The sequence below is a fragment of the Arachis stenosperma genome, chromosome 3 (genome assembly GCF_014773155.1).
Source record: "Arachis stenosperma cultivar V10309 chromosome 3, arast.V10309.gnm1.PFL2, whole genome shotgun sequence".
Lineage (NCBI taxonomy): Eukaryota > Viridiplantae > Streptophyta > Magnoliopsida > Fabales > Fabaceae > Arachis > Arachis stenosperma.
Window position 1 is genome coordinate 169,863,784 of NC_080379.1, and position 72,089 is coordinate 169,935,872.

The 72,089-nt window shown below is 31.9% G+C and overlaps 6 protein-coding genes and 1 non-coding gene across 9 annotated transcripts; 4 read left to right on the forward strand and 3 right to left on the reverse strand.

Moving 5' to 3' along the window:
- Window positions 1–4,192: 4,192 nt before the first annotated feature.
- Window positions 4,193–4,543, forward strand: LOC130967297 (glutaredoxin-C9-like). Its single transcript, XM_057892113.1, has one exon. The coding sequence runs from the start codon at window positions 4,193–4,195 to the stop codon at window positions 4,541–4,543; it is 351 nt and encodes a 116-aa protein (XP_057748096.1).
- Window positions 4,544–21,742: 17,199 nt separating this feature from the next.
- Window positions 21,743–22,431, forward strand: LOC130970122 (uncharacterized). The gene has a single exon (XM_057896116.1). The coding sequence runs from the start codon at window positions 21,846–21,848 to the stop codon at window positions 22,125–22,127; it is 282 nt and encodes a 93-aa protein (XP_057752099.1). The 5' UTR covers window positions 21,743–21,845; the 3' UTR covers window positions 22,128–22,431.
- Window positions 22,432–22,454: 23 nt separating this feature from the next.
- Window positions 22,455–22,535, reverse strand: TRNAL-AAG (transfer RNA leucine (anticodon AAG)). Its single transcript has one exon. It is a non-coding gene; the product is annotated as a tRNA-Leu (tRNA).
- A 634-nt stretch (window positions 22,536–23,169) lies between these two features.
- On the reverse strand, window positions 23,170–27,896 carry LOC130967813 (DEAD-box ATP-dependent RNA helicase 1). Of its 2 annotated transcripts, none has more exons than XM_057892827.1 (9): window positions 27,660–27,896; window positions 27,246–27,408; window positions 26,658–27,159; window positions 26,413–26,567; window positions 26,001–26,178; window positions 25,398–25,585; window positions 24,798–25,002; window positions 24,086–24,191; window positions 23,170–23,651 (listed from the first exon to the last, which is right to left on the reverse strand). In XM_057892827.1, the coding sequence occupies exons 2-9, from the start codon at window positions 27,356–27,358 to the stop codon at window positions 23,596–23,598; spliced, it is 1,503 nt and encodes a 500-aa protein (XP_057748810.1). In that variant the 5' UTR covers window positions 27,359–27,408; window positions 27,660–27,896; the 3' UTR covers window positions 23,170–23,595. The 2 variants fall into 2 exon arrangements, with proteins under 2 accessions (XP_057748810.1, XP_057748811.1); XM_057892828.1 differs by having other exon boundaries at window positions 27,246–27,388; window positions 27,660–27,869.
- A 19,543-nt stretch (window positions 27,897–47,439) lies between these two features.
- Window positions 47,440–63,213, forward strand: LOC130967298 (uncharacterized). The gene is made up of 22 exons (XM_057892114.1): window positions 47,440–48,170; window positions 48,970–49,032; window positions 49,120–49,191; window positions 49,284–49,391; window positions 49,540–49,620; window positions 49,706–49,759; window positions 49,865–49,990; window positions 50,296–50,385; window positions 50,535–50,654; window positions 50,747–50,872; window positions 51,089–51,205; window positions 51,393–51,449; window positions 51,772–51,846; window positions 51,953–52,025; window positions 52,132–52,171; window positions 57,652–57,895; window positions 58,311–58,434; window positions 58,672–59,018; window positions 59,118–60,900; window positions 61,921–62,174; window positions 62,675–62,783; window positions 62,891–63,213. Exons 1-21 carry the CDS (start codon window positions 47,976–47,978, stop codon window positions 62,747–62,749), a joined length of 4,224 nt encoding a protein of 1,407 aa, XP_057748097.1. The 5' UTR covers window positions 47,440–47,975; the 3' UTR covers window positions 62,750–62,783; window positions 62,891–63,213.
- Window positions 63,214–64,516: 1,303 nt separating this feature from the next.
- LOC130970726 (transcription termination factor MTEF1, chloroplastic-like) lies at window positions 64,517–65,748 on the forward strand. The gene has a single exon (XM_057896896.1). It carries the CDS (start codon window positions 64,566–64,568, stop codon window positions 65,502–65,504), a length of 939 nt encoding a protein of 312 aa, XP_057752879.1. The 5' UTR covers window positions 64,517–64,565; the 3' UTR covers window positions 65,505–65,748.
- Window positions 65,749–65,853: 105 nt separating this feature from the next.
- LOC130970725 (uncharacterized) lies at window positions 65,854–68,879 on the reverse strand. 2 transcript variants are annotated; one of them, XM_057896895.1, is made up of 6 exons: window positions 68,310–68,879; window positions 67,066–67,616; window positions 66,899–66,948; window positions 66,525–66,623; window positions 66,251–66,427; window positions 65,854–66,139 (listed from the first exon to the last, which is right to left on the reverse strand). In XM_057896895.1, the coding sequence occupies exons 1-6, from the start codon at window positions 68,774–68,776 to the stop codon at window positions 66,086–66,088; spliced, it is 1,398 nt and encodes a 465-aa protein (XP_057752878.1). In that variant the 5' UTR covers window positions 68,777–68,879; the 3' UTR covers window positions 65,854–66,085. The 2 variants fall into 2 exon arrangements, with proteins under 2 accessions (XP_057752878.1, XP_057752877.1); XM_057896894.1 differs by having other exon boundaries at window positions 67,066–67,628.
- Between the last annotated feature and the right edge of the window lie 3,210 nt (window positions 68,880–72,089).

Below are 72,089 nucleotides of genomic sequence, written 5' to 3' on the forward strand. Positions count from 1 at the left end.
TCATAAAATCGGAGAATCCTCCGATTTATATTTTAAAAATTAAAAAAAGAAATTTACAAATTGAAGAGTGAAATTTGTGTAAATTCATAGATCGAATGTTTGGTTTTGTATTTTAAAATTAATAAAAAATTAAAGTTTATAAATCAGAAAATTAGATTTGTATAAGTTTATTTTACAAATTGGAGAATCAATTTTGTATTTTAAATTTTTTTAAAAAATTAAACTTCACAAATCGAAAGGTCATATATGTGATTTTCATATAAAAAAATACACATCAAGCTTCATATGTTATTAAAAAATATTACAATAAATCCAATATCAAAATTAAAAAGCGCATAAAGTTTGCCTTTTTTAAAATAAAATAAAAAAATTCTAGGTGCCAATAATTTTTAATAATTTTAGTTATTATTTGTCGGTAAAAATATTAAATTATCTTTAACAAATAAATTTTATTAATTTATATATATAAATTTTTAAAAATATGGATGCAAGTTATATTGATTTATATATACAAACTTTAATAAGTATAGGTATAAATTATATATTTCTTATGTGTAAATATGGGGTATAAATTATTGCTGATTAAGTACTACTCAAAAATGATAATATTTATTGGTCATTTAGCATTGTTGAAATAAAAGAGAAATTTCTAGGATTAGCAATTTTTAGTATTTTTTGTCATCATTTAGTCAGTATAAATGCTAAATTATCTTTAGCAAATAAAATTTGTTATTTTATGTATATAAATTCTAAAAAATATGAGTACAAATTATATTGTTCTATGTATGTAAAACTTTATCTAATAAATATATGTGTAAATTATGTATTTTTATATATAAAATATCTATAAATATAAATATAAATTATATTACTAATCAAATATTAATTAAAAATAATAATATTTACACATCATATATTAAAATAAAATAATAATAATAATAAAATCATATAATATTTTCTAAGTCTTGTTTGACTGTGTGACGAAAGAATAACTTTTTTATATGTAATAACCAACAGTTTTTTCATATAAGAATGCTCAACACTCTCTGTCACTATGAAAGAACAAATATTATTTTACAGTTTCATGATATATAGCGGACCTTTTTCTTTGATTTTCGTGCATTAACAAATTTTATTAATGTATTCTGTTAAATATATGTATAAATTATATATATTTTTTGTATATAAAATATCTATAAATATAAATATAAATTATTATTAATTAAATATTAACTAAAAATAATAATATTTATTGACTATATACTGAAATAAATATTATTATACAATTTATTTAATATAGTAGACTTTTTTTGGTCTTTATGCATTAACAAACTTTATTAATGATAGAATATATTAAAATTAATTAGGTGGAATTATCTAATATATCTGAATATTTATTATAAAATATTACGTTTTTATTATTATGATTTTCTTAACACCTATAAATACTCTTTTATATTGTAACTTAAATATATTTAATCTCTTGTTTCTAACATGGTATCAGAGCTATCGTATCTTCCTTGAGAAAGATATATTTTTTTTTGAGAAAATTACACTCTTCTCCCCTACGAGATGTTAAAATAATACTCCCCTCCCTTCTATTTTATAAGTGTACATTCTCCTCCCTTCTAACTTTTAAAAAACCTCATCTTTAATCCATTTTAAACTTTTTGTATTAACTAATGTTAATTTTATCTATTTTTTAAGAAAAAATAAATTATTTAAAAAAAAAATACCCATTAGTAAAAATTTTATTTTTTTATCATTCAAATTTGCTTACTAAAATATCCTTTAATAAATTATTCTTTTATTAATTAAATTGTATTTTTTTAAAAAATTTAATAATTATATAAATTTTTTCCTAAAATACCCTTCAACAACTTTTTAATTATTAAGTTATAGTTTTACCAAATTTTTGTTAATAATTTTTTTATATTTTACTATTAATTTTTTGATATCTATATATATTATTTTAATATTAAATAAAAATTTTTAGTAAAATTATTTTTCAATATCAATATATATTATTTGTTATAAATATATACTAACAATGGTAAGATTATTTTATTTAATATTAAAATGATATATATTGATATTAAAAAATTAATAGTAAAATATAAAAATAATTGTTAACAAAAATTTTGGCAAAATTATAATTTAATAATTAAAAAATTATTGAAGGGTAGATATTTTAAAAAAATAATTTAATTATTAATTTTTTTAAAATTATTTTAATAAAATACAATTTAATCAATAAAAAAATAATTTATTAAAAAGGTATTTTGGTAAGCAAAATTTATATTAAAAAAATAAAATTTTTACTAATGGGTATTTTTCAAAAAATAATTTATTTTTTTTTAAAAAACGGATAAAGTTAATATTAGTTAACACAAAAAATTTAAAATGGATTAAATAGAAGGTTTTTTAAAACTTAGAAGGGAGAAGAATGTATATTTATAAAATAGATGGGAGAGAGTGTCATTTTAACATCTCGCATGGAAGGGGAGTGAAATTTTCTCTATTTTTTTAGTTGAAATTACAGTATTTTTTATAATTTTTTCTGTACCATTTTTCTTTCCTTTTATCAATGCTTTATTTTTTTTACCTCACTGATTAGCTCATTAATCCACTACTTACTAATTCTCATGAAAAAATTATAGTCATATTTTCAGCTATTTTTCGACAATTGGCTACTCTTTCGGCAATTCCATCAGTATTTTTTTGCGGCAGTTCTGTCTGCGTTCTGTCTGCATTGCATTTTCTTGGCTCGGGTGCTACAGAGGTACACAAAGTGGGCGACCCTCTCAAGCAAACAAGCTTCATTCCCATCCTCCAATGAGTATCGAAATCCATCTGTGCCAACTCGTGGTGGACTTCTTTATTTTATTTGGACGGGTATAATCTTGGATCTTTTACCTCTTCTTAACAAAACAACTCATAGCCCAAACGAAGCCCAAAAGCCAAACTGAAGGGAGGCACACTGAGCCCAAACCCACTTATATAGCCCACTAGCTCAGTCCTAATAAATTGAATTTTTTTTCAGAACTAGAGTTTATATTTGTCGATTGGAAAAAGTCATGAAAGTAAAGCGTTACATATAGTATAGGTGTCTATATTTTGGGGAAACAGTTGGCTAAAATTTTTCTGACTAGTTCCGTTCCACCAAATACTCTCTATCGCTCTATTTATTTGTAACCCTATTTTCCAAGGCTGCCTAAAAATCACACAAGCCTCAAAACTATGAATTAATTTTTGTATATTCTGAAAATTACTCCTGAAAGCATATATAATATAATGTCCATATTATTCCAGTACGAGTCATGAAGTAGGTGAGAAGGACATGGATTATTATTTTGTTAAAGAAAAATGGAGGCAGAGACAGTATTAGAAGATCAGCATAATGGTCATGGGCGTTCATCATTACCGAGATTTCCCAGTAGAATCCCTTCCATTGTTAGGGAGACATCAGAAGAGAATATCCTAAAATACACAAGCTTGAAGGACGTTCTGTGCAACTCACCGCCAACAAGGCATTATGCAACGCTGTTCTACGGAGGAAATGAAGCGTTATTTGATTCAAACATTGCGATTAGAAATGAGCTTGTGAAGCGTGCAGCCTCTGTTTATTTACACTCTGCAGCGATGCTGGCCACTAGAAACAACAACTGCTTCGAGGCTTTCTGGGAAAGGGTCAAGACCAAGGCTTCGTCCTTTTCATTCTGGATCATGACCTCCTGCATGTTTCCCGTTTTCGACTTCCTCAATCACATCATCATGACTAGCCTTCGTTCATTGCCATGATGTACCCTAACTTATTAGTTCTATATGTATATATAAGTTCATTTAATTTTTGACGAATAATAGTTTATCAATTAAAACATTGTTTGATACGTGGTTCATAAGAAATAATAAAAGCTTGATAACGTAACAAGTGATATGTATGTATAAGGGCGGGGCAAGAAGGGAATGAATATGGGTAGCATGGTAATCAAGTCTGAAATTTGATGAGGTCATGATTCGGTTACGCAGTCTTGTACAAAAGACGCGTGACCCTCTCTTTATCTAACAAAATCAAATCAATCTCATTCCTTTATTCCATCTTCTCACATACATATAAACAGCCCCTCAGCCCAGCCCCCTCACATTTCAATCTCAAAACCCTAGATTAAGTATGCAGGTAATGAAATCGGCAATGCAAGTGGAGGCTTCAGCTTCGGCTTCGGTCAAGGCCTTTGAGATGGTGCAACAGCTGGCATCCAGCAACGCCGTCGTGGTTTTCAGCTGCAGCGACTGCTGCATGTCCACGGTGGTGAAGCGCCTCCTCTTCAGCCTAGGAGTGGGCCCCACCATCGTGGAGCTGGACGAGCATGCCTCCGGTCAGGCCATGGAGGCCGCCCTCTACCAGCTCTCCGGCACACTCCAGCCTGTCCCCGCCGTGTTCGTGGGCGGCAAGTTCCTTGGCGGTGTCCAGACTCTGATGGCGTCGCACATCAATGGCAGCCTCATTCCTCTCCTGAAGGAAGCCGGAGCTCTCTGGCTTTAACTTTAATTATCACTGTATCAATGCAACCTAACTAGCTAGCTAGCTTCTAATCTATCTGTGCTTATATGTAATTAGAGGGTTTTTCAATTTCTAGGTTCCAACCCTATATATGAACACAGATGCATATCATCAATATTAGTAATTAAAATCAGTTCGTTTCTCTCGCCTAATTAAAATACAAATAATAAAGAGCCTTTATTCATTCTTGCTTCTTCTTCCATCGGTCTGTAGTCTGTTATCTTCTCAGGGAAAGGCTGCAGCGTGACCTCATGGCATGTGTCAAAACAATGTACTATATATTATTCTAACTTGACCATTTGTGTGTCATTTTCCAATTAATAATATATAACGAATCAAAATTGAGAATTTAAATTATTATGGAAGAAAATTTTAAAAAATTTACTGATTATTAGTTAAAACAAGTTAATTTTCACATTTTTTTTTCTAATCCAGAAACGAAAGGATGCTTCGTTCAAACTTAAAATAAACAACTAAAAGAAGGTTCATATATAATGAATTAGCACAAGATTTGGTCACGCTAAAGGTAGTGCTTGAGCTGACAGGGACAGTCTTCCCAGAAATCTGAGGTAATGATTCGATCGGTCTTTATTATTGAGCAAATTTTGTTCTTTTGTTGTACGGAAGATGAAGGCATGGCATGAGCATGAGGCTACGTTGGTAGGGTTTTAGCTTTTGCAAGATCCCTATCTTGGAATTCAGCACACAGACAGAGTAGTTACGTTCTTCAAGCCGACAACTCCACATCATATTCTCAAATCATCGCCGTCCTCTCTCTACATTACTTATTTTTGGTAAGTTAACAACACTAGTAATATTATAGGTAAAAATTCAGGCGACTTCACGTGAACTTGATATTTGAGAACTGTTAGATGAAAATTTAGTTAAATCAGTCAAATTATCTAACAGATCTCAAATATCAATTTTACGTGAAGTCAACTGTACTAAGTTTCTACCAATATTATAATATAATCCTCCATCTCAGTAAATAAACTTCATGAATTATGTTAATCACTGTACACTCTTCAATAATCTCATGTTCGAATTTTACGTAAGAAAACAAAAGAAATCTGTTTAAAAAAACGGTCATAGCAACTTAAAAAGTAAAGAAATGTAAAGAGTAGTAAGAGAAAAAGAGGGAAAATGCTATTTGATTTTTTGCAGAAAGTAATGGAGACAGAGTCTGGTGTGCAGTAGAGTAGGAGAAATGATTACCGATTGTATATTGTGTTCCCTATTATTCCTTATCGGATCGTATTGTGAAATCATCACTAGTACAGTAGTAGTTATGATGGGAAGGCAGAGTGAGAGATGTATGTGTAATTTGACCCAAAGGACATGATAACTGCATGTGTATGACTACCACCGTACCATCACCGTGCATCAATATCTTTATTTCACTCTAATCTCTTCTTTCCTCTCATTTCAGAAACTTACAAACTAGTACTACTTGTTTTATTATCTTTTAGTAATTACAGGGGATAATAATCTAAAATTATTTTATTTAATTTAATAATATTTTTTATTACTTTATTTACAGATTAATTAGCTACCTAATACATACACATAAAAAAACAACTAACTATTTAAGAGATAATAAAAATTATTTAAAATAGTCTAAAATTATTTTATTTTATATTTTTAATTATTATAAATAAATAAATATTTTTAAATATAATAAATATATAATTATAAATATTATATATATATAATTATAAATTTTAAAATAAAATAAAAAATTATCAAAATTTATTTATTTTTATTATTATTTTTAGCTATCAATCAAATTCTTTTAATAAACATACTTAGCCTGCACTATTTCTTTAATATATCGAAGAGCCGAATTATAATTAGACCAGACAATTCTGATGAAAAAAGAAAAGCAAATCAAACCGCTTGCTATTTTTGTTGATGACGAAAATTGACCTTAACAGTCAATTAATCTAATGTGAGATAATTACACAACCTCTGGGTGTGCAAAGCACTAACACATTATATTATATTTTCCAGGCATTGATAGATCTATACAACAAAAAGTAAGATACAAAAGAAAAGAAAGAGCATCCTCTTTGGCATAATCTGTTAATCTGTAAATCCCTCTTCAAAGATTAGTTCCAACTACGGAAACCCTAAAGAGCATTTTTGAGGTGTTATGACGGCTGCGGGTGCAACCTCTCCACAGTAGCGTTGGATGCTTCTCACTTCCTTAACCATTTTCCTAAGCATTTTTTGCACTAACAATAAACATAATAGCCAAAGCCTTAGATTTCCTTGATTCTCTTTTATGTGATCAAAGAAACTCAACCTTATATCAAAATGAAAAGATGATAAAATCGTTAGGGGTTAGCTGAAAAGGGTTTAGAATTAGTTCCAAAGCTTCAAATGGCGCCCTATGGCATAAGAAGAATTTGAAAAATGCATGAAGCATATATAGTATATATAATATTTGGTTAAGGAGCGAAAAAAGGAGATTGTGTTGATTATATTTTATATCAAGATATTTTATACAAATTCTAAAAGAACGCTGTAAAATAGCAAATGTAATTGCACACAATGTCCTGCGAAACCTTCTAGAATTGGAAAGTTTGTGGTCTACATGGTTTTTGATAGTTTGCAACAATAGAGGTAGTTTAGATCAGAGAGATGCAAGTGTTCTGCCTGCAAAAACTTAGGAGATTATATTAAGACACTTCTATATCTGAACTTATTTGTTTATCGTTTGAAGTCTGAAAATATTGTGGATTTTTTAATTTAATTTTTTTATTTATTTATGATTTTTTTTTAAAAATAATATATTTTGTTAAAATATTTTAAAAAATTAAAATAAAAAAATAATGGATCAGCCGATTTAATGTACTAAACTAATCATAAACAGTCTGAGTTAAAAAAATTATAAAAATTATGAGTAATAAATAAAAGTGGATTTAAATGGATTAAACTATTTAACCCATAAATTTAATTAAATGACGGGCTAACTCGTTTAATAATTCTATATATATATGAGAGATTAACTAAAATTAAAATTAAATTATAAATAGCTGGTAACTTAATTATTCAGACGACACTCAAAGTTTAACATACAGACTACTATGCATGGAAGTACAAATAAATCACTAAATATTTTTGTGACTAATAAATAAATCACTAGATATTGAGGCACGTTACTACTAGAAATACGGGTATTACCAACGGGAAGATACACGAATGAAAAATATAGTGGCAAATTATATGATCGTGGTAATCACTTGCAACGTTTTGTATTTCCGTGGCTAAATTTTGTGGATTTTTTCGACGGTTTTATTTGTTCGTGACTAACTCGAGATGACTTTCTTCATTTATCACAGACCTAATGATCACCGTGACGAATTCAAACGATTTTCACTTCAAAATTTCGCCTTTAATTTAGCGTTTTTCTCCATCCCTTTCAAAATATTTTATGCAGTTTATACTTTTTCTCAATTTTTATGCAGGCTTTTCCAATTTCCCAATTGTTAGTTTTTTCTCCCTTCTTTCTTTCTAATGCTGCCGCTGAAAAATTATACTTTGCCATATCTCCAATTTTTTTTTTACTTACTACTAATTATGCGCTGATTTAGTTAATTTTTATTTCTTGATTTAAAAGTAATTTTTTTGTGTGGTTGTGTTGTTCATTACTTTATAAAAATCATATTGTAATATAATAAAAAAAAAAGACTAATTTATATACATACAATTTTACTATTTATATTTTTTAGTTGTCACTTTTTTTATTCGAACTCTTTCTGGCTAAATACAGTTTTAGTGTTCAATTCCACATTATGCATTAATTTAAAAACTTTAGTAATGAAATAAAATGATTCAATTAAAGATGAATGTTAAAATTATAAAAAGAGTATCAAAAAAGTACAAAAAAAGTACATATTTATCTTTAATAAAATAACTCTAGCTAATTCTAAAAAATAAAAAATATTAACTATGATTGATTAGAATAATAACTAATTTAATTACTCACTATTAATTTTGTGCAATATTAATAAATAAAGTTCTAATTCTTAAAATTCAGAATATTAGTTTTATAACTACATTTTATTATTCTATCTATTTATTAACATTTTATTAATTTAATAAAAAAATAAAATAAAATAAACTTTATGGAAGTTTATTTTTTAATTATGTACAAAATTTTTATTTTTTTTAATCCAAAGGTATCAAATTTTTAAGTTTTAAGTTTATTTATTTTAATATTTATTGATGCCATTTTTTTTAAATCCAACGGGTCAAAATTCTAAATTCTAATTTGTATGTAAAATTTTTAAAATATAATTTAAAGTTATAAAATTTACAATTTAATATTTTTATTAAAATGAAATTTTATTCTAAATTAAAAATGATAGTTACTTCACTAAACAAAATTCAAATTAACATTTATAATAAGATAAATAAAATTTTTAGCGGTAATGTTAAATGTAACTTTTATTTAGTAGCTCACTCACCCACGATAACTCTCTCACACTATTCTTTTTCTCCAAATTCCCTATTTGTTAGCTCCTGTAATTGATTCAAGTTTGATACCATGCAGCCAACCCCTCTCGCTAATAACATTCTCTTCGGTTTCTCCAAATCCGTAATTTCTTAGCTCTTGCACTCAGGTCAAGTCAACTAACCTTCAAATTAAATCCGTTATGCTCAATCCGTTCCTGTTTAAGTTCTGAGTACGATTGCTTAGACATTTTGTGAAAGAAAAGGGATCATGATTTGCAGTTCGAGTACCGTCAGTTCGAGTCGCCGAAGAAGCAAGCAAAATCGGCGGAATCCAATTCTACGGCAAATCGCGAAGAAGACTTGAAGGAATCCTAGGTTGCTTCATTGCACCTCCTTCACCGTCACTCTCTTTGGAGGTAGTGCTCTGAATCTTGTCTCTCTAAAATACTGGTCGATTTAAATTTTCTCTTCTTGTTGTTGGTGGAGATGAGTGCATTATCTTGAATTTGCATGTTTTATTCATTTATCCTTTTGATGGTATAGAGAATGAACTTTTGGTATAAAGTATAATTTAAATGTATAAATATAATTATCTACTTAGTAGTACGTACTAATGTGATTAATTATATTCCTAATTAACTTTAGTTCTCTTTTATATGCTGAAATTTCTAAAATCAACATTATTTTGGTAATGCTCATAGCCATAGCAAGGTAGCAAACAAGAGCTATTATTTACATTTCTTATCATTTCTTGTATTTCTTACTTTTAAGTCTAACTTTATGCATTTAGTTCTGTATATTCTAAACCACTTCAGAAGAAGAAGTTCCACCATTTAGATTACTATGGTAGCATCCATTCTTCAAACATGTAATTTTTTATATACTTAATTTTTTTAAGAGCTTAGTCTTTGTGAATATTTCTTTTTACATGAGTGTTATTTTATGATTATAACAATGTTAATCAGTGTAGATCAAACTATCTCAATGAAAAAGATTTTAGTTTGATGTATGAAGAAGAAGGAAGTTCCAAGAATGGTAAGAAGCATTCTATACTTTGATCAATAGAAATGAGGTGGCAGTAAAAAAAACTTCTTAAAAAATTGTAAGGATACTTTATTTGATTTGCTTCTTTCAATCTTTCTTTTATTATAACACTAAACAGTAGTTGAGACCGTTGATTTTTTCAATTATTAAAGCGAAGTTGTTGTTGTGTGATTGAAATTTGAAATTATTTAATAGAGAATAAGAAAAGAGAATTCATAATTGAAGTGGAGGCTATAGGTCATGTTAGACATAAACATTAACAGGTATTTATTTTTAGTAAAGTAAATTATTTTAAGTTATTATCTATGCTCTCACAACTCCTGAGTCCATAGTATCTGTTTCTTTGTATTATCAATAACATTTTTATTTGTTTTTGTTTCAATATTTAAGCTACTAATAGATGAATATGTGAACAATGGTAACTTAGAGTAATAGATGCATGTTGCCATGGAATAAGGGACACTTACTTGGGAGAATCGCATGCTCGATATGCTCGATAGTTACTGGTAAGTTCAACTTGCTACTCTAAAATATTGATCTTGATAATTGCTAACACATTTCTATTTTTATTTTTAAATTATGTCTCTAAATGGTTTTGATTGCAATCTGATATCTTACTTACTTACATGAAGCAATTGAATTGAAAATTGTTTACCAGGATATAAGTCTAGCAATATATAATATATTGATTGATGAGGAGTTTAATGATATATTTTATGTTGTGAAAATGAAAACTCAGCTTTATTGGGTATGTATTTTTACTTTTTTTTTTACATTAAACTATTATTTTAAATAGGAAAAGTCTAGGGGGCCAGCAGTTTTATTGAATTTTGGCCAGCATATAACCAGCAGAGGAAAGTGAGCCATTGGATGAAATTTCACACCAATCTCACACCATCAAATCATCATTGATGGTTAGTTGATGGCTAACAATTACAAAAATTGCTGGCCCCCTAGCATTGCTCTTTTAAATAATGTCTTGGAACATTTTTTTCATGAATTAAGAGATAACACAATCTTATTTGAATATTTTCGCAGGTACTCCAATAAAGACGTTAGAGATCTAATAATGATACATTCTTATACTTGATTTTGTAATAGTTTAAACTCATTTAGTTCAGGATATTTGCTTTTCAACATTATTACTTAAATTTTATATTTTTATTAATAAGAATTCTACTTATATGGATATGGCTAATTTTTTTTAATTTTATACGGTATAATTTTATACTAAGTAGCATATTTATTATATATATATATATATATATATATATATATATATATATATATATATTTTAATTTATCTTTTATGATTAGCCACGGAAAAAATTGTGGCAAAATTATACTTGTTGATTATATTGTTGTCATTTAGCCACGGTTTAGAGCGTGGCTAAAATAGTGAAAACCGTGGCTATTTAAATGTCTCCACGGGTCATAAAACCGTGGCTAACAGGCCAAAAACCGTGGCTAACTGAAAATGCGTCGCCCTTGTTAGCCACGGATACCCTTGTTAGCCACAGTTTTTCCGTGACTAATCACCGTGTTTCTGGTAGTGCGTGGATTACGTTAATAAATATGCAGTTGTCTTTATATGTCAAAAATTTATAGATTATTTAATATATTTAACTAAATTATTATTTAAGACTTTTCAATTATCGATTGAAAAAGTATAGAAAGCTAATAAAATATTTGTATAATGTGTACAATGAAAGTTTAAGAATGTCCGATTCAGTATTAGAGATATAACCATTAGTGTTATTTTTTTCCAGCTGAAACTTTTGGGATGAGTAGTATCATGACATGCAATAGAGCTTTAGATCTGAAAGATCAATAGTTCGATTTTTGGTGAACCCCAAAATTAACTTATCCTTCTAGACCATTGTACACATTATATAAATATTTCATTGGCTTTTTAGCAGGACTCTTATCCATTTTATATAAAGATAACTCTACGGGAATTTTTACCTAATAAATTAGAACCCTAATTTTGACCATGGCATTGTATGCACACGGGTTGTTATTGTACATTAGGCTAATTAAGGCCCTTAAATTTCCATTGAACATACATGTTGCCGCCGCTTACGCTGAGAATATTGGTAATAGGGGTGGTCAAAACACCGAATAACTTCATATATTGTGTAATGTTATTTGGATTTGTATCTTGTGAAAAGTTGAGAGCAAGAAACGCGGGGCAAGTGCGCTAAAGGGTGATAAGATGGAAGTTTTGTTGTTGAATGAAGAAAGGGTTGTGAAAGGCATAACGATGATAGAATTGACCATACTTTAGAGTTTAGTCATTAAGAGAAGAATGATCTTCACACTTCACACCCATCTATTAGGTGATATGGAATTATATATATATATCACAATAATAACAATTACTTGTATGACGTACGTATATGTGAATTATCAAAATGGCCCCCTTCTTCTCCATCTTCTTTCCATGATGACATTTATGCCAATTAAACAATTCACCGTGTGTATATGCAAAGGGAGCACAAGTCGTCAAGTTTGAAAAAGGATTGCATTCAATGCAGGGACGGATTTAAAGGGACAAGTATAGGTCGTGGTTCCCCAAATTTTTTAGAAAAAAATGTATTATATATTGTATAATTTTATCTTTTATTAAAAAATATAGAAAGTAATTATATATCTTATATAAATAATTAAATTATTAAATTCAAAGACAAATAATAATTTTTAAATTGAAAAAAAATATTATTGTTAATTTTTTTATTAAATAATTTTTTTAATTTTTAAATATTTAAACTTTTTTTCTATTTTTAAATATATTTTTTAATTTTTACCCCTATTATCATATAAAAATATTTTAATATTTATAATTACGTCGATATCTAATTAGATGATAAAAATTTTTTATAGCCAGTGATGAATCCAAAAAATTTTGATAGTAGGGACAAAATATATATAACATGATAATTTTTATAATAAAAATATTATGCTTATATAAAAAATTAGCTATTAAGTTATCCACTATAAATTTGTATATAAACATATATATTATTTAACTTATTTTTAATGTATATTTTGTATTTCAAAATTTATTTTATACAAATAATTATTTTTTATGTATACATAACATAGTTATTAGTATAATTATATTTTGTTATTATAAAATATGATTAGTTTCAGAATATCTAATTACAAATTAAAAAACTAAAATAATAATTTAAATAATAACATATGATTTAGAATTTTATTTTTTTATATTTTATATTTTAAAAAGATTGAATAATTTTTCATTGATAATATAATCAAAATATCTCTTTTATATATATATATATATATATATATATATATTATTAAACAATTATTTAAAAATATTTAAAACCCAATTTTCAGACAATTAACTCTGATCTCAGTGATATTCATAATTGAAAAAGTTCATTCAATTAGTATAATCGTTATGAAAAAAAATTAAAACTAATTTCAAAAGTAAAAAACACCAATTTCATTTAAATTTGAAAATTTATCATTATAATGCACATTTAATATGAAATTTTTAAATTAATTATCAAATGTCAAAAGTTAAATAAAAAATTTTTGTGGGTCAAATTTAATAATTTAATAGGGATAAATAAATATTATTATAATGTACTATTCAAAAAAAAAATCCAAATCACAGTGGCCTCAAAGCGTTTGCATGCGCTTGCTACAATATAAGTAAATCCATCCCTAATTATAGTACATGTATGAAAGTAAATTGTTTTAAACTTTATTTATTTTTTCATGATATTAAAATTATAACCTATTAAATAAATTTATTAAAATAATTAATTTTATATATTTTATTTACAAATATATTTTAAATACATATAAAAAAGTTATTAGAATACTTTATTTATATTATTTTATGGTATATTTTTTATAATGTAAAGTATAAAAATATAATTTACTATCACGATAACACTCAATAAACTAAACTAATTAAAAAATAGATCATATTTAGAGTAAATGACCTTTATAAACTAAAAGTAAATCAATTTTACGTGTATTTTCTAAATTCAAAAATGTTACATGGATGTCTAATGGTATGTGAAAGGCATAACGATGATAGAATTGAGCTATCCTACGCAGTAAGACTAAAGGACATGGGTCAATACAGCTGGGAGTCTGCTGCTCTATCATAGTTATATCGGTACATGTGTCGTGTGTACAACAGGAATGTCGTCAAGTTAGCCGGTCCATTATAGCTCCTGCATTCGTGGATTTTCTAGAAGTTTCCTGGTTTCCGGCCTGATGGATTTGATGTCGTTCATGGTCGTTGGCATCGAGAAACTTGCTTTTGGGCAACATGTTTTTAATAAGTTATCGGCTTATTTCTGTCGTTGATAAAATGTTTCGATTTTTAAATGGTCAGGTTATCATCCAAGATTGAGTTTTGAGTCTCGCATTGGAGGCTTAGGATAGATTTACTTCATTCCGGAGATGTGAGTATTTAATTTATGGTTTCAATATGTTCATCGCTAATATTGTGTTGGCACTGTTTACTGTTTATGATAACTAACGATATGTATTTCTGTTCACAGTTCTTGTGGATGCCATATAGTTTGTCTGATGTTGTTCAGGTGGTGCACTCCCGAGATACTGGAGCCACGACATATGACGTTGTGAAGGGCTGTGACAGCATTAATCTATTTTGCTGTCATAGAGTGGCATAAGGTGGATTAGGTGCTGCCGCAGTTTAGTGGAATACAACATTGATCCCGTGTTGCACTGGACATCAGTTTCTTGATGTCAAAGGATGGCAAAGGTGGAAATCGGTCGTTTCCTCATACGTTACACAGTTAGCATATTCATTGGGCTAACAGAGCGTGTCATGTGTTACAGTTTGATGTTGCTTCAAACTCAATACCTTCACATGTGTACTTGGAGTGGTGGCATGAGCACGACAGGAGATTCTTATTGCCTGAGCTCCTCCTCGGTGACCCCAGGGTAGTTGCGATACCAGCCGAGGCAATGCAGCAAGGTCCCAGACATGTTCCTGATATGGACCAAGTGCCTGGTGTCTCGAATAGATGTCGTGTTGAGCGGAGACGTCGTGTTGGGACACGTTCGAGCTATCTTGAGTGGAGGTAGATTGACGATGCCATTGATGCATTAGAGCGGAGACGATGTCGTTAGATCCCCCCAAACCCTCCCTTCATTAAGCTCAATTCTGATGGCTCTATTACAAAGAAGGGTCAGGTGATGACTTGCGGGTTTTATTAAGAGACCGTGAAAGCAAGTTTTTGGCTTGTTATAGTATAAATTTAGACAGTTGTACAATAACTTTAGTAGAACTTTGAGGTATTCTGTTAGGATTGGACTTAACTCTAAATCTTGGATATGCATGAATATTTGTATGGAGGTGGATTCTAAAATAGCAGCAAGTCTCTTCCTTTAAGAAATCATCGAATTGCAATTTACAAGAGCATTGATTTTGGCTATTAAATATCGTTGCAGTAGGCTAAGTAATTGGATCATCGTTCATGAGTTCTGAGAACATGGCTTTTTCTCTATTCTCTCGTGTATTTTTCTAAGTTTTCATGCAGACTTCGTTACAACTGTTTTTTTTTAAGATAATATCTATTTATTTATTTTTTTAATTTTATGCTCGATGTCTATAAAAAAAGGTTAAAAATTATTAAATAATTTAATAAATTTGGTTAAATAAAAACAACTACACGTCGTTTTTATTTTTTTATTATCATACATGAGTAAGAAGTAAAAGTAGCTAGAAAGCACAAAGCAATACAGCACTTATCATTATAATATAAGCATGACATGGTTGAGCGCCATCGATGACCACCATGCACGTTTGAAGAAATAAAAAAAGAACAAAAATACATAAATAAATAAAGATAGCCAGCTCCATGGCGGCATACACTTGCTTTACAGCATAAATGCTGAGTTTGGCATTATTCCTTTTTGTTCCTCTTTTATTAGTCGTTATTCGTTATTTCCACTAATGGCTGAATGCAACCGCTTCTATTTCTCTATTAATTGGTTTTAGGGCCTAATGAAGAAAATTACTTAAAGAAAAGAAAACATGAGTAGTCTTATTCCTCTCTTGTATGTATTATACGTACCCTCCCTAATACGGCATAAGTGATGTTTATATTATAGGGCTCATTTATTAATGATAGGTGAAGGGGGTCATTAAGTGCTAGCTTGCTGCATGACATATGGTGCAAATTGTTCAATTTTGTCTTCCATATATGGAATATGCTACTTACACTCTTTCTTAGAAGCTGCATGCATGTGCTGTTGTTTCTTCTTTTAATATATAGACATGTGATCTAATATGATGATGACAATGATGATAGATGACCATTGTTGAAAGTATTAGGAAATAGCTTGATCATCAGAATGGATTTGAAGGAAAATTCGACGACCTAGCTAATAAGGAATCAGAGCATTATTCTTAATAATAGAATCGGTAGAGTCATCAGTGAGTGAGTGAGAGGAGCAAACAATATTAGTGTGAATCCGATTCGCATATCCGCAATATTTATTTCACTATAAGAAAAGAAAGCTATTTTAACACTTTGTTTTTTAATATCATAATTAAACGTTAAAATTAATATATATTTTTTTATAAATATCACAAATATTAAATTTTCTATGTTTTCTTGATAAATAATTTGACCGTAGAAAATTACTTCTTAATTTTGACACTCATTTGTTTTCAATTTACTCTATTATTTTTCTTCTTCTCTGGACTCTGTCAATTTTGGCATCACACTGCTCTCAATTTGAGATCATACTAATCATTCTTTATCTTTAAAATTTCAATTTATTCTTCAGTTTCAATATCTCATCTCATTCTTTGTTAAAAATTTTTGTTGAAAATATTTTATGGTCAATAAGTATCAAAATAAATAGTATTTTTCACAGTTATTAAGTATCACAGAAAATATATTCTCAAATTTTTTAACAAATTATTTTTGACAGTCAATATTTATCAAAATAAGCTTTAAACTTTTTTCACAATTACTTATATATTAAAAATACTATTTTTGACAAAATTTTTATTAACATATTTTCATAGTTAAAATAGTGTCAAAATTTATTTTTTTGACAAATTTTAATTCTTTTTTTACACATATAACCCTAAAAAATAATCTATATTGTTGTAGTGTTCGAATCCGATCTGAAAATTGCAGATACCGGATACGCAAGGTTATGGGATCGGATTCGATCCGCAAGATTATCGGATCGGATTGCGGATTTTATGTTGGTATCCGCATATTCGCGGATCCGCAAAAATAAATAAATAAATAAGTAAATATTTTTTTATATTTGATTTCAACTAATATATCATACATGTTGTATGATTTTATTTTTATTATTTAAGAAAAATATGTTTAATAATATTTTAAGAGTAAACATGTTTAAAAGAATAGAAAAATAGTATTTTATTTATATTTATTAAATAAAAATAAACTTTTTAAAATATTTATATATTTTGCGGATACATCCGAGATCCGATCCAATCTAATCCTAAATGTGCGGATCGGATCGGATCAAAGCTTAAAAATCGTGAATATTAAATTTGATCTGATAAATTTAGTACAGATCGAGATTTTAGCCATATCCGATCCGATCCGCGTTCACCCAAAAACAATATCAAGCCAAATTAAAAAATGAATATCCACCAAGTTTGTTGTTGTTTGGGGGCACGCACTAATTTTAACTATTTCAACTTCATTCCATGCCCTCTTATAACAAACAACGACCTATAAAATAATATTTTTCCATGGCAAAATCCTAACTGATTAAGGAAATAAATAAACCCATCGCCCCAGACTAGCTATTTTCTTTGATTTTTCGACTGTAAATTCATCAGTAATAATTGGAGGAAATAAAAAAAAATAATACGATAATTACCGTCAGATTTAGAGAGAAAAAAATCCAATGGTAAGGTAATTAAATGAAACACGCCAATTTGGTCACATGCTGTGCTGTGCGTTATCGGCAGATTTTGCTGACGGTCGATAAAATTGACTCTAAATTCAAATTTGTGAATTCTTTCCTTCCATTTCTGCAACGTCATTAACCTCACTTTTCTCACCTTTCTCTCTCCCCGTCAGTCCCCGTCGCTACTATTCGTTGCCATTTTGCCGTCGTTGACCGCACGACTCCAGCCATTGTCGCCCTTGAGGAGCGTCCACTTGGAGCTTGTTTTTGCCATGGAGGAGCTTGTTTCTTTCTTGCTGCTGCTTGCCTCCATCAGTTGTAATGTTACACTTCTTCCTTCATCCAGGTGTGTCTTCTTTCTTTCCTTCATTTTTTAACATTATTAGTATTTGTTAAATCCTAACCCTACATTTTTCTGTCTTTCATTTTTATCATGTTAATTAGTTGTTTAATTTTTTTAAATTTTATAATGAATCAATTTGTAAATTAATGATAAAATTAAGATAGGTCTTTTGCTTAAAGATGCAGAAAATTAAATTGTTTATAGATGTGTAACTCTATGATTATTTTATGAAAATGACCAAAACTATTTGAAAATTTTATTTTTTAAAATAGCAAGTTCGGAAAAAAAATAATTAAAGGCTGAAACTGTAAAGAACTTAATCGAAGTTACCTAGTAAAAAATATATGATTTTTGTTACACTATTCTCTAACATCCTCAAAAAAATTTAATCACTAGAGAATGCAACAACCAAAGGGCGGTTAACTCAATTTCAAGATCACAACTTTTCAAAACTCAGTTCTTGTGATCATAAATATTTCAATGTTGATGTTTATTATTAGAGTAAGTGGTTCTTGACTATATTAATTTATTGATACTGAAAAATTCTATAATTTTTTATATTATTATAAAAAAGATTTTTAATTATTTTCAACAAAGTTCATCAATTAACACTAAATAGATGAAATTAAGATTAATATTTGTCTAATTGATAAAATAAAAATATTTATTCCTTTGTCTCTTAGCGTGGTTAACTCTTTTTCATTCATGGCATAGATAGTTAAAAATTTTGTACTAAGCTATTCTTTGTTTATTTTATTTTTTCTACAGAATAACATTGTTAAAGAAGAACTAGGATCATCAAATATATCTAATCTAGCTCATCAAAAGATCAGCCTAATTAACAAATTTCAGGTGTGTTGGTCAATTCATAAACACTTATACTGACTTTGTTATTAAGTATTTTTAGAATCATCTTGTACGAAAGCTTTTCTGTATACATGGCTTGCAATTAAATAAACAACTAATATCATAAGATGGAAGCATATACCAGTAAGAGTAGACATAATGTAAAATTAGTATTAAACTTCTTTTATCTTATCCATTAATAAATATATGTTTTATACTTCGATTTAAAATAATCCAGCATGTTGAGTATTTGTATTACTTTCTGTGGATTAGTATTTTCTTCGTACTTGTTTTGTGGCTTGATTTTTTTTGCCATTGCATTATGTTCTCTATTGTTGTGCGATTTAAATTTTTCATTGTGATCTGAAATCACTTTTAGTTTATGCAATTAAATTTAGTATCAGAAATACCAAATTTCATCTAATTGAGTTTTATTATTGAACTAACTATGTCTCTTATGATCTATTTTACTTTAATTCTAGCGGATTGATTTTCAAAATGCAAGTAACATTTTTCGTTTAAAAGTCATCTATGCACTCTCTCATTGTCATAGTTCATTAAAAAAAATTAATTTGTCTCTTAAACTATATATTACTAAATAGTATGTTATTAGAAATTAAGTTCCGAAGAACAAATAAAAAATCTTTTGAGAAAGAAAAATTACAAGATCCTTAGTGGAGAAACTTGAGACTGAAGATGAAATGTCAACAGATTTATTCTCATTTGTTCATGCTCAAGCAGAGTTTCTATTATTTTTTTACTTGCATATTGATATTTGAAGTTGTTTATGAATTTTTAATAAAAAAATTATAGATAAATTATTATAAGAAATTATAAAATTTTGAATTTTGTTAGTTTAGAAATTATTAAATTTAAATATTTAAAATTATATATTAATTTTTTAAACAAATTAAAAAAAGTTTAAGTCTACTGTCAGATTTAACATCGATTATATTTGTCGGTAAATATCAATTTAATTATTAATAATAAATAATATATTATCGTCAAATTTATTGAAAAAATAAAATCTAACAATAACAAGATCCAAAATTTTGCCAATTAAAGATTTAAAATCCGTTAATAATTAGCGACGAATAAAAAAATTTGCCGGTAAACAATTACCGGTGAAGTTTATACTGTCGAATTTATTTTGCCACTAAATCTAATAATAAATAAATTACTGACGAATTTTTTTAATAAATTTACTAATAAATCCGACGATATCTAATAACTTTTTTATAGTGATAAATCTTCAAGATTTATTTGTCACTTTACTACATGACTTGAAAAATTAGTGGCATCAGACAATAATTAATGAAAATAAGACACCATGTTCACGTGAAGATCTCTCTAGCTACCAATACCACGAATGAAGAATGATGAAGAAGGAAGACAAATTAGCATGTTGGCCTATTTCTACAACCTTATCCAAAATAAACATATTGCTACAACTTCACGTATAATTCATCCCCTCAAACCTGGTTTATGGTCCACACCTGTTCATCATCATTCTCATCCTTTTCTTGGTATTATTCTTTCCAAGTGGTTAGAGGAAGGCATTTAAATAATAAAAAAAAAAAGAAATTACAATCCTCGTCATATACAGTACGTACATTAATATAAACGAAGATGGTTTGTGCAAAGGAAATTATATATATATGATGATAAATGATTTATCAATTACGATTATAGACTTTAGAAATTTTGAAGGGCTAGAACCACAATATGGGTTGCATACGACAGTTCAGGGGCCAATGCCGTCGAAGATGGGGAATGAGAATTGAATAAAAATAAAAAGGAAGCTGTGGACGGTAGCTATGATGGCGATGGTAGTGATTTAGATATATCTTGCTTTATCCTTGCATATTGCATGAATAAAAATTAGTGATATAATTATGAAGAGGTTATTATTATTATTTACATTAGACCTATAACTTTATAAAATTTTGTTAACTGTTCATAGGTTGAAAATTGAGTTAGTAGAGATTCTAATTAGAGACGTCTAGTTAAACATTTCTGATCGAGAATGGTTGGGTCAGTTCAACCTCAAAGATTAATGCAGTGCCAAACCTCACCGCCAATTAACATTAATGAATGGTACACTTGGCACCAATTTGCAGCGTTAATTAGTTCATGATTCAAACATGCATAACAAAATTGTAGAGTCAGGAGTCCCAAACAAAAAAATCCAACCAACGACCACCATAACTTAAACAATTGTACGGTTAAAATTCCTCCACTCCTTTTAGCCGCCAATAAATGTGAAAGAAAATCTTCATCCCACTGAAACGTGTCAATGCAAAAAGTGGATGCATTAAAAGCACCCAAAAAAGTACAAATTTGGAAGCTAGTGCATGCACAACAAAAACCATATCTTCTACGGATACCTGCATTATCTACAGTATGAAAAAGTCTCCAGATAGCAACACAACACCAGCATTAAATATCAAAAGCTGTAGCCGGCACTAGAAAATAAAAACTTGAATTAACCATTTATGACTATGACCCTTGACTCCTTTCAAGCCTAGTGTAAAATTAACCCTTATAAATCGAACCTATTCCCACTTCTTCATTCCATCCTCAACCAAACAGAACTACTTCATCATTACTGCTTTCATTTCTTCTTTCTTTAATTTTCTTCTTCACAAAACAGTTTGAATTATAATAATGGCGAATTCTAGGCTTGCAAGGTTGTTCATGGAGGTTGCACCACCACAGTATGTTACCGTGATGAGGCACAGAACAAGAAAGATGTTGGACACAATCACTGAAGAGGAGAGGGAAACTAGTAGCTCTAGTGATTCTTCATCTGCCGCTTCTTCCCCTAAAGGCTCTTCACCATTATCACCATCATCATCACCTGCTGCTGCAGCAATTGCGAGTGCTAACAACAATGGAAAGTACTTCCTGAAGGAAGTTCACAGATCCCTCTCAATTTTGAATCACTGATGATGGTGGCAGTTGGTTATCATTCATAATGACGAGTCACTGCAACAAATTGATGAAGCTGCTACTAGTTATTTTTATTCTATTGTGTTATGTTGTGTTCTGGTCCTGCTTAATTAGGTAGTTGAGTTGAGTTGTTAAAATGAAACTGTATCCTGTTCAATGGTTTATTTGGATGAACAAGAGATGCCGTGTGTGTACTGTAAAGAGAGAGAGAGAAAGAGGTTGCTGTTTCTGCGCTTATTGTTATTGTTTGCCACGCTGTACAGGATCTTAACTCATCTATATTATGTTTCTTGGCAATGAAGTTATAACAGTTTCAAAAATTAATGTTGAGAGTGGGATTTGAACCCACGCCCTTTCGGACCAGAACCTTAATCTGGCGCCTTAGACCAACTCGGCCATCTCAACTTATCGATGGATGTTTCCAACACGTATATATTATTGTTTAAATTTTTAAATCTCATACCCCAACCAATTGAAAATAGTGGCAACAAAATGCGAGACTCAACTTAGCTGGACAAGGGATGTGAAGTTGTTAGACGAGGTTGGAACACAATTAAAAGTTCTACTTGTTTGAATACTTTTTCTTATAAAAAAAAATTGCTCTGGAAAATAACTTATTACAAATATAAAAATGGTGGGCTAGTATAATTTGATTGAGCAGATTTTTTCTCTCTTTTTTTAATATTGTGTTGGTTGGTCAATTTGTATTGAAGCAAATTACCAGCTGAAACATCAAAATTACTTAATAAAAATAACAAACGAGCACAGTTCTGTTAATATAAAATAACTTCAATCCAGTCTCAGGTTATAAAATTGTTTAAAAATCTTATATACATACAAAAATTAATTATTAAATTAATTATAATATATTTATATATTTAACTTATTTTTAGTATATATTTTAATTTTAATAACTGAATTTTTTTATCTAGACGTAGCAATTATTAATTGTTTAGCTAATAGTGTGAAAATCAGGCATTTGTTTATAACGTCAGACATTTAAACCCGTAATCAAACTGCTTTGGGAATGCTAAGAGGCTTTTCAGAAGTACAAGATAAATACTCACTTTCCTAAGAACTTAAAATATTTTCCTCGTCAGAGAAATGAATGTTTCAACTTTAAACTAGAAAAAATAAAAATAATCTTACAAATCTATTCATTAATATTTGCAATTCTCATTGTCACGGAACTTCTGCACCATCTCATCCATTTGCCCCGTCCGTGAAGGAAGCATCCCGTTAGAAAAACCTCAAGGAATGCACAAAATCCACCACTACGGAGGGATCGCAAGAGCTCTGTTCATGCCCTCATAATATGCTTCAGACTGTTGTTATCATTGAATGACTTCTTTCTCAGTCGAATCGAATCGAATCCTTTGCAGGATGATTCAGTCAGTGATATGAATTTGATGAGCTATTCCTATGAATGATCATTTTTCAATGTATATGCTCCATCTACAAGATTCTAATCATTTGCCTTCTTTGGTGCCTTCGAAATCTTCTCCTTGAATTTTTTCAATGCTGCCAAAAAATTGGAACATCTAATGTCAACTCCAAAACAGCAAAAAGGTCAACAAAGGAAGCTTTGAATTCAAATTAGGTCCATGCACAATAGAAAATAAATCTTATTTAAGACATTTTCTGAAGCAGACGAATATGATACTTCGATTCAACATGCTTATTAATGGGTGGGGAATTAATTAATTAATTAATTTAAATGCGGAAAACCAGTACACCTTATTTTGAAGAGATATAGCATGGATTGTGAAGCAATGATCCATAAAAGGCAAATTTTTTTCACTATAAGATTATGAAGATTAAGCAAAAGCTTCTTGATGAAGCATGTAATAAAGTGGCCTATTAAACTGATGTTTGAGTCTATTCTCTGTTTCCAACTAGGTTGGTTGAGAAACTTGTCCGTTGATATACACCAAAATTGGAATTAGCACATGTACCTGATTCATAGGTAGAGTGAAGTGCTTCAATCAAACTGGATTGAATGATGTGCTCGGGGCAAGAACTAGCCTCAGCCTTTTGCATCAACTTCTTAAATTGTCGTACCTGGAGAGGTATAAGATTTGAGAAGTGTTCAAGAATTATTCAGTTCCAAATGTCGCTAAGAAGAAATTAACAAAACAAATACATTCTTGAGTAACCTACCAAATATGTCTCCAAATTATTTATTTGCTGAAAAAAATATCCTGATTTATGATAACGACAAAAATACCCTCAAAATATTTAAAAATACGCCGAAAGTACCAAGACATGAAGAAAGGTCGTCTCCATAAACGAAAACAAATGAAGTGGCAAACGACAATGCTTATGTGGCTGTCTCCTACACTATTCATGGTCTCGTTATGGAAAAGGTATTTCTTCGTGTCTGGGTACTTATAGTGCATTTTAAAATATTGAGGGTATTTTTTGACAACATATAAATTATTTGGGGACATCTTTTGTGATTTATTCTATATTCTTAATCTCCACTGGTAAATAATATAGCAGTGAACAAAATGGGAGAGAGAGCAACAACATATAATAACGGTGATCGACTAACATGCAGAAATAAAGTGTGTCCGTTACTTTTCTAATTTATTAAACACAAATCCACTTTGATCTAGTCGCTAAAAATGACCATGTGATCATTAGTGAGAGAGGGTGACCTCAAACCTCATCATTGGACATCAATGTGAAGCAGCGCCCAGTCTGGCCAGCCCGGGCAGTCCTACCAGCCCGATGAACGTAGGTCTTCACATATTTAGGCATGTCATAGTTAATGACATTTCTTACACCTTCCACATCCATTCCACGAGTCATTGCATCAGAAGATACAAGCACTTGAAACTCGCCTTTCCGAAAATTATTCAGGGTCTTACTGCAGGAAAGCAGGTTTTTTGGGTCAAGGATCAACTGATTCCAAATCTATAGTTCTTAGGCAAAAGGAGGTGAACAGATTCATATCTATAAACAATTTTCAAAACTATATATTCCAAAAACATTATATGACATGCTAAGAACCATAGAAGCAGAGTGCACCAACACTTAATGGTGAATCCAAACACACCCCATCAGATTATAGTGTAAATCTACATATAGATAACTTGAAAATTCCAAATTTCTTTCCTTGTTAAGATTTCAGTGGCAATAATACAACAAAAAAATTGGATTCAACACAGAGGAGAGTGGTGTCTTCTTTTGAAGTAAGTTTTGTATAATATGAAAGATCAAAGGGAGCATCTCTATATTTTCTTTGTTCAGTGAGCAAAATACCTTCTTACACGTTGATGCTGAAGACCAGAGTACTCCTTGATATCAATTTGCAGATCTCCAAAACAATTAAGCAATTTGCAGAGACGATGTGTAGATTCCACAGATTTTGTAAAAATTATGCATTTTTCTCCTTCTAGTGATTTTAAAAGGGCAACCAAATACAAGGGTTTGACCTTTCTTTCACAGATCTGCACAAAAATAAATAAATAGAATTACAAGGTAACTTCTAGTTGTCAGTTATCACTTGTCAACTTAAAAATTTACTAAAATGAAAAGCCATTTGAACAAACAATAGAAATACTTTCATCCACCAACCAATCTCAGAATCTTGCAATCTTATCTGTGTGAGTGCAGTAACTAGCTACGCTTTGGGTTCCAACGGAATAACACATCCAGGTTATTCAAAGCAAAAGATAATAACATATAGAAAAAAGGGAAAAGCTAAAAGTTGGGGGTTGGTACTAAAACAGGGTTGGAGGAAAGGTTGAGAGCAACACTACTAATAATGGTTCATGTCAGCAAAAAGTATCTTAGCTTTAAGTAATCTTTTCATACAACTCCGACGTAATTTAAAAGAGCCAAAAGCACCATGCAGGTTCATACCAATTTGAAGGATTGTAGATTTTCTGGAAGTCGATAACGCATTGGCCCAGCTCTCAGGAACAAAGGGTGATGCAACTCAAGCTGAACAAGCCTGCCTGGGTCCTGAGTTATTGTCGCAGACAGGACAATCTTTGCCAGCCTAGGGTAGGGCTTATCCTTGAAACCCCTCTCAACTCCACTATAAAAACATAATAGTAATGATAATAACAATTTAAATGTACACTTTTACAATAAACATTCATTTTTTGTATTAAATTTAAATAAAAAGGAAAAAAAAAAGGTATGCAAAATGGATCCTTCCGATTTTCAAACATATAATACAATTTGAAAAACCTAAGCCCTAACACAACCAAAAGTATAAATCTAGTCATTAACACCTCAAAAGTCAAGATAAAAGGTACTTTGAACTCACCATCTTCTTCTGGTTGTTAACACACCCATAGAACAAGGTAAAAACGAATCACTGGGTTCAAAAGTGTTATCCTCATTCAACTGCACCGATTCAAGCACAGCAGGTAGCCATGACTGGTAGGCCTCACGGAGTAGCCGATCCGTTTCATCAACCACCTGAAACCATTTGATTTGTAAACAATTAACACACACTACGTTCAACATTATATTTGTGAGATTTGAGATATAGTGCAATCTACTACTTACAAGATATTGAAGATGCTCAAGAGTGAAGCCTTTGGTGGTATTGATATGATCCATCAATCTTCCGGGGGTTGCCACCAATATATCTACCTTACTCCTCAACCGTCTCCGAACACGAAATGCAACCTCTTCCGGATCGTAAGAAATCCCGAACTCACATTCCGGCGAGTACACCAGTTCTGAAATCTCGTCCGCAACGGAAGACTGACCGGCAGCGAGTCCCACGCGCAGGCCGAGGGGCGAGGCAATGGCGTCGAAGACACGCTTGACCTGGAAGGCGAGGTCGCGTGTAGGGACAACGACCAATGCGCGTAGGCACGTGACGACGCGTGTGGAGAGCAACTGTACGATGGGGAGCGCGTAGGCCAAGGTCTTGCCACTGCCAGTGGGGGAGTTAACGCAGAGGTCTCGGTGGAATTTCCCGGGCCCAACGGTTTCTTGCCATACCGCAACTTGCACCGGGAACAGGTTGGAAATCCCCATGTTTTCCAGTGATAATTTCAACCTAAAAACCAAAATTAAAAAACATAATCATTATATTTTTTGAAAAAGAAAATGAAAAGGAATATGGATAGAGTGAGTGAGAGTTACTTAGGGTGGAGAGAAGGGAGGGTATGGAGAGGAATCTGTTGGAAGAGAGTAAGGTCTAGAGGGTCTCGCATCCATGGCAGCACCGGAATGCTGCGTTTCTTTTGTTCCTCCATTTTCTTCTTCTTAAACCTTGACTCAAGATGCTGCAGCTCGCAGGGTTTAACTGAACAACAATGAGGATTCCACTAAATTTTTTGGAGAGTCACAGACAATAAGAAATTGGGCCCTGAGCCCTTTTATCATTCTGGACTTAAATTATTAATTTGAATATGTCTAAGTGGGCCTTCAACATGAAGATAAAAACTAGTTAATCTCTTTTTGGAAGTAGAAACAAAACAAAATGCAATGTTTGGACAACGAGGAGTAGAGGATGTTGACCCAAAAAAGAAAGAAAGAGAGGAGTAGAGGACCTACCCAAACTGAGTCGATGACGGCGACTGGAGGGCACCGCAGGAAGTGACGCGACGATGACTGCACGACTACTGGAAGGCGACAGCGACGGGGAGGAGAAGAGATCCGGAGAACTTCGCGCAGCTGGGAAAGTGAGAACAGAACTCACGGCGGCTGGCTGGAAGAGAACGATGGAACTCGCGGCTGGGATGGGAGAGACGGAGGAGAGGCAAAGAGATTTTGAAGTATTTTAAAAGGTTCAGTTTAAGAAATCAACTAGAGTGAAATCAATTCTAACCAATTAGTTGAAAATTAGACTTGTTATAAAATAAAATAAAAAATAATTTTCTATTATCTTAATTTTTTAAATTTAAAAATAAAAAATAAAAAAGAGTTAGTTTAGTTGACTTATATTATAGTTGATTCTCTATATTTTTTTATCTTTTAAAATTGGTTTTGGTTAATGAGTTAAAAACCAATTTTTACTATTTTGGTTTATGAATCAAAATCTAATTAAATATTAAATATGGTTGAAATTTTTTACGTTGATTTAAAAAATCAGTTAATTAAAATTAGCGGTGAACGTGAATCGGATCGAATTAGATATAGCCAAAATTTTAATCTGATCTGTACTAAAATTATTTGATCGAATTCAATATTCGCAGTTTTTAAACTTGGATCCGATCCGCACATTTGTGAATCGGATATCAGATACATTCACAAAATATAAAAATATTTTTAAAAGCTTATTTTATTAAAAAATATCAATAATATTCATTTTTTCTATTCTTTTAAATATGTTTACTCTTAAAATAATATTAAACATATTTTTTTTAAATAATAAATTAAAATAATACAACATATATGATCATTATTAGTTGAAATAAAACATAAAAATAATATTTATTTATTTATTTCTTTATTTTTGCAGATATGTGAATATGCGGATCGGATATGCAGATACCTACACAAAATTTGCAATCCTATCCTATTAGTGTGCGAATCGGATCGGATCCGATAGCTTTACGAATCGGATCTATATCCTCAATTTTCGAGTCAACACCGCTTTTATGCGGATCAGATCCGATCCATGAACACCTATAATTAAAATATGGTAGTTAAGGTTTTTTATTTTTCACTTTATTTGATAGCAAAGAAGGACAATACATTTTTTTTAAGTGAATATAATTACTTAATTAATGAGAAAATTCATGTTTAAGTTGCAGAGAAATCAAAGGTGAGGGTGGGGTTACACCATACAAGAGAGATATTCTAAAATAAAAATTAGTTAGAGTGGCAAAAGTGTTTTTCATTACTGTTATGTTGAATATATATACAAGGTGCTCAATCATCAGTCACAAGTTACAATCTAACTTACTAACTCAAGTTAACTAACTACTCTCTAACTTTCTTAACTAATGTAATTATTTAACTTACTAATATTAAATCCAGTGACTATAAGTAACTAAAAGACTAAAATCTGGCTACATCCCCCTTTAAGTTAGGAGTGTAAAAATTGATCAATCCCAACTTGATCTCACATAATGAAAATGGATTTGGAACTAAGGGCTTGGTCAGAATATCAGTCATTTGGTTAGCTGATGAAACAACCAGTAGCTTTAAGGATTTATTTTGCACTCTTTCTCGCACGGTGTGGCAGTCAATCTCGATGTGTTTCGTTCGTTCATGAAACACGGAGTTGGCTGCAATGTGGAGAGCTGATTGATTGTCAAAATATAGGGACATTGGTTTGCTCAAGGGTGCCGGAAAGTCATGCAAAATGAAAGACTGCCAAACACCTTCGCACGTCGCAAGCGCCATGGCTCGATACTCTACTTCAGCAGAGGAGCACGCCGCTATTTGTTGTTTCTTGCATCTCCACGAATCAAGGACTTGCCTAAGAAGTAGCAAAAACCAAAAATGGATCGACGAGTATCTGGACAAAATCCCCAATTCGAGTCTGAAAAAACTGTCAGGTTGAGGTCTGCGGAGGCAGGAAAGAGAACCCCATTTGCTGCTGCACCTTTGAGGTACCTTAACACATGTAGCGTAGCCTTAAAATGAGTGTCTGTGGCACAATCCAAGTATTGGCTAAGCTTACTCATAGCGAAGCAAATATCTGGATGTGTGTTTGTCAAGTAAATCAATCGGCCAATTAATCTTCTGTAGCTAGAGACATCTCCCAAAAGAGTACCTAAAGTTTTTTAGAGCTTTACCGTGTAATCCATAGGCGTAGAGACCGGCTTTGCATCATTCATTCCAAATTCAGTTAACAAATCCAATGTATACTTATGTTGATACATGGAAATACCTCTGTAATTGCGTGTTATTTCGAGTCCAAGAAAAAACTTCAAGTTGCCTAAGTCCTTAATCTTGAATTTTTCCTCAAGCATCTTCTTCACTCTTTGAATTCCATGCAAATCATTGCCTTCTAGCACTAAGCCATCCACGTAAACCAAGATACAAGTAAAAGAGTCACTAGCTCTCTTAGTGAACAAGCTGCTATTAGCCTTAGATTGAGAGAAACCAGACTGGAAAAGAACACAACATAACTTCTAGTGCCATTGGCGACTGGCTTACTTCAGTCCATAAAGGGAGCGCTGCAACTTGCGCACAAAACCAGCAGGGACTCGAAGGCCTAAAGGAGGTTTCATGTAAACTTCCTCGGACAAATTGCCATGGAGAAATGCGGTGTCGACGTTCAGCTGGTGCACAAACCAATTATGAGCTGTATCAATGGTCAATAAGACTCTTAATTTGGTGAGTTTGATCACGAGATCGGACGTGTCAAAGTAATCAAAGCCAGTTGTCTGAGTTAATCCCTTTGCCATCAATCGGTCTTTATGTCTTTCAATCTCACTATTGGATTTGAATTTGGTTTTAAAAATCCATTTACAACTTATTGCCTTCTTTCCTCGAGGAAGAGAGGTCAGTGTCCAATTCTTATTATCTTCAAGAGCTTTCAGTTCATTACTTGCTGCTTGCCTCCAACAACTTTAAGTGATTGCCTCCTTATAACTTCTAGGTTCAGTGTTTTGTGTGATCGTAACTTAAAGAGCCCTGTGGCTTGAAGATAGGGAATTCAAACACACATAATTGGAGAGGATATTTTTTATTAATGATAGTTGAGTGCTGTTGATCTGATGTCGTGAATTGTATACAATGAAAGGCATCGAGATAGGCTGGTCGAGATCTTTGTCTTGTTGATCTTCTTAATTCAGGTTGCGTAGTTGGCAAGGCTGAATTGGCTACAGAAGGGGTTGATGCATGTTGTGTGGATGTGTGCAATGGTGATGGTTGATGCAAATGTGAGCAATGTTTGGTCAAACTCGTATCAGAATTTAGTGAGGGAAAAAGGTTCTTGTATGCTGAATGATTAGGATGCAAATCACGAGTGTTACTTAATTGAGAAAGTGCAGCAAGCAAAGCCATATTGTCCAAAACATTTGTATGAGTATTAGCGGAACCATTGGAAGCAATGTCATGATCAAATATGTATAGACATGAGTTAGAGGGAAAGGTTGGACTTTCGTTGAAAAATATAGGCCCTGTAGAATTTTTTAAAGGGAAGCTGTGCTCATAAAACATCACATTTTTAGAAATAAAAATCTCTTTACTCTTAGTATCTAATAAAATGTATCCTTTATTTCCTTGTTTAAAGCCTAAAAAGACACATTTTCGAGCTCAAGGGTCAAGCTTCTTCCTATAAGACACTAAAGTAGATGTATAAACCAGACTGTCAAAAAATTTCGAAATGGTTAAGTTCAAGCAATTTTTGATAAAGCATTTCATAAGGGCTAGAGGCTTTCACTTTGATGTGAGGTACCAGATTTAGAATATAAGTGTCATGGGCCATAGCAAAATGCCAAAAAAAGTAGGTATATTAGAATTAAAGATGAGAGTTCTTGCCATGTTCAAAATTTCTTGATGTCTTCTCTCCACCACTCTATTCTGCTGTGGTGTTTTCACACAACTAATCATATCAAGATTCTGACCACATTTACATTCAGTCAAGCAAGAACATAAAGGTATAGGTCTAAATTCTTCTAACTCTTCCGAAACACTCTTCAATTTCGTGTAATAAGAAGTGATCGTAAGCTCACTTTGTTTTATAGCAAACATTTCTTCTTCAAGATCTGCAATTGAAGAGGTCTCACTGGTAGAAGCGGTGCTTTAAATCCTTCCACAGTTCATGAGTGTTGTCGCACCAGAGCACACTTTGCAAAATCTCATAGTTGAGTGATCTATGTAAGCAAGACAAAACAAAATTGTTGCATCGATTCCAAGCTCCGAATAAAGGGTTGTCATCCTCTGGTTTGATTAGGATTCCATCGATGAACTTGAGTTTGTTCTTTGATTTTAGAGAGATCTTCACTGATCTGGACCACAAATAATAGTTCGAATTGGTTAATAGAAGATCTATAAGCAAAATTCCAAGAGCTTCACTTGGATGAAGGTAGAATGGATCTTGCAATTGACTAACACCGGAGAAAGATTGAGCTTGCATCGCTTGCATTGCGTTGAATTGCGCCATCATTCATGTGAAATTTTGGAATTCGATTGCTGAGAAAGATTGAGTTTCTAGATTTGCCCCTCCTTCTTACATGTTTGTTTCCATTGATGAATAAACTCATGCAAACACTAATTTACACGAACTTCTCTGCGATCGAGTTCATACACGGGGTGATTATACTCTTTTTTGCAACCTCCACACTCACCACACTATAAAAAAATCTCTGTTCTAGTTGCAAAAAAATTAAAGGCGAGAGTATTACACTATACAAAAGAGAGATTCTAAAATAAAAATTAGTTAAGAGTGACAAAAGTACTTTCCATTACTATGACGTTAAATATATATATACAATATGCTCAATCATTAGCCACAAATTATAATTTAACTAACTAATTCAAATTAACTAACTACTCTCTAACTCTCTTAACTAATACACTTATTTAACTTACTAATACTAAATACAGTAACCACAAATAATAAGATCGAAGGTTCCTAAAAATATTAAAGTATTAGTAAGTTTTTTTAATATATATTGTGATAAATTTATAGATTTTTAAAATAAAAAAAAAAGTAAATTCATTGTTTTTAGATATTTATTTGATTTTTTAGACTTATAAATCTATCACAATTATTTTTATGAGCATAAAAATTTATTGCAAACAATTTTAAAGAACTTTTTGTCCTATTAATATTAGGTTTAATTATTTTGTTGGTCTTATAGTTTTGCGAAATTTTTAATTAGGTCCTTATACAATTTTTTTCTTTTAATTGGATCTCTGCACCAAATTTTTTTTTCAATTAAGTCTCTCTTAATAATAATTGGCTTAATTGTATAGGGACCCAACTAAAAAAAATTTGTGCAGTGACTCAAATAAAAGAAAGAAAAAATATAAAGACTCAATTGAAAAAAATTGGTGTAGGGACCAATTAAAAAAAAAAATATAAAAACATAATTAAAAATTTTGTAAAACTATAAGAACCAACATAATAATTAAACCTTAATATTATCCTTATCTATGAATAAGTAGTCCACCGAAATAGTCCGACCGCCGGTGATGATATTTTAACTTTCAACGGTGTGGTTTAAGTATAACAGAATTTGAAGTGATAGTTCAATAAAAACAATAACTAAATTCTTTTTGAGCAATTCTACAGTGAAAAGAAATTTGTGTTGAGAGAGTAAAAAGTAGGGGTGTTTATCGTTCGATTTGGCTCGAAGATTCGATTCGGTCTTAAATTTTTTAGGAGTTAATTTGGTGTGATTTTACCGGGTTTATAATCGAGTAAATGTCTCAAAAATAGATCCGGTTATTATTTTGGGTCGGGTTCGGGCCATAGCTCGAGTCACTTCAATTCGGTCCAATATTCTGATTATCATACACAATTAATATTTTGTGTTATTAGTGATGGACGATGGCTATTCTTATGTGGAATTTGAGTATTATAAACCTTATATTTTGTGTTATTAGTCATTATAAGACTATAAGTTAATATTTTGTGTTATTTGTATTGATTTAAATATTTGGTGTTATTAGACAATATTAGTATTGATTGTGATTATGCTTTAATTTTAGGGAAGAGTTGGTTCTTGTTATATTTTTCTAAGTGAATTTCACCATGTCAAATAATGGTTGGAGTTTTGGAAATTTAGATATTTTCACATGCTAACTTACAAGAAGATAATGTTAATGGCCTGGTTTTAACCCGGTATAATCGTGGCCCGAAAATGTATAGGTTTCATCGAGTTTAGGATCGAGTTCAGGTCTAACAAATAGGCCCGGTATATATTTCGGGTCGGATCTGGATCACATTAAACCTGGTTTCACCCGTTTTATAAACGCCCCTGGTAAAAAGAATGTAAAATTTCTTTTAAAAGATTAATAAAAACAAAATGACATATTTTTTTAAATAAATATATGCTTATTTATTAAAGAAAAAATTTTTAATTATTTATTTCTTTACTATAATATGCATTATTATATTTTTTTTTAATTTTAAATTTATTCATGTACTGGCCCAATAAGCGAAGCCATGTTTAACAAACAAAAAGGCCTACTAATAAAGAGGATCTTCATGAACATACTCGATCTCTTTAAAAAGGTTGGACGCCGACAATATAATTTCGTCTATAATCTTTATTTCCACTAAAAGATCGGTCCTAACAAAATTTTAAGATAAAGAGAATGGATAATATATTGATACCTTCAGATATATTCACATTATTATTTACAACAAAATATTTCTGTCTAAAATCCTTGTTAACTTAAGTATCGAAGTTTTTTGTAAATACTATTTTTCAATTTTTTATCAGAAACTCGAACAGACAATACTTCGATACCAATAAATTAGACATTGATACAAAAAAATATAGATCTCAAATTCAGATTCAAATTAACGTTTTCAATAACCTTTAAATTAACGTTTTGGATAACGTTCAGAACAAAACTTATGTCTATAGTACATTTTTTTTCTCAAAAATAGTAGAACATGAATTAAATTAAAGTATCATCATGCTGATCAATTAAATTAAAGGCAGTCATCATATACGACGCAATCAAGCACATGCAGTTGAGTCAATGCATAACATAAATTTGTTGAATAATCTATCAATCCAAGTATAAAACCAGGTATCTAAAGTTAGTGATCTATGAACGTTTTGTCTTTAGTGTTGTCTTATCCAGGCAAATAATTCCCCAATATTTTAACGTTGGATCTAAAGGCCAGCAGGCAGCAGTTATAAATTTATAATGCAACTCTAGAACATATTTTTTTTTTTTAAATAAATGCAGCTTAACACAATAAAATAGAGTAAAAAGAAAGTACAATAACGTATAAAATATAAACACAGATAAAACAGTAAAATTTATTGTCATTTCCGACATTATTATCAACAATTAAACGGATTAATTCTACACTATTTTCTGTAATTTAAAAAGGACAAAATCTTTACTCTTTCAACACTTGTTTTTGAACTCTAAAATATTCTGCTATTCCATTCCAGTCAAATATTCTAAATAATCGCAAAAAAAAATTTTCAGTCATTTCTTTTGTTCAGACTTACAACTTGGTACACTAGTCCAACTCTCAATACTTCATTAACAATACCCTAAGTTTTAAAATACTAATTTCAAGTGACAACAAATATAATGTTTATCAGTTTATGACATCCTTGCATTATTGGAACTAGCAGCTCAACACACGGTTTTTTTTTATTATTTTTAAAAAGTATTATTTTATATTGTTTAATTTATAAATTTGATTTTAATGAATAAAATATAAAAATAAAAATTACTAAAAAATTACTAAAATTTATTTTTTTATTATTAATTAATTATCAATATTTAATCAAAAGTATGGATAAAATATATTGTTAGATTATTAAACTAAATAAACTAGAATAAAAAAATTAAGTTAACAACTAAGTGATAACTAAAGATAATAAATTATGATAATTTTTTAATATTTCTCATAAAAATTTAGAGAAAATACCATATTAAACCAAATAAAAAAGAAAATTACGTGATTATACCAAAACAAAAAACATAACATGTGTAACATCCTAATTATAACACCCGAGTTTTTAAAATTAAATTTTACGCTTTAAATTTAAAAATAAAATTTAATTTAATTATGACTTATTTTATTATTTTAAATTATCTATAAAAAATTATATTAATAGTTATCGTCTAAATTAATTATTATTATTATTATTATTATTATTATTATTATTATTATTATTATTATTATTATTATTAAAGTTAAAAAAAAAAGAAAGAAATTTGGCCGAAGCCTTTAAGGGAGTAAAGAAAGAAAATTTGAAACATGGCTCATATGCCTTATAAATATATATAATCATATTTTTTTTTTAACTTGGATTCATTTACTTGGCCGAAGTCATTAAGGCAAAAGAAAAGAAAGAATTGGCAACGTGGCTTGCAATGCTTATGTACATATATATTATCATGACACATAATCTTATTCATTAACCATCATCATGCCTGCTTTCATTATATTCAATATCACCACCGAAATCAAAACTGGGAAAGGGAATGAAATGAGAGGCCGAGAGTGTCTCTCGAAGAACCGTGACCTTCCATGAGTTTTTAGCTTCAATTTCTTGAGATCCGTAACTCCAATAAAAAATCTAATCCGATAAAAGTGTTCGTATTTTCCTCCTCTACGCGTTGATGTTATTTTTGTTTGGTGGAAGCTAACGATAATATAGATCCCCTTTCTCTTGGGTTCGGCCAATTGGAGTTCTAGGAGGTACAGACGATTCTTGACGTTTTTCTTTTCAGCAGTTCGGTCAGAAAGTTTTTTCGAAACTTTTGTTGATTTTGATTTCATACAGAGGTAGGGGATTTTGTTTTGAAATTAACTATTTTTAAACTATGAATGCCATAGAAGTCTAGTGGGTATTTGTAAATAATTTATGATTGTTTAAAATGACTGAATGATGAAATTTGAGTTGTGTTTGTGACTGAATTTGATGAATATGTATTTGATTTCTCGATTGAAAAGAGGTTGAAAATGGTTCAGTTGGGACCCGAAAAAGGGTGGTTAACCCCGAGTTTTAAGGGAAGTACTGCCGAAATTTTATAAAAATCTGAGGTTTTATTTGAAAAGTTATTTTAAGAGATTTGGTTTTGGAAAATTAAATTATTTGAGATTTATTTAGTTGAGAAAATCTGTATTCTATTTTTAAACTAGATTTATTAAGAAAAACATAATGTTTTAAATCCAATTTTGTAAGGAGAGATTTTGTTCTAAGTGTTGTTTTGAATTTGTTTTTTTAAGAAAAGGAATCTTTGCTACAGGAGAGCAGAGAACAAAGATTAAAGGAATATATTAATTAATGAAGCGTCTGCCACAGGAGAGCAGATATGACATTGTTTGGGCCTTAGTGCCAAATGTAAAGTGGGACGTCCACACACTGAGAACTGTTTTCCAGATGTACGCTTATTGATTTGGAAAGTCACACTGATGTGGCCTAGTCGTACGACTTATAAGCACACTGATGCATCTGGAAAGCCATATCTGGGACTTGTGCCCGGGTAATGTCGGGATCGGGTAGGCAACCGACACATGAGCTCATGGCCTGCGTTAGGGATAGACATGCATCATGTTGTTTGCACATTTGCATTTGATTGCGCTTGCTTGTTTTATTACTTTGTGATTGTATTGTTTGTCTTGTTGTGACCTGCTTGTACATTGAATTGAATCTCTTGCTTGCACTATTTGTTTGTGAGTGTATTAAAGTGATTACGAGTTGACATTTGACTGAGGATTAACTATGTGGCTGAGAGACAGAAAATGTGACTAGTTTTATATTTAAAATTTGTTTTGAGTTTAGAAATTTAAAGAAAAGTAACTATTTATCTAAAGTAGAAATAAAAGTATTTCCAAAGGGTTAATAAAATAGTTTTACTAAGTAAGTTAATTATTTGCATTAAATTCATTACTTTTACGGCATTCCCATTCCCTACTGAGAACGTGTGGTTTGTTCTCACCCCAAAATCTTCCACCCTTTCAGTGACACAGGTTCGAAGATTCAGTTAGAAGATGCAGACGACTAATAGATTTACTTGTGATTCCTGTTATTTTTATAGAGTCCCCTCGCGCCTTATTGCTTTAAGTTTTATTTTATCCAGAGGGATAGGTATTGTATTTGAGTTTTATATTGAATTCATTTGTATAGCATTTATTATTATTAATAATAATTGTGTGATTTGAATTACTACAAATAATTTTCTGGTATTTTCTTATAAACTGAAACGCGATATCGACCTAAAGGCTCAATATTAAATAGTAAATAAGGAGAACAGGTTAGTAACTCCTTACTTTTGGTACGATCATGACGTGCTAAAAGTTAGGGTGTTACACTAACTTTCAACACGTCATGATCGTACCAAAAGCAATGCGTTACTGACCTATTTTTCTTATTTACTATTTAATATTGAGCCTTTAATTCGATACTGCATTTCAATTTTTAAGAAAATGCCGAAAAATATTGTTTCTCATTAATCAAAATCATTCATCAAAGAACACACGGGTAATAATAATCACTTAATTATTAATAATGATAAATATTATACAAAAGAATTTAAAAGAAGCTCATATACAATTCATATCCCTCTGTATAAAATAAAATCTTAAATAACAAAGGCGATGGAATTCTGTGAAAACAACTCAACACATAAACTTAACTTAAATAAAACTTATAATCGCCCGCAGCTTCACACTGAGTCCACGAACCTGTGTCACTGAAAGGGTGGAAGATTTTGGGGTGAGAACAAACTACACGTTTTCAGTAGGGAATGGGAATGCCGTAAAAGTAATAATTAACATGCAAATAATTAACTTTACTTAATAAAACTATTTTGTTAAACCTTTGGATATACTTTTTACTCTTACTTCATATAATCAATTACCTTTTCTTTAAAATTATAAAATAAAGTTCAAAATCTAATTATTCAAATTAGCGCATATAAAATCCTCATTATTTTTAAATCACTAAAGTTTTAAATCAATAATTAAAAGTACTCAATTAATACAAAAATTTCTGAAAATATACTTTCGAATAAATAAATTAAATCATAAATAATTTATTATTTAATTTTCAAAATCTGAAGTCTTACAACATGGATCACCCAAAAGCATATTTTAATGTAATTTGAATCGGGTTAGTTCGAATTAGTTAAAGCAAGAGTAATTCGAATCATTTAAATTCGAATCAGTCCCAGTCAAAGTAATTCAAATAGATTCAATTCGAACTACATGCAAACGTGACCCACACTAATTCGAATTAAGATGATTCGAACTAGCCCACCATTTTGACACACATGGTAATTCGAAACAGGTTGATTCGAATTGCACACATAGTAATCCATACAATTGTTTTGATATATCAACAATTATATCTATATAGAACCAATACTAAATCGAATTCAATTAGTTTGATAATACGAGCCTATGAAAAAAAATTGCATTTTATAACGTTTAAAATTTTTTATTATGTGATAGGTTAGTAAAAGTAGGGGTGACAACACTACCCGATCCTGCGGGTATCCACCCCGCTCCTACCCATTCAGGACGGGTAATTACCCGCCCCCGCACCGGGGTGGATTCTTGTGCAGGGCGGGGCAGGGCGGTGTCGGGTTTAGGTTAAACCTGTCCCTACCCGCCCCGTGTATATATATATATATATATATATATATATAATAATTAGTAAAATAATTAATAATATTGTATCATATTTAAATTTTTTTTTATTTTAATTTATGTTATGTATTTAAATGATGGTTATATAATTTTTAAATTTTAATTTTATTTGTTGGATTTAATAATTATAGGAGCGGCTAAGGGCGGGACAGGTACTGCAGGGGCGAGTTAAGGTTTAACATTTTACTAATTGCCGGTAGGAGTGGGGCGGCTTCGATACAGGGCTTTGTAGGGCGGGACGGGTCGAAAAGAGTAAAAATCCGCCCCTACCCGCCATGTTGCCATCCCTAAGTAAAAGAGTACATTATAAATTTTTATAATACTCGTAGTAACAATATTTAATTGATATTTAAATTTTAGTTGTATTTATTACAAAATGAATAATTACAATAAAATTTTTTAAAATTATAATAATATATAAATATAAAATGAATTGACCGATTTAAAAATAGGATAATCTAATAATACTGAAAGCCATTTAATTTAAAAAATAAATCTTTACATAATTATAAATTTATGATATGATAAATACTTCTCAAAAAGCTTAATGCTTGACTTCTAAACACCGAATTATTTATTTAAATAGTTTAATTTTTATCTAACCTAATATAATAAAATATGTTTAAACCTTATTATTATTATTATTATTATTATTATTATTATTATTATTATTATTATTATTATTATTATTATCTTATTGTAAATAATTTTATAAAATATGAAATTTTTTTAGAAGATTTTATGAGTATTGTAAAAATTTGTAAGTCAATTTATGTAAATCGATTCAAGATACTTTTTATAATACTCATGGTATCTTCTAAAGAAGTTTTATAAAAAAAATTTATTGTAATTATCTATTTTGTAACGAGTACAATTAAAATTTAAATAACAAATTTTAATAAATTTTAAATTAAAAATCGTTACGATAAGTACTATAAAAATTTATGATGTACTCTTTTACTAACCTATCACATAATAAAATTTTTAAATTTTATAAAATGCAATTTTTTTCATAGACATCGTATTATCGAACTAATTGAATTCGATTTAACATTGGTTTCATATAGATATAATTGTTGGTGTATCAAAATAATTGTATGGATTACTATGTGTGCAATTTGAATCAACCTGTTTCGAATTACTATGGGTGTTAAAATGGTGGGCTAGTTCGAATCAGTCTAATTCGAACTAGTGTGAGCTACGTTTGCATGTAGTTCAAATCATTATGATTCGAATTACTCTTTGGATCCACTCATGCATAATTCGAATTGAATTCATTCGAATTACTTTGATAGGGACTAATTCGAATTAGTGATTCGAATTACTCTTGCTTTAGCTAATTCGAATTAACCTCATTCAAATTACATTAAAATATGCTTTTTGGGTGATCTATATTCTATGTTACGTTTTTTATTTTGGTAGAATCATGTAATTTCTTCTTCCATTTGATTTAATATGGCATTTTGTCCTAAAAATTTTATAAATTATTTAATATTTAGAATGTATAAAATAAATAAATAAATATTAAATAAAGTATGATTAAAATTTTTTTATTACGTGTGTTAGAATGTGCAACAAAAATACAAAATTAAGATAAAAATTTATAAGGTAGTTATTTATGAATAAATTTTTTTAAGGTAAATTCGACGGTAATCGTGTCTTAAATTCGAATTGTGAACCCTCTTCTCTTCATTTCGAATTATTTTCTCTCTCTCTCTCTACACCATCTCATCTCTCCTTTTACATTCTCTCCAGCAGCCCCCTCTAATGGCCCTTTCTCGTTGTTCGACGATCATTCTTCGTCTCCCCACCAAACTGTCGCTTTTGCTGCTATGCTGTCGCTGCTTCTACCGCTGTGCCGCCGAACCACCGCTGCATCCTCTAGGTAGCACTTTCTTTTCAACTCTCATTATTCAAACTCCATTATTTCCTGTGTTAATTAGATTAGAATATAGGATGTTAGGTAGGTTAGTTATTGATTGTGTCCATTAGTTTGAAGTTGTGATTAATAATTTGTTGATTGTTGCTGATTTTTATGATTAAAATGTACATATTGCTGATTTTTATAAAAATGGCTCAAAGAGCTCTTAATAAAAGTTTGATTCAATTATTAAAATCAATACTTACTTTCGAAATAGTATGTTTGAATTTTATGTTGGAATTCTTAAAATTTGATGTGTTGTGGCTATTTTTGAGTTTCAATGTAGGTTTAATTACTCTGTTGGTCCCTATAGTTTTGTGAAAGTTTCAATTAGATCTCTATAATTTTTTTTCTTTTTAATTGGGTCCCCACACTAATTTTTTTTCAATTAAGTCCCTCTTAGTAGTAATTGGCTTAATTTTATAGGGATCTAACTAAAAAAAAAAAGAATTGGTATAGAGATCTAAATAAAAAAAAAAGTGTAAGGACCCAATTAAAAAAAAATTTGGTGTAAAGACTCAATTAAAAGAAAAAAAGTATAGGGACCTAATTAAAAATTTTGTGAAACTATAGGGACCAACAAAGTAATTAAACCTTCAATGTATGATTGATTATGCATAGAGTTTGTTTCGATTGTAGAGGTTATCTCAAAATTTAGGGGAGGTTATGTCAAAATTTTTTGCAAATGATATAATTGTGGGAGAATTTATGTTAATTGGGCAAATAATATAAATGTACACATGATTTGTATTGTATTTGCTATTTTATGTGATTTAAAATATCTATGAATTTCATCTTTGCCATTTCATTGTATTCATGACTAGTGTTTAATTATATGCTCTTAGCAGATATGACGAAAGGTAGAGATGTCACGGATCGACTTTGTAGTCATTGTAGAGGTAGGGGTTCTACTGATACCTCTGGACTTCTCAGTCGTCCCCTCTACTCCGACTACCCCTGTGACATCACAGGCTATGTGTGCACAGGACCACCATTCATCATAGTCCCTAACTCCAAGTACGAGGCTCCTATTATTGCGTTACTCCCGCAATCAAGAAGTTGTCTGTCTGCTTCATTAGAGTCAACTCCTCCACCACCACCGTCCGTTTAGCAACGCACATTCTCGATGACACCGCCTCCAACGACAAACACCGCGGAACCGGAATTCCCTCACAGATCCTCGCCATATACCTCTCCAACACCTCCCATCGTACGGACGATGATTTGGCCTGATGGGACTTTGCCATGAGTACTATTTTAAGTCTTTTATATGCAAATCATTTTAGTTAGTCAGATTAATTTAGTTACATTCAAATTTCTAGTTTTAGTGGATTTAGGTTGTTAAGATAGGTTCAATTTAGTTTAATAGGTTTGAACTACTTATTCTGTTTGATAATTTTTTATTATTGATAGATGTTGCTGCTTAAGTCATATAATACCATATAGATGAAACTACTAACTTTAATTAATTGATAATTCTTTATTATTGATGGATGTTGTTATTTGATTCTTGATTCTTGTTTGTTGATTATTGATAGATGTTGCTGTTTACATGAATTGTTGATGGATATAGTTTTTGGCACATTCTAGTTATAGATGAAACTCTACTGAAATTTTAAAAAAAATCTAAATATAATTGAAATTTATAGAAAAATTCGAATAACTTTTTAGTAAACTACTAATCCTAAGTTTTTCATTGATATGTTTGCACCAAATAATAATGCATGTACACAGGAGTGTACTAATGCCATCAAACTAATGTACGACCATCCATGATCGAGCTACAAGAAGATCAGATCCCAGTTGAGACCAGAGAGTGATGGTTTCAGAAGTGGGCGGTAAGAACTTAACATATTCAAACTTTAGTGTTAGTTTATATCTTCTATTTTGTTTAATTATGTATTTAATTTTGATTTACTCGTGCTAAATACTCTTTCTGCAGGAGAAATTTATATAGGACAAAACTCACGATCTCATGATCAGGAAGATTTTTACCACCGGATGGCTAGGCGACTTCAGCAGATGTTGGAGGATGTACGTAAGCGCCGCGATCACCTCACCATTTGGCTCTGTCCGGACATTAAGAAGTTACTATATGTCCATTGGGAGACTGATGAGGGATTCAAACATCGCCGTCTCACCAACATAGCTAATAGGACATCGGCCAGGTCGTCGAAGTATACTAGTGGGTCAACGACTTTCATGAAAACTAAGGCCAGGCTGGTTAGTAACCTGTTTCATTTTCTTATTAAGTTCGTTTAGTCTTAATATAATGTCATTATTATTTGACTTAACATGTGGTTTCAAAATGTGTAGTCTAAGTCGTTGGATTGTGAGACGACGATAGTAGAGACCTTCAAGTATACTCATACCTTGAAGGAGAACAAGGAGAGATTTGCCGATCAGCATACCGCAGATCATTACGTGAGTAAATTAACTACAAGAGTCCTATACACACAGAGATTAGAGGCCGCAACCCAACAATCTCAGCGTATTAGAGACGACGGCAACAACTTTGCTGCATTAGTCGTCGATCTTGATCAGATTTGGCGCGAGGCCGCATCTGAACCGTACAAGAATCGTGTGTACAAGTTCGAATCATTCTTCGCCGACAACCTCCGCACGTCCACATTGATACATTCATCTGCCTTTGCTACCAGTCGGCCCATCGATCCCAAAAATGGCGTGGATTTGAGGGAGCAGGTGTTGCTTCTCACCCGGAGTCTTCACCAACAGGCTCAGCAGTTGTGAGAGTCTGAGGAGAGGTATCAGGCGATCCTCTCATGCATGTCAGACACAGATAACCTCATGGTGGAGTGGAGGCGGGAGCTGGAGCAGTTTTAGTGGATGGAGCAACACATGGCGCCATACGAAGATCAGATGCGCGCTGATGGCAGCGGCGTTGATGGAAGGGCATAGATATCACTACCTAGGCCGCCGCCTCAGCAGCAGGACTAGTGGGACGACGACGACGACTTTTAGGGAATAAAATTTTTTTATACACTGTTTGATTGTATCATATCCTCTGTTATTTGACTTTTCATTTTGTTTGTACACTTCATAATTTAACATATTTGTCTTCTATTATTTAGAATTTGACCATTAATTTCATAAAAAAATTAAAAAAATTGAACTCATTGTCAGATTCTCCAATGAAAATATCTGACGGTAAAAATGCTAGAACAAAATAGTTTGGTGCCAAAGTTACCGTAAAAAAAAATTTATCGATAATGACACCAGATATTCGTAACTTAAAAAATCAATTTTGCTACTAAATTTGCCACAAATTATCAGCAGACAACAAAATCTGATGATAAATTTATTACCAACAGATTAATTTTATTTTTCGGCTAGTAAATATGACGATATTTAGCATTTTTCTTATAATAATTTTCCGTAGTTTTAGATAAATAAAAGAAACTCCTACATTTCTATGGCTGGTTATGTTGAATGTACAAATAATAATAACATCCTAATTTTTATAGAGCAAAACTAATTAATCAAATCATATTAATTTCTTAAAAGTGAATACTATTTAAAAATGAGTAATGTTAGAGACAAATTTTTTTCAACTAACATTGGTCGATTTTTTTAAACTATTATATTTATCTTAAATTCTAAACTCTAAAATCTAAATCATAAACCCTTAACTTCAAATCCTAAATTATAAACGGTAAAGAAAAGTTGACTATATTAAATAAGGTTTATCTATCATATTAAGATTACAAAATAAACAAATTTTTGTTAAAAATATAAAAAATTTTAAATTTTAAATGTATTTATTTTGTATTTCTTAAATAAAAATATTTAAAATTTTTTATTAATAGTAAGGTTATCATGTGCCTTTAGTACACATGTTAACTAAATTCTATTAAATAACTAAAAGTTAATTCTTTATATTTTTTCTTTAAAAATCTAAAAAAGAAAATTTATAATCTATATACTACTTTATTCCCATTACTGTAACCAAAAAATAAACTTAATCTTATCCATTAAATGAAAGCTGTAAAATAAGATTGAATAAAACTAGTATTTTTTTTTTGAAAAATTAGTAAAGCACAAAACTGAACCTTGAACAAAAGTAAAAAAAAAAAAAAAGAGCAAAATCTCTTTGTAAAAATGAAAATATAAAGTGGTTAGAAGATAAATAAATATCTAGATAAATAATAAACCAAGAGAGTGACATGTCTAGTTCACTTCTACTTTGTTCTTTTTTATTCCATATTGAATCATTTTCTTCCATCCTTCATAAAAATCTTAAATGGACTAAGGTACATTTGGACAACTATATTTCAAATCTGACTTTCAAATAGACTCTATTTTATGCATCAAGACATTCCCTCCTCTGTATTACAACTCTTGAGTTTCAATAGGAAACTATACAGGCCAAACAACAATGGGTTTCATAGGGAAAAATAAGTATGCTACAAATCCCACTTAAACCGTTGAAAAGTTAAGAAATAAGAGAGTAATTTAAAGAGTATATTATTGAGAGAATAAGTTTAAAGGTACAATATATAAAAATATATATAGGTGCTAGAGAAATTAAAATAATAAAGTATATAATTTTATAATTAATATACAGATATTCTATTAAGAAAGTGACTTCTTATCTTAGTTGAAAGTTAAAGAAGTTTGGGTATTTAAAAATTAAAAGTTTTGATACTAAGACTGAAAGTATACTTCTGAGGTGATGTGGAGGTAAAAGTGATCGACTATTTGGTGATGCGGAAGTATGCATAATTAAACGGTGAAGTGGAGGTACGTTTAATAATATAAGTGATGCGAATGTGTGTGTATGTAATTGGTGATGTGGAGGCATAATAAAGAAGAAGAAAATGAGAAGTCATATATGAAAGAGATAACTGAAAACGGATTATGAATCATAAAAAATGCTAATGCAAAAGTGTTCGCTTGACTGATAGCCTAAAATTGCTAATGCAAGAATGTGCGACTAAATAGCATATTATATGTTGAATGGGCCTTTGTGCCAAATTGCTAATGCGAAAGTGTACGCCTAACTGATAGTTTGAGGTGGCTAATGCGAAAATGTTCGTCTAACTGATAGCATGTTTCTACCGTGATGCCAAGATATCTTAAATGACATGGGTTCGTCCATAATGATAATTGTGCCTAACTGACACGGTAAAGAAATTATATTCGGGGTTCGCCCTGAGTAACGTCAGGTTGCGGGTAGACAATCGACGCGTGAGTTCATGGCCTGCTTAGAACAGACATGCATCATATTGTTTGTGCATTTGTTTTTGGTTGTGTTTGGTTATTGTATTTTTTCTATAATTGTGTTGATTGTCTTATTCTATCTTGCTTATGTATTCAATTGGGTCTCTGGTATTACTAATTTATGTATTAAAGTGATTAAGAATAAACATTTTGTTTTCATAATTAAAATTTTTGTTTGTACTCGCAAAGACTTGATATTAAATAAAAATAATATAAAATAAAAAAATTTAAAAATAAGTGATACCTGAATTTTTAGTGCGATCATGAAATGTTAAAAGATAAAGTGTTACATATTCAGTTTAACTAAAACTAAATTAGAGTAGCACTACTTATGCAACTAAATCGTTTTTACAAGAATGATTTACATAGTGATATCCTCGTATAGTAAATCTGCTTAATTTAAAACGATTTACTAAACTATAATACTAAATCGGTTTAAGTTAGTTGAATTTTATAAAGACATTCCTACAACAAAAGTCAAAAAATAACAATTGAATAATATTATAGATGAAATGATTTAATACGGTAATTTATCCAATTAATAATATTATTCTTTATCAAACAATCTTAATACTCATATAAAAATACAAGTATTATTAACTAATTGTATATTTAAATTATTCCTAATTAACAAAACCAAAAATACATATTAATTTTAAGAAAATATTAATATAATATTAAAAAAATATTTACTAATTTATATGCATAATCACATTGTATCAGAAGTTCAATTCAAAATTTAAAGATACATAGAATTCATACCTAATTAATAGTACCTAGAATGATATTTTTATCAAGGTTGGATTTGTCGTCAAGGTGACATGAGAGACAAAATGTATTATCAGAAAAAGACAAAGCAATCATATTCCTTCAGAAATACCTCATTCAACTCCTTTCTCGTTTCCTTCATAAATTTCATTTCATGTTCTTCTTCTCTCTCTCTCTCTCTCTCTCCCAAACAGTCAAAAAAGGAAAACACTAATACCTCCCTCTGCCTCTCGCTCTCTCTCGAATCCAACAACCCTTTTCAGATATCATCCAATCCCCTCAATCCAACACATTCAAGTCCTTCCCTTTTCAATTCATCCCCACGTGAAATACAAAAATAGTTTTCTCTTTTTCCCGGAATTCAATTTCTTCCCCCATTCATGCGATGCTAAGCCGCATGGGATCCTCCTCCTCATTCGATCAATCGCTCAGAAATTCCCCAACCCACTTCTCCTTTTTCCACAAAGTTTGACTCTTTATTGAGACTGCTTGAATTTCCTTCGCCAAGGTTTCGGCTTTAGAAAGATCGACAGGAAGATGAGGGTTGCAAAGTCTCAGGTGTGGCAACCGTGTAAAAAGAAGAGATCTTGATACCCGCTCTAATCTAACTCATATACACGGAGAAAGAAAGAAAGAAAGTAAAAGAAGTTATAGTCGGAGCAAGAAGAAAAAGAAGATGACGTCACGTAGCGGCGGCAGCAGCAGCCGTGCTGGTGGCGGGACGAAGGTGGGGAAATACGAGATGGGTCGGACACTTGGAGAGGGAAACTTCGCAAAGGTGAAGTTCGCCAGGAACTTGGAGACAGGGGAGAACGTGGCCATCAAGATCCTTGACAAAGAGAAAGTTCTCAAGCACAAGATGATAAACCAGGTACCATTCTTACTTTCTGAACCTCTTTTTTGTTCAGACAAAAAAAAAAAAAAGAAGAAGAAGAAACTGTTTCTTTTGCTGAAAAAAAGATTGAAGCTGATCCATAATAGATTCTGCGCATATTCTTATTTGATTGCGGTGGGAGGTTAATTTCGTCCTGTGAGAAGCTTGCACGAGTTTGCATCTGTATTTTATTTTACTTTATTCTTTAAATTTTTTGTTCCTGGTAACTGTTAAGATAATGAATAAAAGTCAAATTTTGCAAACACTGGCTTTATTGTTTTGCCGTATGGTGTATAAAGTTCTACAGTAAACGGTGGGTCGGTGGCTATAATAAGTCAATTTTAGAACAGTGGATATGTGCATAATCAAAATTGTCATTTTCTCAACTCTCTTACCTAAGGTATCTACTTTTTCAACTATTCCTTCCTTGAAGTAATAGTTTTCTTTCATTTCTTTTTTGTCTTTCTCTTTTTGATATTTGTGTAGAATAGTGTTCTTTCTTTACTCATTGTTTTAACTTTTTATTATTATTATTAGTAGTAGTAGTGGTAGTAGTAGTACTTTGTCTCACTTGTTTCTTGGATTATATATTGCCAGCATAGATGATCATGATTTCACCACAACCACATTTGTGTATGTGTGTGTGTAGAATTCTAGATAGACAACCCAGTTTCTAGTCTTTAAAGATTCTTCATCAAACTTGCAATGGATGATAGTGGTTAAAATTTAAATGTACGGTTGTGTTTGCAATTAGAATTTAATCAACTTAACTATTATATTGTTCACCATTTTGCAGATAAAACGAGAAATATCCACAATGAAACTGGTTAGACACCCCAATATCATACGTTTGCATGAGGTTAGAAGGAATAAGTGCTTCCATTTGCTTGTCTTTAACATTTAACCATTTCCTTAGTAAGTGACTTCAGCAGCATTCTTGGTGTAGGTGATGGCCAGCAAGACAAAGATATACATTGTGTTGGAACTTGTGACCGGCGGGGAACTGTTTGATAAAATTGTAAGAAACTTTTTAAATGTTTATAAAGGTCAATTGTTGTCATCAGAGTCCACTATAATTTTGGTGCTTTTGTTGCTATTTTCTTGGGCTAGGCAAGCCAAGGGAGGCTGAAAGAAGACGAAGCAAGGAAATATTTTCAGCAGCTTATATGTGCTGTCGATTACTGTCACAGTAGAGGTGTTTGCCACAGAGACTTGAAGGTATATCTCTTGTAGTCTTATGTCATTATTGTTGTTCCTTTGTGGGAATGTACTTTCCTCTTAATTTGAGCCTTAGACACAGAGAGAAGCATGGGAAAGAAACAGAAGGAAGAAAAGTTGACTTGTTACCGTGTTTTGCATATTACAGCCTGAGAATTTGTTGCTGAGTGCTGATGGAGCGCTTAAAGTGTCGGATTTTGGATTGAGTGCACTGCCGCAACAAGTTCGAGTGAGTATGGTGACTAATTCTTAGATGAATTAAAATTAGGAGGTATTTGTGTCCAATTGGAATTGATTTTTCTATCACTTTTTAGGAAGATGGGCTGCTTCACACAACATGTGGTACGCCAAATTATGTTGCCCCAGAGGTGTTGGTTGCTGCTACTTTCCTCCAATACCATATCAATTATCACATCAACGTCTTTTTACCCTTTTTTTCCCTCTAAAAAATTTTCATGTCCCTTATCATATAGGTGATAAAAAATAAAGGCTATGATGGTGCAAAGGCTGATCTCTGGTCATGTGGTGTTATTCTCTTTGTTTTAATGGCTGGTTATTTGCCCTTTGAAGACAACAACCTTATGAATTTATATAAAAAGGTGATTTTACACTCCATATTTCTGGTTCTTTTTGTTGGTGCGAATAGTATATTCTTAAACATATGCTCGCTTTATATATAAAGTTGGTGGATTAGACAGGGTAAGAATCTGAACATACTATTCATGAGCTAATTGTGGGTTAATCATTTAAGGAGTATTTGGCATGCTTATAATTCCATCTGCTTTTTGAGGCAGCTTCTATTGAAAAATTAGGCAGTAAGCATAATGTTCAATGTACATGAAATTATATGTTGACTTCTGTGAATAGAAATGCTCCTAAGACATTGTTTACTCTGGCTTAACAGATTTTCAATGCCCAGTACGATTGTCCTCCATGGTTTTCTTCAAGTGCCAAAAAACTAATCAAGAAAATCCTCGATCCCAATCCTTCTACGGTATGCTCTTAAATAATTATTTGTATTTCCCTGCTCTTTATCAGATGGCTTTGTTTTTGTTCTTGTTTTGTTTTGTTTTTTGCTTTTTTCCCCCTTCGGCATCTCAGTATTGCTCCAAACATGTGAACATATTTGATGGCATGAAACAGCGGATTACAATTCCTGAGTTAATTGAGAACGAGTGGTTCAAGAAGGGGTACAAGCCTCCTCGATTTGAGCAGGAAGATGTCAGTCTTGATGATATAAATGCTATATTCAGTGAAGCAATGGTAACATTTTTGGTTCAGTTTTTTTATCTTAATGATATAAATGCTTTGGAACAACCTTAATCTCAATGTTTCTTTTGGTTAATCCTTCACAGGATGCACACAATCTTGTTGTGGAAAGGCGAGAAGAGGAGTCAGTGGCTCCTGTGACTATGAATGCATTTGAGCTTATCTCTACATCCCAGGGACTCAACCTCAGAAATCTTTTCCAGAAGCAGATGGTATTATGTTTTTGTCTTTTATTGTGTTTTGCATCCAAGAAAATTAATATGGAATTGAAAAAAAAAGCGGATCTATTGTGAAGACTTCTGATAAAAATTGATCAGTGATTAAAAGTCCCCTGATATGGGAATATATAATCCAAGTTTGATGGAATTGAGTTTGTTCTTGAATTACATAGTAGACTAATAGTTATTATAACATTTTGTGGCAACTAGGGACTTGTTAAAAGGGAGACAAGATTCACATCCAAATGTTCGGCAAATGAGATAATCTCAAAAATTGAGCAGGCTGCAGGTCCTCTGGGTTTTGATGTTAAGAAGAACAACACTAAGGTAAAGTGAATTATTGTGGTCTAAGTTACTTTGTTTTGTGTTTCTATTTTCTTTAAAGCTTTTTAGTCATATAATCCATCCTCCAAGGTTTTGGGTATACTCTTTCTTTGCCTACAATGCTGATTTCTGTCATAATGACTTGTTACAAGTTTCTGCATCTGATGATATTTCTCATTATGAATTTCAGTTGAAGATTCAAGGGGAAAAAAGTGGACGAAAAGGTCATTTAGCAGTAGCAACTGAGGTACATGTCTTTCGAAGTTTACTTTTTGTCATTTGGGATGTCTATTCTAAGTTAATTACCGTCACTAGCGAGTAGCGACTAGTGTTTCTTTCTAATGCTCTTTTCAGAAGTAAACAATTTTAAGGGTTTTAAGGCACATTTTAAGGATACCATAAAAAGAATAATTTCTTGAAAGTTTTTGAAAAGATAAACAGTTTTACATTTTCAATGCATTGAATACATAAAAAACTTAAAAAGTTTCTATTATTATCCTCTTAAAATGTGCCCTTAGGCACAAGATTGATCAATCCAACAAATAAATAATAAGATTCTGGTTTCTCAGATCTTGGAGGTGGCCCCTCAACTTAACATGGTTGAGCTTCGAAAATGTGGAGGAGACACATTGGAATTTCATAAGGTATTTTCATTCAAGAGAAATAAAATGAAAAAAAAAGAAAGAAATATCCATTGTTGGTTTCTTAATTTTGAGTTTGAAGTGGGTGTTTATGACTTAATATTTACAGTTCTATAAGAATCTATCTGTTGGCCTGAAAGACATCATTTGGAAAGCAGAACCTATTGATGAAGATTTGGATGGTTAGTCCTGCTGCTTTTATTTGGTAGTAAGAAAAGAATCTCAGCAATTTAAGAAACTAGTTCAAGTTCTAATGTAATGTCTCTTTCAAATTTCCATGTACAGCAGATACAGGTTCAGGAAAAGGTGCAGCTAGTAATTCTAAATAATGTGTTGTTGAAGTCTTCGTTTTAGTGCCTACATAGACCAGTTTGTGTTCATTACCTTTATTTGTTTGAATTTTGTGGGATCATGGCATTATGTGAAATAAGGTTAATGAGTAATTAAGTTTAGCTAAGTAGAAATTCAAAAATAGAAGTTTGCTGGCTTTGTTCTGTGGTATTGTATTTTGTTTTTGTAAACTGTACTAATTATGGAGGCAAAGAGACTTTGTTAAGGCAATAATGTCAATTCCTTATAGCCTTTCAGTGTGTCATATATATGGAGGCAAAGGCACTTCTGCAATCTGCACAACATAATACAACTTTTAAAACCGGAGTATCATAACTAATTTGGGTTAGCTAAGTGGTCAGCTCACTTGTTCGCTTAAACAAGTGTCGAGATTTGAATCCCACCTTAATTCATTGTCCAGCAGCAGATTCTTTAAATAGAGTTTAGATTTGCAGTGTATTAATCTTCGGCCTCTCAAGGTTAGGAGATATTGTGGGCAACAAAATAAAACTGGAGTAATATTTCTACAATTCAAGAATGTAATGAAATGGACCAATGTAGGCAAAGAATTTGTAAACTTACAAGTCTAATTAGTACTAATTTTGAAGAATCATATTATGTATACAAATTTAGTTACCAAATAAATAATATATGTTAAAATATAAAAATAAAAAATGAATTAAATAATATATATTAATACATAAATGTATAATGATTAATTTAGTAAATAATTTTTTTATATGTGTATAAATAATAATTTATTTTTTTATTTATTAAATATATATAAGAAAAAGTCTCATAACGGATTTTAACAAATTCTAGCTCGCATTTGGCTTTCAATACTATGTTGCATTTGGATTTTGTTTCAATACTAATTGATGGTTTATATTTTAAAATAATAAAATCTGCCGATTTTATAGCACTACTGGATGTATAATATTGGCAAATATGATATAGTTAAGTTGATATTTGACTTACATTCAAACTAGATTTAGTAGTTAAGTTTTAGAGGAGTGCTACACATACAAGTTATTTTTTTTTACAAGTTTTACAAGTTGGGTCTAATATACGTGTTACTGAATCATCTTTGCGTGTTTCATCTTCGTTTCTTTTTTTACAAAAAAGAAGAATAGACACAGAGAAAGAAGAAGAAGAGGAAGAGGAAGCACGGAGAAAGAAGAAGAAGAAAAAGAGGCACAAAAAAATGTGAAAACGGCGTGAATATAAATGACTTGTATAATTTGTATGGAAAAGCGTTCTCTCTTTGCCTTCGATCTCCTTCTGTTTTTTTTATTTATTGAAATCAAGCTTTGAAATTGTTTTGAAGATGATGGAACTTCAGAAATACACCCGAACGATTACAGAAATACACCCAAATACAGTTACAGAAATAAACCAAACAATTACAGAAATACACCCAAATGATCATAGAAATACACCCAATATAGGGGAGACAGTATATTTCTTCTTGAAATCTTTTAATGTTTTGCTGGTTAAGGACGTGGCACATGACAGAGACAATCTAGAAAAAAAATCTAAAAGAACAGTAAAACCTTGAATAATGTTTCTTCGTTTTTTCTGGTGATTTTGATGAAAGAGAAAGAGAAAACGAAAAGAGAAGAAGAAATTTCAATAAAAAAAGAGGGAGGAAGAGGTGGTGTTGATGACAATGATAACGAGAGAGAAAATTTACGAAAAAGAAGAAAAAGACACGGAAGAAGAGGAAGAGGAAGAGGAAGAGGAAGAAGAAGAGGAAAAGGAAGCATAGAGAAAGAAAAAGCAGAAAAAGAGGCACAAAAAAAACGTGAAACGACGTGAATATAAATGACTTGTATGACTTGTATTGAAAATCACTTGTACGTAAAGAATTACTCTAAGTTTTAAAAATACTAAGATATATGTTTTTTTTTAAATATTTATACTTATTATAATGTAAATACAATACAATTTTCTAATTATCAGTTTTTTTTCTCCAATTCTTTATTACTTTTCACATTTATACCTATATATTACTGTACTTATGAAATCAAATTATGTTGAATGCAAATAAATTGGTTTGATTTAGTTAATAGAATTGCATCCGTATAAGACTTATTTATAAGTTTAAAATGATTGTAATGGGAACTTCACTAAAAAAGTTATTTAGTATTTACAGACAACTCTAACTAAAGAAAAATATAAGGTGAATCAAAATTTCAATTATTTATTATGTTAATATTTTTAAAAATATTTTAAATTAAATGACATAACAAATGTTTTAACCTTTTAGTCGAATACTAATGAGTTCAGACAAAAAAAAAATACAATACTTTCTAGAAATTAATTTATTATAAAAAAATAAATAAAAATATAAAACACACTAAACCCTAATTTAAAATTTAAATCGCTAATATAATCCGCCCTCGGCTTGTATCTCTGTTTTCTCTTGGGATGGGTAATGGCAAGCAATCCTTCTCTGCTGCCAAAGATGCATCGGGTGAGAAGGAGGAGCTCTCAAAGGATAAGAGTTCCAAGGTTCCTTGTATGGAGATCGCCATGCCGAGTGAGTTTTGGTTCTATTGTGAAGACTTCTCATTTTAGTATTCATTTTACTTCGTTTTCTATTTCTATTTGTTTAAAGCTTTTTTTAGTTCTATACTCCATCCTCCTTGTTATAGAGTAGACTCTTTCTTTGCCTACAACTACAAGTTTCTACTTCTGAGTTCTGATGATATTTCTCATTTATGAATTTTAGTTGATGATTCAAGGGGAATAAAGGTAGACTAAAAGGTCATCCAGCAGTAGCAACCGAGGTACATGTCTTAAATTTAGTGGGATGACCATTAAAAATACTAATAATAATTATTAATAAGGGAAAGTACGTGGAACCAATAGAATATTTGTACAATGTGTACAATGAAAGTTTATGGAGTATTAGAGATATAACTATTAGTGTTATTTTTTTCTTATCAGCTAAAGTTTTTGGGATGAGTGGTATCATGACATGGTATTAGAGTGCTAGATTTAAAAGGTCAAAAGTTCGATCCTTAGTGAATCTTAAAATCAGTAAAAGATGTTTATTATCTATAGTATTAGAATGATTATTTTAGATAATATTAAAAAGGTTTATAATTAATCCTATTAATAATTATAAATCATAAAATAAACTAATCTAGTACTCCTTTTTAGTTTTGATGTGATGAGATATGGGTAGAGCTTTAACATGGTATAAACACGATATGGTACGACAAAAACAGCTTCATCTGTAAAGATGTGTGTTTGGTATTATCATCGTTCTTATCTCAATCTTCTCCTCTCTTTCCGAAATCTTGCTAGGAATTACTACTAGTGAGTGAGTAATGACAATGATATAATACAAGTATATGGCATCAGTTGGTGTATTACACCTATATGACCGTTAAGTTTCGAAATAGACAAATCATGCCAAGTGATTTCTATTCTTTAATTCTTTTTATTGTCCTGATTTTTTATTCTTTTAAAATATCAAATATCACAATCATTTTGTTAAAGATTAGAAAGTGCACTTAGCAAAATTTTTTCGTGTTTTTCTTCAACAAGAATAAATCTTTTTACCTATTTTTATTTTACTTTCGTGATGGATTAATTCTGAAAAATTTTAATATTTTTTAATTAAAAAATCTCTATATAGACTACGGATAGCAAAATACGTCGAACAATCGGGTCGACCTGCTGAACTCATTAAAAAATTGGGTCGGGTTAGATTTTGGAATCCGTCAAATTACAAAAATTTGCCAAATTTGCAGATTTTGGCGAGGCGGGACGGGCTGTCCGTGCGGGCCAAGGGTTTTATTTTTTATTTTTAAAATAAAAGAGTTATTGCTACTACATAATTAATAATTATATAATTTTTAATTTTTTTTATTTTTTATTTTTATTCTTCTTTTAATTATAAACTTTATTTATTTTATTTTATAATTTCGTATATATGCTTAAATTATGTGATTTATTTTTTAAAATAAAGATAGTTTTATTGATAAATATTATTTTGAATAATTTTATTGAAGTTAAAAATAAAAAATAAAAAAAAAATTATATTATAATTTGATTATCTTTTATTTGTATTTAATTTTTTTATTATTATTTTTTGATTAATTTTAATAAATTTTATTTAAAAAAAGAAATCAAACAGACTAGTTATGCTGGCCCGTCAATCCGCAAAAAAGTGGGACATGCTAACATTTTAAACCTACTTTAGTTGGTAGGACGGACCAATCCGTCCAATTTATGGTATAGGCCTAGACAAAGCAAAACAGATTAGAGCAGACCGACCTGCTTTGCCACTATTATAGACATTAACTTTACATTCTATAGCTATTATTAGCATGTCTTCTAATTTAATGAGGTTATTACTTATTAATACAAAAATTTTATTGGAAACTAAAAAAAATTAAATTTTGAATGTATTTATTATTTTAATATTTTTAAAATATTTATATTAAATAACATTAACAAATGTTTTAACTTTTAGAACAAATTTTAAATGGAATAAAAATATTGATATTCTAAATATTTTAACCGTTGATTTCAATTAATATATATTATATATATTTTTTATAATTTAGATCAACACATAAAATAATTGAGCAAGTTTCTTTACAGGTGAAACTCTTCCTAACTTTTAACATTACCTTTAAAGGGAAAAAAAAAAACCAGTGGCCCATTACATTGGCATGGTATTGACATTCGTAATCGCAATGGGGGCCACGCGCTAACACTCGATCGTATTAGCGAAGCTGCTATTATTCCCACTGTTTCTCTCCCACACCATGAATTTCATTTACTTCGGAAATTGAGAAAGTTGAGAGAGAGAGAGAGAGAGAGAGAGAGAGAGCGATGAGAGAAGAAGTTATCAGCTCCGGCGGCACCGTTGATCCCACACCTGCTGCCAGGTACTACTTACTTTCTCTCTATGCTTCACGCGTTCACTCTCATCAACTCTTCTCCAAATTAGGGTTTTCGTTTTGGCCTCAAATATTCACGATTTCAGTAAATTTTTTTCCCAATGTGAATTATCTTCGTTCTGCTGAATAGCTGATAGCCCCTGAGGTTTGAACTCGGGTTGGAATTTTCAGAGCTAAGAGGATTTTTGTTGTGGTTGGCTGGTTGCTTTTAGAACTGGATCTAGTGAAGTCTCAGTGCTCATTGTGCTAAGTGGATATGTGCATTGCGTACCTGAAGACACTTTTTCTTTGCTTTTAGTTGCTTTGGTTATTGCTTGTGGATATGAACCCTTGTTGTCGAATTTTTCTTGTTGAACGTGGTTTGTTGTGGTAGAACTTAGAAGGTAGCTAAAGAACATTTAAAGTTTATACCTCTTGTTGGAGCTGAAATGTATAGAATTCTCCCCCCCCCCCCCCCCCCCCCCTTCTTTGGGTCATTCTACCTTGTCACGCACACTTGTGCCTTGTGTTCTGCATTCCATTAATTTGACTAAATTTTGCCTAATCATTATTCCAGTTCTGCTGGCGCATCGTCTGCAGCTGTTCCAATGAATGTTGGCAGCATAGATGGGTCAAGTCATGGACAAGGCTCTAAAGCTGCTTCTCTCTCATGTGTTGGCTCTCAACAACCATGGACTTCCCTGAGCACAAGTGCTGTTGGCTCTGGTTCTTCAAGAGCTTCATGTAGACCCTGGGAGAGAGGGGATCTATTGAGGCGATTGGCTACATTTGTCCCTTCAAATTGGCTTGGAAAGCCTCAGGTTTGATTTGCCTATGGTTTTAAATAGATATACATGTTGTAGTCACAGTTGTATATGATCTTCTTTTATTTACTAGTGGTTAGCGAGTTATAGAGCACTGATGATTCCTGCATCGGTAAATTATAACAATAGGCCTGGAGGAGAGGTAGTTATTTATCTGATGTCTAAAAATGCGTAGTGTTAAGTATTAATGATTAGCCCTGAGGCAGTTTGCGTCTATGCTAATGAATTATACGAGGAGTGTCTAAATGAAATAATCGATATGTAAGATTTATTTATTTGTCATTTGTTATCTATGGATAGGAATCTTGTATATTTTTTATTCGTCTATATGTTATCTTTGCTACTATGACTGTTTTATAAGTAGAGATGAGGCAATCTGAAGGGATCACATGACCCCTTTGGTTTCTTCCAGATCATCAATTCATTGGCTTGTGCTCAGAAAGGTTGGATGAGTGTTGGTGTAGACAAAGTTTCCTGTGAGTCATGTGGTGCTTGCCTGAATTTTACATCATCATCATCTTGGACATCAGCTGAAGGTTGGTGATTGCAAAGTTGTCAAGAAAACAACTGTAGCTAAATGTTTTATAATTTGCTTCCTAAAAATTGTGAAATTGCAACTCTTGTTCTGATATAGTCATTTGAAATATTGTTATATTGTTATTTTGAACCAGTTTGTCAAGGATACTTTATTTGAGAACTATGCTAAACATCTCTGTTTTTGCTAGTATTCATCATCTGTTTTTAACTTATTTTCTTATTGTAATGGCCAAAAGCTCAAAGTGCCAGCGAATCCTTTGCCAGGCAACTGGATTTTGGGCACAAAGTGAATTGTGCCTGGAGAGGAAACAGCTGTCCAGAAAGCCTAGTACAGTTCCCTCCAACACCCCAATCTGCATTAATTGGTGGCTACAAGGATAGATGTGATGGACTTGTACAGTTTACCTGTCTCCCTGTTGTAGCAATCTCTGCAATTGATTTGATGTGTGTTACTCGAGGTCCACAGATTGAGCGATTTTTGTCCCAGCTTCAGAATTTTGTGTCAGGAGAAGCAAACTTTAAACAGGAGATTATATCAGAGCTTGAAAACTCTCATGAGGAGGCACACTGCTTATTTTCTCGTGTGAGATGTTTATATTTTTTGTCTACTTGTAGCTGTCAAATTGATCCTTAGGTTACAACTATTATAAGCTAATATGCTTCTCTTTCTTCCTTTTGGCAGTCTCAGAAGCTTATAAGCCTTTGTGGTTGGGAACCCCGGTGGCTTTTAAATGTCCAGGATTGTGAAGAGCACTCTGCTCAATCCGAAAGGAATGGACATTCTTTTGGCAAGAATCAACTTCATCGTACTCAAGATCCAGGGCTGAAAGCAGTTTCTGCTTGTGCTAAAAGGGACGCCAGAAAGGGAAAGGCTTCTCTTAAGGAGTCTAGATTTGACTGTAGGTCCCCGTTGCTTGACTGTAGCTTATGTGGTGCTACGGTTAGAATTTTAGATTTCTTGACTGTTCCTCGTCCTGCTCGTTTTGCACCGAATGCCAACAGCATAGATATTCCTGATACCAGCAAAAAGATAGGATTGACTCGTGGAGTGAGTGCAGCTAGTGGAATAAGCGGTTGGGTTGCAGCTGATGATGCCGAGAAAGATCAGGTCGAAGACCGTGATGAAGTTGCAACAACAAATGAGGGTAAACTGTTGGCAAACTCTGATTTGGATTTGAATCTTACCATGGCTGGAGGGTTTTCTTTTACTCCTTTTGGAAGGACAGCAACATCTGAAAATACTCATGATGAAGATATGGGAAGGGATTTGATGATTGGCCAGCCTTCAGGCAGTGAGATTGGTGACCGCGCAGCTTCATATGAATCACGAGGGCCAAGCTCTCGTAAGAGAAATCTTGAAAAAGGGGGAAGCTCAGATGACAGGCCAGTTCCCAGGTTGCAGCAGCAGGCTGATAGTGTTGAAGGAACTGTGATTGATCGTGATGGTGATGAAGTCACAGATGGTGGACAATATTCAGCTGGTCCCTCAAAACGTGCCCGTGACTCTGATATTTTTGACACACATTCTTCACCACATCAAAGAGACTCATCTGGTGCTGGTCCTAGTCATTCGATGGGTTTTGATGCTTATGCTTCTGGTACTCGAGTTTCTTCATTGCATCAAGGTAATGACCGCATAATCGGAATCCAATCAGCTAGAGACTCAACCCGTGCATCTTCTGTCATTGCAATGGATACAGTATGTCATAGTGTAAATGATGATTCTATGGAAAGTGTTGAAAATTATCCTGGAGACCTTGATGATGCCCACTTCCCCTCCTCTAGCACCCATGGCAATGTGGACATGAATGAAACATCAGAACTGAATAATAGCAATCTAGCTCAACAGAGTACTTGTTTTCAAACAGCAACTGAAGCTGTCCCTGGTGAAGTGGGTGTCAGTAGTACAAACTATGGGGAAGAACTTTTCAATGCAGAAACTGTGACTGCTCCAGCACGAGATGGAATCAGTTTTGGAATGAGTGGAGGCAGTGTTGGAATGTGTGCTAGTCATGAAGCTGAAATCCACGGAGCAGATATATCTGTGCACAGAGCTGATAGTGTTGTTGGCGAAATGGAGCATAGAGTAGAAGATGCTGAAAATCAGGGACAAACTGATGAATCTGTTCCTGATCCAGGTCTAATGGATGAGATTGTCCCTGATGATATTAACAGGGAAGGTCCTGTTGGAGATAGCCAGGAGATGATGTCTCACTCTGCAGGAAGGGCAGACAGTGGATCGAAAATTGGTTGTTCTACAAAGGCAGAATCTGTTGAAAGTGGTGAAAAGATTAGTCAAAACCGCAATCTACCACCTGCTACCAGTAGTCATCCATCTCATTCTTGCAATGCTAATATATATTCTGCTTGTGAAAATACCAAGGAAGAGATCATTAAGGATAGTAAATCATCGTTCACCAACAAAAGTGGCCTCGAACCAGATTTTGCTTTAGCAAATGGGATAGGTAAGCTCTGTATTTCAGTGTTCTTGACTTGTTTTACTTGTTAATTGTTACCCTTCCCGAGTACATAAGTAGGTAGAATGTAGAGGTGAAATCACAAAGATGGATTGAAGATAGGTGGTGGGTACAGATGGACTCCAAGGGAGACTTAAAAACTGACTTAACAATTTCATTAACACTAACTCCATTTGTGTAATTACAGTTTCATTACCTTTCCAAGGTTTTCACTAGTGTTCCCTTTAATTGCAGATGTGACTGATTTGCTTTTACTAATTTTACTAGATTTTAGTGCTGTATTACCACTCCCAAACAATCCATATAAAACCTTGAAATGGTATCGCAAAACTTAAACTTTCTGCCCCTTTCTGTTTGATGGGAGATAAAAGCGAGCCCTGATGTTGTAATTTTGTTGTGTTTCTTGATTTGTTTTGATCTAGGGTACTTGTATCACATTAGTATTTGACCAAATTAACAGGACAAGTAGATGTTCATGGCTTAATGCTTTATAAACACAACATCTCAGTCCAATTTTTTATTATTCCTTTTATTTTCTTTTCCTCCTTTATAAACCCTAAATTTCAACAATGGGAAAAAATGTTCGTATTGTAAAAATTGAAAAAATTGAAATTTCATTATAAATTTTGACAGACAATTGGTTACTCTCTGACGTTTGACTGTTTATTTCTGCTTGCTTGATCATTTGTGCCTGCCTGAATATGAGCTGTTGTGAACTCGGCCACTGTTTTGGTTGAAACCTTAACGAAAGGAGTTGTGTGAAATATGGTGTTGACTCATTAATGTAGAATTTACAACTGGATAAAAACATCACTTCCTTAGAATTCCCCATTATATGTCTCAAGGTTCTTCTATGCATCCAACCAAACATGTTCCTTAGTGGGGTGATGGATTTTCATACCATATCGGAAATGGATATTCTAATTCATTCCAAGGCCTTGTTGCAGTTCATCAATTAGTTGCTACATACTTTTGGGGGAAAGCCACTAACACTGCTAAATTATTTAGGGCCTCCAAAAGGAGAAAGTAATTATGAAGGTGGTGTAGAATTTGATCCTATTGCCCATCACAACCAATATTGCCCTTGGGTGAATGGCAATGTTGCTGCTGCTGGCTGTGCTAATTCTGTTCCAAGCACTAGCAGTGATGCAATTGCACTCTGCGGTTGGCAGCTGACGTTAGATGCTTTGGATGCTTTGCGGTCTCTTGGGCACAATGCAATTCCAACTGTACAATCTGAGTCTGCTGCATCCCTTTACAAGGTATGTCCCATTCGGCAATTGATTTTTCCATTATCCCCTCCTAGTTATTTATTATTTTGGATTGATCACTAAATTTCCAATTTTGGTAGAATGGAATGAATCTTATTCAGAATATGAAGTTTGATTTTTCACTTTACTGTTTTTTAATTTCATGTTGGCAGATCAATACATACTTTCTTTTATCTTATTGCATAAATGCAATTTGTTTATTATTTGGTTCCTTTTCGTGTGCAAACTAAGCTATTTTAGAGATGACTAGTTCACTGAATTATATCCAGATAATAGAATTTTTGTTGGATATAAAAGGATGGAAGAATTCTACATTGCTAGACATGCATATTCAATCATCAGTGTTTATAGAAAAGTAGTTTTACAAAAATGGTAGTAATTAATAGTGGAGAGTGAGAATGACGCTGATCAAACTCTTGGCCAGTTACACATTAAGACTCATGTACTTGTTTCTGTAATGAATGACGTTTCTGCCCTTGAATATCTTCCAGCAGAATGATCAGCAAGCACCTTCTCAAAAGCTCCTTCGCAACCAATCTATGAGCAGAAGTCATGGTCAACTCTGAGATTGGTGTGCTTTTTGCTTATTTCCATTTGCTTGTAAGTGTTTCATTTTGCTGTCTATAAATATGATATGCAAGTGTTTTACTGCACTTTTTAAGATGACATTGTTCCCGACTATTTTGGGTGACTGAAACTTAATGCAGGATGTCAAGGCATGCTACTCTAGGTATATTTCAAAGTCTCTGGGTAGAGATTTACGAGGGTCTAGCAGACTTTTTTGCTTTTTTGTTCTCTTTTGCTGTTTCTGTGCAAATAATCGTATACAGATAAATAGATAATCAGTTGTTCAGCAGAACTTATAGATCTCGTGCATTAATCTGCTTGGTCAATTAATTATGTAGAAGACTAAAGCTTTTATGGAACAACTTCAGTTTGCTTCGAGATTCCTAGTTAGAGGCATTTAAGTGTAAATACTGTGATGATGTATTTGCTTTTTATAATAGTTTTCTGTTATTTGTTCCTTTTAGTTATAATTTGTATCACTGGTGCGGGATTAATGAATTAGTGCAACGAATAACAATCGCAGTTTCTGAAAGATTTCCCCTTCTATAATATGGCCATTTTTGCTCTGTCAATGTCATCGTTCCATTTATCTACTGCGATGGATATGCATATCCAATTTTAAGCCGATCAATTGGGCATTCATCTGTAGTTGAACTGCAATTTAGTGGTTTTAAGTCTTCTGCATATCTCATTTAAGCTTTGATGTTTTGTGTTAACCTTCATTGTTTTTTACTACCTTTGGTTGAAAAAAATTTGGGGAGGGGTGGGATTCATTTAGATAAATTATCCATCCATAATCAACTCATAATATTTGCATTGTTCGACAATTTTTGTGCACATGATGCATTAATTTACCATTTTATTCAATGACGTTTTGTGCTTATCTATGTCACGATAAATCCATTCGGAAAAAGGGTAAAAAAACTGAGGAAAATAATGTTAGTTGGGATGCACTAAGGTGGTGTATATTTTAAGAGACTAGAAAAGGAACCCTTTAATGTTGTGTGGGTGAGTGTGTTGTGATGCTTAGGGTTGGGGGTTGTCTAAAATTATAAAAGAAGTATTTAGTCTCAAAACTTTGCGTATGTGATGCCTCGTAAGTAGTATTTATTAAAACTTTTCTTCCTAAAGCAAGTGATCTGGTGTCGTTTTTTGGCTATTTGAGCGCCAAAACCAAAATGACGTTTTACAAATTCTAGCATGGCATTTGGTTGTCCATGTCAACGTTTCATTAACATTTTTGTGTTGGAAAATTGTTCCAATGACTAATGTGAGTCACGTTTACAAATTTTGGAGACTAAAAGAAGGCAATTAAAATTTCGAGAACTAAATTGAAACTCACGTATAAGTTTAGGGGCTAAATTGAATATTAACTCAAATCTTTATATTTATCTTGAATTAAACACAATACTAATAATTTTAATATTTTGTATCAATGTTTTAGTTTCAATTTTTTAATTTCTGTCTTTCAATTTTAGTTTTTCTTTCAGATGGTGTAATACAGCTCTTTCCAGCTTACGAAAGAAAAATAGAATAATAGTAGAATTATTTTAAGGAAATGTTAGAGTCAAATGCTTTAATAAAAAAATATGTGTGCGCAACTGTGAGTTGTGATTTCCCGTATTTACTACACTGTCAGAATCTCAAATTCTATGATACATTGCTTCAATCAACGAAATGATATGTGGCAATCTATTTTCAGCCAATCAAGTTTGAAAGTAATCTCCACGTGTCATCCCATAGTGGCATAATATTTGGATTTCATTGGAGATATTATTACAGGACAATCATCCCCCTTTCCACTTCCACCATACCATGTCAGGTGCTGCTAGGGCGGTTGGAGCGGTTGCTCTACACACTTCAATGTGCAACTTCTCATCCTCCCATTCCCACAGACCATCAACAACTCCTTTCAATTCTCACCAACCTAACACAAACACTCATCTCACTAGCCTCCTCCAAACTCACCCACTTTATCCTCTAACCACTGCAAGGCTCTCTCTTCAATTCAAAGAGAAAATCCTCTGCCTTGAGATCATGGGCGTTGATGCTGGCAAAGCATTGTCCCAGAACCCTGCTCTAACCACAGCTTCAATGGAATCCATTCAATCCATTATCTCCTTCCTTCTTTCCAAAGACATCCAGCACAAGGACATTCCTAGGATCATTTCCATGTGCCCCAAGATTCTCACCTCTGACATTAATGCTCAGCTTGACCCAGTTTTTGATTTTCTCTCACACGACCTCAAAGTCCCGGATCATTGCTTTAGGAAGGTTATCAATAAGTGTCCATACTTGCTCACCGCCAGTGTTGTAGATCAGCTTAAGCCAACTTTGTTTTATCTTAGAAGATTTGGCTTGAAGGACTTGAAGGCCCTGGCTTATCAAGAACCTGTTCTGTTGGTGTCTAGTGTTGAGAAATCCTTAATCCCTAAGCTGAGGTATTTGGAGAGTTTAGGATTCTCTAAGGATGAGGTTAAGGATATGGTCTTGAGATATCCATCATTGCTCACTTTCAACATTGAAGTTAATTTTCGGCCCAAGTTTGAGTATCTTGTTGGGGAAATGGGGAAGAAACTGAAGGAGCTGAAAGAATTTCCCCAGTACTTTTCTTTTAGTTTGGAGAACAGGATAAAGCCTAGGCACATGGAGGTGTTGCAAAGTGGCATCAATTTGCCTTTGTCACTGATGCTTAAGAGCACTGATCAAGAGTTTAGGGAGCTGATAGAGCAGGGGGTGGGTGACATTCACTGATGAGAGTATTATTTTCTGTGTATATTTATGTACATGAATTCAGTGCCAAGTTTGGATCTTATTTTGTTTATATATACTTAACATTCTATGCAATATATTTCTAATTCTTTAGTGTAGGTTCCTTAGCATTCTAGAGCAAATCTTTGTTTGCCCGTATCAGAGGTTCACCAAAACTGATGAAATGTAATCTTCCAGACAGCAAGATAATAATGTAATTCTGTATGTTTCAATTGAACTTGCAAAGACGAGCAAACTTTTTCCTTACTCTAACAGCATCTAATAATGTCACATTTTTAAACAGAAACTGAATCTTGGTTCCATGTCATCATATACAAATCATATACTAAGATCAATCAAATAACTTCCTATTAAATACATCATAAGTAACACCTAAAAGGGATCAAACAGCAACTAATACAGACATAAATAACAAAATAGTCCTCGGTTAATCATTTGTACAAAGGAGCAGATGCTTTCAAAATTCAAATTTCATGTGTATCTACTGCATGCCAACAAAAACCTTCCATTATTCCAAATTTCTAGCTTGGGGTTTGCCAAAACTGAGTGATCAGCAATTTCAATCATCTGCCTCTTAAAAATGAAACATCCATAGATATGAATGCTGCCCATGCATCCTGTTCCAAAATAGATAATGTTAACTTTGGTATCGTTCCTCAGTCTATACATTAGTGTACAAAGAAACATAATGGCAGAACCTATCTATATGTTATATATAGTTTACACACCTGAAGAATGGAGAAAACCTTCTCTGCTACATACTTCTGCAAGACTGTGGCTCCTCTTTGCTGAAGTTTGTCAGGATGCAGGCATAACCTTGCTTTCTGATAAGCCTTCTTCACCTTTGAGCTTTCTATTAGACTCATAAGAGGAACAGCATACCAGCCACTCTCAGGCCATAGAACCTAGCAATTGAAACATATAACCATGTAAGTTCTTCGTCTACCCGTGCATGCCAATGGTTTAAACAGCTCCAAAAGATTTAAGCAAATAAAATTTTACATGATGCAGTGTTGAAAGGAGTAGCCGGATGTCAGTTTCTTTGCCGGATGACCACAACCTTATGTCTCTGTCTAACTTCTCTGTTTCCGTCAGTGGTTTCTGTAGAAAAAGTGGAACTATTATATTGGGTAGTGTTTGGAAATTTAACTGCTTCAACAAACACCAAATGTTAATTTCGGACAGAATGCATGTTGCAACTTGCAGCAACTCATTTCTATTAACATATACTCCTTTTTAGTTATTGCAATTGGATTATACACATCATTCTAGTTGAATAGATTCTACCGTTTATTTTCTTGGCCAAGTTATTTTGTCAACTAGTAAAATGATCAAGTCGAAATGTAAATTAGTATGATCAATGTAATATATATTACCTTGGGAGATTCAACTATTTCGATTTCATCATCATGGCATTCAAAGCTTCCTGCATTATACAGTCAGATACAAATAATAAGTGTCTGCTTTTGTCTGTTCCAGTGTATCCAAATGAGGACATCGTATGAAAAAGCGAAATATTCAGTTAGTGAGGACAATGAATCACCTTTTATTTTAGCAGTTTGTTCATTGCTATCATTTTTACTGCTTGATCCTTCATCAGAGCTCCCTGATTGAAACTTCTCTTTGGCCCATGCAATTGCTTCATCTATGGCTGATGCTTCACAATCTTCCCTCCTGAGATTGGAGTTGAGCTCTATGACATAGGAGCTCATAACTTCATCTTCGTCCTCATCATAGTCGTCATCATCATCCTCTATAATTTGTTGTTTAAGCACACCATCATGAACTGAATATTTTGCTTCAGGCTCTTGACGGAGTGAAGAGACAACAGAAATAGGGGAATTGAGCTCCCAATCATCGGTAAATCCTTTGACGCTTTGATATGAGTCATATTCAAAACTGATGGTTTCTGGAGATGTGACTCTTCTTGAGGATCCTAAATTTGAGCTTTTGAAGATTTCCTTGAATTCATTATCAGGAAATTGAAATTCAACTGACTGAGAATCGCATGGAGAAGTTGGTACCCCATGGTTATCCGGGTATTCCTCAGGCATCATAGAGGATGAGTTCCATCTCCATGGAACACTGATTGGCCTGTAAAAATCACTGTAGAACTCTCAGATTCAGAATCCTTGTTACCGTATTGCCAAAATTTCACAAATTATGTTCATCTTGCAAAACAAAATAACATAACTTGCATTAAGGTTTACTTATTTTTTTTATTAGATATCGTAAAAATTATTTATTACAGCATCTTCACTTAAATAAATAAAGAGAAGCATAATTTACAACACTTGTATGTATACCTTTTCTTAATACGAAAAGAATATTTAAAAAAAGTAGCACTATAACATTCTTCTCAAATAAATTCACATAGTATTATACATTACTGTAAAATAAATTTAAGTATACGAATATTTTCTGGCGAGGATGTAACCAGGTTACATTCTCAAACAATTTAACTGCATAGTAGAGTAACATAGTCAAATATATTCACCATACTCACCAGTATACCTAACATATTCACACAAAAGATTTATCTTGTGCTTGTATAAGACTAAGTTATAAACATTTAACAAAAGAAATAATTAACATAATCATCTGCATACTTATTAAATTGAACATTTAATTTCGATATATCTATTATTCACATTATTTAGTATTCTCGTTGTCTGCTTATACTTTTTCAACTGTTAATCACCATTTACAAAGGCCATACACGCCAAAAGTGCAGTAAAATAAACAGTGGAACAAGCAAAAACATTGTTTCCGTTACAGGCTACGTACCTCAGCTTTGAAGCTAAACCAGACAGTGCCACGTCATCTCCGATCGCCGGCCGGCGAGGGCTCAGCTCCTCCGAGCTCAGCACCGACGACGATGTCCCCTTCGATTGCGATCTTGACCGTTCCCTCGATCTCCGTTCGTCGTCTGAGCCAAATATGTCGCTGTAAAACCCGTTGTTCCTCGCCGATGGAATCCTGAACACAGGCAGGTTCCGACCACATCTCGTTGCCGGAGAAACGAACTCCGGCGGCCTGAAAACCTCCTCGTAGAACGAGCTTCCGGAGTTGGAGTATTTGTGCGCAAGGAGTGTCCTCGGCGGGCCGCCGAAGACGTCAGCGAAGTCTTCGGCGGCGTCCACCGCAGGTTCGGAGCCGGAGAATATGGAGCGGCGCCTCCACCTGTCCTCCACCGATCTCCGTCGAGGGAGACCCCGCATTATCCCCGTACCAATTCTGCATGATTCGTCCATTTTTTCCTACGACGTTCACCGGTTCTCTTGCCGGATATTGACCGGAAAAAGAAAACACAGAGCAAAGCTTATGCTTAGCTTTCCTTTCTATCTAGCCATGTGATAAGGAGCCTATGCTTTTATATGGAAACAAGCCAGAATTATTATTATTATTATTATTATTATTATTATTATTATTATTATTAAAGAAAATTGAAAATTGTCATTGATTGACTTTCACTCTCTTTTGCTTCAATCTCACTTTTTCAACTAGAATTCATCATTCACTTTATATAATAAATTTTCAGGAGTAAAGTTATTTGTACAGTGAGGATTAATTAGACGTTAAGAAGTTTTTTTTTTTTTTTTTTTTTACTGAAATGGCTAGATGAATGTGAGTTTTTGTTGAATTAAATTAATTATTTTATCTGCATTATGAAGTAAGCATGATACGGACAGTTATGATTTCATCACATTTGTGTCATATTATTAATTTGTGAGAAGGGGGTTAGTGATAATAATTGAAGGAAAATGTATGTTTATGGTGGAATTGTATTGAAGTCCCCACAGACATAATCATGAGTTGTGTGTTCCCTTTTCCTTCCTTTTGCACCATGCTTTTGATTCTCTTTTTTCCTGTGGGTCATGGCATTTTCTGTTAAGCTCTTGTTTGTCTTCATGCACCGAATTAATCATGCCATGATTTTGGTATGCATGGATTTTTCAATTTTTCCTACTTAGGGAAAAACGAGCTAAGAAGATAAAAAATTAAATAAGATCAGCATGCATGGATTAAGTTAAGTATCACAGAATAATTATTGCTTTTAATTGTCAGAAAATGTGGAGTTGTGTGTATGGCTGAAGAAGAAAAAGTTAAGAAAAGGTTACGTTGGCCATGGGATAAGGAGGGTTTGACACCTCATAGGGGACAAGGCATGCGTTAAATTCATTTTCAAATCAAACTTATTCCAATTAGTGACCGTAATCAATCACTTTTTGAGGTCAGATTTATAGTCATCAACTAACGGTGTGCCCTTAATGATTCTCTATATGTATTATATGTCTTCATTTTTCAACAATTTCCTTTTATCTTTCTCTATTTGTATCCCTTGTGGAGTGTTCATCAGAAGATTCAGGATCCTCAATGTTTATTATATATTGCTTAGGATTGAAATAACATACTAACGTGTGCTTAATAGTATAAGAAAATTATTGTTAATTATTTGATTTTCAGGTGAAGTAATTTGTAAGTTATTATATTATCTATTCAATATTGGCCTTATATATTTGATGAGGATGTGGTCCAAAAGCACAATCCAATCAGCTACGGATTAACTTTATTATATTATATATAGCTATGGGTGGGAGACAAAACAGAACATTATGTCTTATTAAACACTAGATGATGTAGGATAATCATAGATCAATGCAATTAGTTCTATCTGACTTGGTCATCATTTATTTGTATAATAATGATCTTGTCAATGTAGCCTAAGTGCTCATTATACATATTAACATATATAAAGCTATTAGGTATTATTATACAGCGCAAGCTACACAGTTGGTGTTCATATTATATTACTATGGATATGGAGTATGGGCACTTATTATACAAAAACATTTTTCTCATTTCATTGAATATTTGTACAATGAATAAAGTATATTTTTTGTTTTAGTTTTGTTTTAAAGGTTTTTGAATTACATTAAAGAAGAGTGTTAGGAGTCAGTACGCAAGTTTTGTGATTTGTAGTCATTAATTAGTTATTATTGGTGTTTTTAATGGTGTGAGATTTTATCCAATGGTATGAGATTACTCAATTTTCTTTTGCTGGTTAAGTATTGACCAAATTTTAATAAAAGTGTTGGTTCCTAATCTTTTTTCTATATTAAATATATTTTTAACAGTCAATTTTTTAAAAATTTAGCACTAACTAACAGTTTTACAAAAACTAACAAACTTTAATATAAACAAATCAGATAGAGTTGTCACGTATTATTACTGAATCAGTTCTAAATATTTTGAAAATTTAGTCATTAAGAGTATATTTGATGTAAATAAAATTCTTTAATTTAAGAAAAAATTGAAACAAAATAAAATTTAGAGATATTTTTAAAATTCTTGACAAATTTCAAGTACAAAAAATATATTTTACTTTTGTATAAATTTTTATTTTTTACTTTTTATTAGTTATTTTAATATAAAAAATAAAAAAATACTCAAATAAAGATAATCTACATAATATTATTCGTCCTTTCTGATATATGCGAGATAGAGATAAGAATAAGATAGATAATTGATATGTACAAGAAACGCTGTTCCTACTTACTAGGCTAGCCCAAAACATGACTAACGTATATAATCCGATCCTCTAAAAAAATATGACTATGGTATATATAACATGTGAAAAATAACGTTGATGTGCAGTTTATCTATCATTTCCAGCTACATTTCTTGGATGATGTTCGAAGAAATTGAAGAAACTGACAAAAGAGCAGCTGTAGGTGCTTTTGCTATGGATCGGATCGGATTAAAATTATGCATTATTGTCCGAAGATGCTACACATCATATATATATGATAATATGAAGGTACAATATGCACGTTTTTAATTTGATCCCTAGCTAGCATAATATCTGAATTCTAAACGGTTCCCTATCATATAATATCTAAAATCACACTATTTTGTTGGTTCTATTAATAAGCATACACGAGTCACGGTATTTATTAATTGCCGACGATAATTCACAACCATTCCGTGAATAATTGAATATACATCATTATCTGTCGGTATGGTTTATATATAAGATTATAGGAAGCTGTTGATGATTTAATTTGTTTCTAACTGAAGCATATAAATGTAATTTACCTCATACTCATAGGATTATGCATGAAGATGATCCATTATGAAACTTGGATTCTTTATTTTGTAATAAATTAAGATGGTGATCGTTCTTAAATTCATGATGATTCTCATCGTAGAATAGTATATATACTACTGTTTACGTAAGTATATATATTGTGTTTATTATTAGTTGCCACTTGCGTCCCTTGTATTGACGTCACAGTTTTGAAGACATAATACAAATTAATACGATGGAGAGATTTTTCCATCAAAAACTACTATGCACACATGCTACTTTCATATGTATTGATGATGATTCCTCAAAGTTAATAATAATAATAACAATAAAAATGTAATTGGCACATGTAATGAATTGAAGAAAGTAGAAATTAACGAGTGTAGCTGGGGCCGGGCATGGTGTTTTTCTTAATGGTGTGACGAATGATGAGAAAAGGCATAATGATGGGAGCTTACCCCGGAAGCAAAAACACG

Bases quoted from the DNA above. Each gene is read 5' to 3' on its own strand.
- LOC130970725 (XM_057896894.1), bottom strand. From the start codon at position 68,776: ATGGACGAATCATGCAGAATTGGTACGGGGATAATGCGGGGTCTCCCT. The intron at 66,428-66,524 runs GTAAAATTTTAT...TTCAATTGCTAG, and splicing joins TCCTTTCAACACTGCATCAT to GTTCTATGGCCTGAGAGTGG. The intron at 66,140-66,250 runs GTGTGTAAACTA...ATTTTGGAACAG, and splicing joins AGGTTTTCTCCATTCTTCAG to GATGCATGGGCAGCATTCAT.
- LOC130970726 (XM_057896896.1), top strand. From the start codon at position 64,566: ATGTCAGGTGCTGCTAGGGCGGTTGGAGCGGTTGCTCTACACACTTCA.
- LOC130967297 (XM_057892113.1), top strand. From the start codon at position 4,193: ATGCAAGTGGAGGCTTCAGCTTCGGCTTCGGTCAAGGCCTTTGAGATG.
- LOC130967298 (XM_057892114.1), top strand. From the start codon at position 47,976: ATGACGTCACGTAGCGGCGGCAGCAGCAGCCGTGCTGGTGGCGGGACG. The intron at 49,392-49,539 runs GTATATCTCTTG...TGCATATTACAG, and splicing joins TTTGCCACAGAGACTTGAAG to CCTGAGAATTTGTTGCTGAG. The intron at 49,991-50,295 runs GTGATTTTACAC...CTGGCTTAACAG, and splicing joins TTATGAATTTATATAAAAAG to ATTTTCAATGCCCAGTACGA.
- LOC130967813 (XM_057892827.1), bottom strand. From the start codon at position 27,358: ATGGAGGAACAAAAGAAACGCAGCATTCCGGTGCTGCCATGGATGCGA. The intron at 26,568-26,657 runs GTAAGTAGTAGA...AAATGGTTTCAG, and splicing joins TTGAGCATCTTCAATATCTT to GTGGTTGATGAAACGGATCG. The intron at 25,586-26,000 runs GTATGAACCTGC...ATTTTTGTGCAG, and splicing joins ATCTACAATCCTTCAAATTG to ATCTGTGAAAGAAAGGTCAA.
- LOC130970122 (XM_057896116.1), top strand. From the start codon at position 21,846: ATGGCGAATTCTAGGCTTGCAAGGTTGTTCATGGAGGTTGCACCACCA.